General features: G+C 47.8%; 7 protein-coding genes across 12 annotated transcripts in view; 4 read left to right on the forward strand and 3 right to left on the reverse strand.

The window, feature by feature from the left end:
• Window positions 1-2,773: 2,773 nt before the first annotated feature.
• On the reverse strand, window positions 2,774-5,001 carry sod2 (superoxide dismutase 2, mitochondrial). The gene is made up of 5 exons (XM_029141751.3): window positions 4,855-5,001; window positions 4,073-4,278; window positions 3,801-3,917; window positions 3,474-3,653; window positions 2,774-3,376 (listed from the first exon to the last, which is right to left on the reverse strand). The coding sequence occupies exons 1-5, from the start codon at window positions 4,887-4,889 to the stop codon at window positions 3,231-3,233; spliced, it is 684 nt and encodes a 227-aa protein (XP_028997584.1). The 5' UTR covers window positions 4,890-5,001; the 3' UTR covers window positions 2,774-3,230.
• A 734-nt stretch (window positions 5,002-5,735) lies between these two features.
• wtap (WT1 associated protein) lies at window positions 5,736-11,590 on the forward strand. 2 transcript variants are annotated; one of them, XM_029141076.3, is made up of 8 exons: window positions 5,740-5,909; window positions 6,474-6,511; window positions 6,667-6,722; window positions 6,823-6,881; window positions 7,011-7,138; window positions 7,918-8,096; window positions 10,150-10,304; window positions 10,413-11,590. In XM_029141076.3, the coding sequence occupies exons 2-8, from the start codon at window positions 6,482-6,484 to the stop codon at window positions 11,066-11,068; spliced, it is 1,263 nt and encodes a 420-aa protein (XP_028996909.1). In that variant the 5' UTR covers window positions 5,740-5,909; window positions 6,474-6,481; the 3' UTR covers window positions 11,069-11,590. The 2 variants fall into 2 exon arrangements, 1 of the variants encoding a protein (XP_028996909.1); XR_003784629.3 differs by lacking the exon at window positions 10,413-11,590 and having other exon boundaries at window positions 5,736-5,909; window positions 7,918-8,830; window positions 10,150-10,289.
• Window positions 11,591-11,828: 238 nt separating this feature from the next.
• Window positions 11,829-15,002, forward strand: acat2 (acetyl-CoA acetyltransferase 2). Its single transcript, XM_029141077.3, has 9 exons — window positions 11,829-11,994; window positions 12,599-12,733; window positions 12,837-13,018; window positions 13,172-13,289; window positions 13,384-13,527; window positions 13,602-13,724; window positions 13,794-13,948; window positions 14,020-14,130; window positions 14,250-15,002. Exons 1-9 carry the CDS (start codon window positions 11,946-11,948, stop codon window positions 14,418-14,420), a joined length of 1,188 nt encoding a protein of 395 aa, XP_028996910.1. The 5' UTR covers window positions 11,829-11,945; the 3' UTR covers window positions 14,421-15,002.
• Window positions 15,003-15,044: 42 nt separating this feature from the next.
• On the reverse strand, window positions 15,045-18,849 carry tcp1 (t-complex 1). The gene is made up of 12 exons (XM_029141075.2): window positions 18,672-18,849; window positions 18,141-18,226; window positions 17,903-18,031; window positions 17,514-17,611; window positions 17,300-17,410; window positions 17,008-17,189; window positions 16,777-16,903; window positions 16,373-16,548; window positions 16,165-16,288; window positions 15,857-16,049; window positions 15,600-15,763; window positions 15,045-15,449 (listed from the first exon to the last, which is right to left on the reverse strand). The coding sequence occupies exons 1-12, from the start codon at window positions 18,847-18,849 to the stop codon at window positions 15,236-15,238; spliced, it is 1,782 nt and encodes a 593-aa protein (XP_028996908.2). The 3' UTR covers window positions 15,045-15,235.
• Window positions 18,850-19,501: 652 nt separating this feature from the next.
• Window positions 19,502-55,354, reverse strand: LOC114849438 (pleckstrin homology domain-containing family G member 1). Of its 4 annotated transcripts, none has more exons than XM_029140896.3 (17): window positions 55,212-55,354; window positions 34,527-35,089; window positions 31,860-31,960; window positions 31,037-31,106; window positions 28,551-28,597; window positions 27,196-27,346; window positions 26,780-26,911; window positions 26,141-26,323; window positions 25,954-26,049; window positions 25,533-25,619; window positions 25,227-25,260; window positions 25,019-25,111; window positions 24,869-24,930; window positions 24,584-24,775; window positions 24,369-24,488; window positions 22,462-24,286; window positions 19,502-22,376 (listed from the first exon to the last, which is right to left on the reverse strand). In XM_029140896.3, the coding sequence occupies exons 1-17, from the start codon at window positions 55,285-55,287 to the stop codon at window positions 21,388-21,390; spliced, it is 4,821 nt and encodes a 1,606-aa protein (XP_028996729.1). In that variant the 5' UTR covers window positions 55,288-55,354; the 3' UTR covers window positions 19,502-21,387. The 4 variants fall into 4 exon arrangements, with proteins under 4 accessions (XP_028996729.1, XP_055362085.1, XP_028996731.1 ...); XM_055506110.1 differs by lacking the exon at window positions 55,212-55,354 and adding an exon at window positions 54,411-54,433; XM_029140898.3 differs by lacking the exon at window positions 55,212-55,354 and adding an exon at window positions 45,097-45,355.
• A 6,125-nt stretch (window positions 55,355-61,479) lies between these two features.
• LOC114849454 (cilia- and flagella-associated protein 251-like) lies at window positions 61,480-64,383 on the forward strand. Its single transcript, XM_029140926.3, has 2 exons — window positions 61,480-61,594; window positions 62,908-64,383. Exon 2 carries the CDS (start codon window positions 62,972-62,974, stop codon window positions 63,500-63,502), a length of 531 nt encoding a protein of 176 aa, XP_028996759.1. The 5' UTR covers window positions 61,480-61,594; window positions 62,908-62,971; the 3' UTR covers window positions 63,503-64,383.
• Window positions 64,384-64,527: 144 nt separating this feature from the next.
• Window positions 64,528-67,911, forward strand: part of paplnb (papilin b, proteoglycan-like sulfated glycoprotein) — a 3,388-nt gene continuing 4 nt past the window's right edge. The window contains exons 1-13 of one of the 2 annotated variants that reach the window (XM_029140924.3): window positions 64,528-64,733; window positions 64,816-64,899; window positions 65,151-65,260; window positions 65,397-65,457; window positions 65,543-65,645; window positions 65,721-65,851; window positions 65,932-66,249; window positions 66,351-66,527; window positions 66,604-66,754; window positions 66,838-66,918; window positions 67,036-67,192; window positions 67,277-67,355; window positions 67,433-67,911. The exon at window positions 67,433-67,911 is cut by the window's right edge and continues 4 nt beyond it. In XM_029140924.3, coding sequence (XP_028996757.1) covers window positions 64,843-64,899; window positions 65,151-65,260; window positions 65,397-65,457; window positions 65,543-65,645; window positions 65,721-65,851; window positions 65,932-66,249; window positions 66,351-66,527; window positions 66,604-66,754; window positions 66,838-66,918; window positions 67,036-67,192; window positions 67,277-67,355; window positions 67,433-67,720 — 1,713 coding nt within the window. In that variant the 5' untranslated portion in view covers window positions 64,528-64,733; window positions 64,816-64,842 and the 3' untranslated portion in view covers window positions 67,721-67,911. The remainder of the gene's footprint in view (window positions 64,734-64,815; window positions 64,900-65,150; window positions 65,261-65,396; window positions 65,458-65,542; window positions 65,646-65,720; window positions 65,852-65,931; window positions 66,250-66,350; window positions 66,528-66,603; window positions 66,755-66,837; window positions 66,919-67,035; window positions 67,193-67,276; window positions 67,356-67,432) is intronic. The other variant, XM_029140925.3, reaches the window with a different exon arrangement.

The following is a 67,911-nucleotide window of genomic DNA, read 5'->3' on the forward strand; positions in this document are numbered from 1 at the left end:
TGTTGCCAGAAGAAAACCCAGCGATCGCCGCGAGGATTCGTCAGGCTTGACTCCATCCCACAAAAACCCAGATGACCCCAGGCCCGGGGTGATTTATCATGCACTGCTGTCTAAACGGTGTCCACAGGCCCTCGCACTCGCTAGTGACTGTTGCACAACTGCGACGAATTAGCCAGACACACTCACACCCTCTCGCTAAAATAATCTTTTCCTCTCTCTTTGCTTCAGGACCCGAGTTTGGTCAAAGGGGGATTTTGAGGTCGAGAAATGTTCATTTTTGATCGGCAAAGCCATGACATACAGAGCTGATGACATGATGGGCTACTGTGTGTACACCTATAGGCTACTCTGATTGTTTGAGGAGGCGGTTAATGAATCAATCAGCCTGTCAAGCTTGGGTATCAAACCTCAGACCCACTGAAACGTCTGCTTCCTGGATCCAGCGCCTGCTGCAGAGTCTCCTCTTGCCAAGGCACTCAGACTCCGGCTCAGACCCAAACGGGTGCCCTGAATTTACTGCTGTCACTCTCTCCGCCAGGAACAACAGTCGACCAACGCTGGAAACTTTTACCTTCCTAATGTTAACACTTCTTTTTTTTTTATCATGAGTCCAGGCCAAATGGGACAGTGACCTCCTTTGTAGCTGACTCACTTCACATGGAACAATGTGGGAGCGTTGAGGACGTTTAGTGAAGCCCAGAGATGTGATGACAAAGCATTAGGAGGTGGGAAGGCAGAGGAGAGATGTCTGGCGTATGACTAGCATTGGCGTTGCTCGCTTAGTATTATGAACCAGTACAGCAGTGACAGGTGAACTCATTTACTTTTCACTTGATGGCACAAAACACTAACTGACCTTGAATCCATCCAAACATTTAAACATCTGTCAGCAAAAGGCTCCAGTGATAGAGGAAATGGCAGTGGGAAAATTTTGCAGGTTTCTATACAGGCCCATTACTGTCCCGTCCCACAGTTATCTTTGACACGCAGCCCAACAGTAACAGTGTTATGCAAGTAAAAGTCAAATCTGTGTGTGGCAACTGAGGCCGTAAATCTGAGAGTCGGTAAAACGGAGAATACAACACGGGATGGAGGCGCACTTCCACACCGTGGGCTCTGACAAGCAAAATAATGATGTCAAGCAAAGCCACATGTGAGTCTCCTCGCATGCATGTGTGCACTCACTGGAAAACCGCAGCAGAGCAGCGTGTGTTTGCAGGAGTTCAAACAAACGGCGTGATTGAAACGTATTTCTAAAACCGATCGCCGTGTCCAAACGTCATCTGCGTGTGTCCTCATCACATGGACATTCCTCGGGTGGTTTGTGGAAACTGAGAACGGGATAAACCACGCGGACGGACGCGTGCGAGCACCTCTTTGCAGTCAAGTTGTCCGAATGGTGCACGAAGAGGGAATTTCTTTGCCAGGTAAAGAAAAGAGCTCAAGTGAAACAGAAAGAAGGGGAAGAAAAGGAAGACGAATTACACAAGGGGTTAAACTTAGTGTCTGAGACATTTCCCCAGTATTTTCCTCTGGTCTCTCCCAGAGGTTAAAGAAACTCTATCCTGAGCGAGTTCCATCGTTTTTATGACTTGTGGAAGAGAAATAATTTCTGGCACAGCCAAACCTTTACAGAGCAGAAGTAGGCCACATTCATACATGCCATCGTTTCAGAAATGGAGACTCTTTTTGTTTCCCAAATTAAACTACTTTCTTTGCTTATTTATGGTTTTAATAAGTCTGATGTGTTATTCTTTCCAACAGCAGCCAGGCATTAGCTGCGTTCCCACTGTCTTTCTGCTACATCAGTAGTTTTTACAACTGTACTGCAAGTCTGAAAATAAGTCAGTCATCATTATTATGCACAGCATTCATTTAGTGAAGAGGTTACACAGCATTCATTTTAGAACTTTTCATAACATTTCATTAACTGATTGACACATAATTATAAAAGGGATTATTCCACTTACAGGACTGGAGTCTGGCCACCATATGTCTGCTGATAATCAGTTCACCTCTACTTAATGTAAATAGAGAGGCCTCTGGAATGTGACATCACCTCTGGGCAAACTGGCCAGTCCTAATTACTGACAGGAAGAGAGCAGGTGATAGACCAGGTGGAAATAATTTGCATAGATGCAGATATTATAAAAGGCACAATCTTTTATTCAAGATGACAAACACTCCTACTGTAGATGTCAGAGTGCAATGAATTGCTTGATGAAAATGCTAATTTAAAGTCCAGATATGAGCCAACATATACACAAATGATTTAAACACATTTCATAAAGCTTTTTCCCCAGAGAAAATGTGCAAACGCAGCGTTCCAAGCAGTAATTCTTGGAAGACACTGCCCTCTTCTGGGAAGAGGAGCTCAGAAGCCACATTGCATGGGGAGTTAATGTTAAAACTTAGTTTGTGCCTAAGTCCTAGAAAAACAAGCCCTTGCAAACTCCTGGTACATTTGCTTCTTGAGCAAGGGAATGGTTTCTCAGTAAATAGTTCTTTCAACTGAGATTCAAATCTTTTGATTGAACTAAAGCCAAATTTGACAGAAAAAAAATGTCTGAAAGAAAACTGATATTTTTATGTAGTTCCATATGATATCAAAGCTTATAAGACTACAGAAAAAAGTTTTTTTTTCGTTTTTTTTTCTTGCATAACTTACCAAATTGGTTAAAAAAAAAGGTACTTGTAATACTTAACTTTATTATAGAGTACCATTTGTTTAAAATTACATTTTAAGGAACCAATGAATGATTAAACAAGCATGGACAATTGAAATTCTATAATTTTATTATAATACATCAAAAACAGGGGCTGCAGCAATGTCGGATTAGTGCAACAATGTGACAAAGACACAGGTCACTATGGGTCTGTATGACTCCTACTACAGCAGTTGCAGTTTGGGTGTGATTAACAAAAGCCAGCCTTCATGTGAGAAGCGGCCATTTGACACAAAAAGTCTGATGGTCGAAAGCTGACCTGAGATCAAAAAGCATTTGCAAATAATTTATATTTTACTGGAACCTGTGCATGTTTTCCAGGAAGAACATAGGATTTCAATATGGAAATAATTTTAAAGTCAGTTTAATCAGCTTTAATGCAACTGACCAGATGTATGCTTGAATACCATTTGTGCAAGGAAAACGTAATTATTAGCAACTACTATTTGATCCAGGTCCAGAGCATGGTGAGAGGGGTTTTAAGGGCTATTTGAGAGTTCTTTTCTACTTTTTGGCAGTCTGGAGACGCTCGCTCACATTCTCCCAGTTGATAACATTCCAGATTGCTTTAACGTAGTCTGGCCGCACATTTTTATACTGAAGGTAGTAGGCATGTTCCCACACATCAATACCAAGGAGAGGGATGAGACCTGAGGACCAAGGATAGGGGGAAGAAAATTTGTATTTCAAAATTAAAAGGACATTTTATATGCCGCATTCATGTGGCATAATGGTTTTCACACTGACCTGTTGTTCCCTGTAGGGGATCCTGGTTTGCACAAGCAGCTATACGAAGTCGTCCGCTTTCTTTTTCATAGCCCAGCCAGCCCCAGCCTGAACCCTGCACTGCCACCGTAGCAGCAGACATCCTCTCCTTCAGCTTTTGAAAAGAGCCAAAGTCCCGCTTGATTGCCTCCATAAGCTCTCCTACAAAACAGTCACAAAGGTGGTATTTAAGACCCACAGTACTGAAATGAGCCTTTTGCAGTTAAGCCAGTTTCATTCATTATGAAAACTATACATCATACATACTGAATTATTTAGGTGTGTTTTACACATATTTCTAACATGTACCCTGAGGCTCGCTTCCACCATTTGGAGTGAGGTTTGTCCAAAAGATGGTGTGATTAATATGACCTCCTCCATTAAACCTCAGAGCAGGCTGGAGGGCAACCTGGGTCGTTACATCTCCTGCAATACAAGTGAACATTCCAAATTAAAAACGTGTCTTGGATTTATCCAAGCAGCTACAAGCAATCCAAGAAATTTTTGAACATGCAAGCCAATCTTAAGTAGTATTAATAAGCAAAAGCACTCAACCAAAGTTACTTTAAAATTGCACATACCTTTTGCAAGGGCCTCTTGATATTTCTCCTCTGTGACATTGAGATTGTTAACATATGTGGCATGATGCTTGCTGTGGTGCAGTTGCATTATCTCAGCACTGATGTAAGGCTCGAGGGCACCATAGTCATATGTCAGATCGGGGAGCGTGTGCTTCTGCCTTGATGAAGATACTTGGTTTAGACTTTGGCTGAGGCTGGCTGCACACCTAAAAACAGAAGAGAAGAAAAACTAAATATAAAGCCTTTAATACGCATGATTACTCTACGAGCCAAAGGTTCTGGAATTTGTTCACCAGCTGGAAGAATGTTACAAGGGGATCAATAGCTTTGCTGGCAGTGACGCTTCTCTTATTGAAATGACTTGTACTATAATAATTCACAAGGTCAGGCAGAGGCAACAGTAACAGCTCGCTCAACCAGCTTGAGCACCTGTCTTAAAATACCCATGCTGCCTGTGGATTAAGTGTAAAGCAGGTGATTATATAAACAGTTCGGGCCAAATTAGCTATAAACTTACATGTGTTCAAATTTAAAAGCAGTCGTTTCGCAGAAAGCTCAGTCAATGCGTTACCACACTTTATTACCACAACATACCATTGACTGGTGCGCCACAAGCTAATGTAGCCGATGTGCTAAATAAAGTTAGCATGCTAACGCTTAGCATGAGCAAATTGTGTCAAGTTCAAGAACAACCACTACTAGCAGCAGTCAGCAGTCCTCCTTCACTGTGCATTGCTTAAACCCTATAATGATATGAAACTGAAAGCTGATATCAATGTTACCTGCGTATCTGACCAACTCTGCAAAGCATATTCATGATTCGCTCATAAGACTCAACAGGACAGAGTAGGCGCACTAGGGAAACGAACTGCCCTTGAAATGTGCGATTTTAACGCGACAGCACGGTGGAACGTACCATTATTATTAGAGGGGAGTTCTAATGCCTTTGCTAAGTCTCAGTCGCGATAAATGAAAGCTCCTCCGAGAAAGTGTAATAGATAACATGTAATTAGGTTTGTGATTAAACCCCTATGGAATTTTATATGTATTTAAACATGTGGTATGAATTTAATCCCTCCCTACATCACATTTAACCCATCCGTCTGATTGGCGTTCAGTGCCCTTATAAAATTCAACACGTCACATGAGAGCAGCGTTTCTTGCAGAACCCATTATATTGTGGTTATATCTATACACAAATTCGAATAATTGGAAACGTGTAAAAAGACATGAAAATTGTTGAAACAGACACGTAATAACAATAACAAACACTGCAAATAAACATGGAGCGCACAACTTTCCGTAATTATCAAAACATAACAGTAACGTCAAATAACACGTGAACGTCTCTTACATGACAGGAACGCCAATGCCAGAGATCCTCCATATTGAGTGATGAATAACTCCACGACTAAAACCAGCGTGAACATAGCATCAGTGCAGATCTAGATGTTTTTCGTGAAGGATGCCAAAAGTTTCTATTCCTAAAATTTTCATAACAAACACTAACGTTAATTAGTACTGATTCTACCGATTTCATCGTATAAAGCAAATTGAAATACTTGAGCAACATTTCAGAATCCGGAAGTCTCCGCAGAGTGAGACCTCAGTTTTTTTGCCCCAGATCTCTGGGCGTTCTCTGCTGCAGGGGGTAGAGCGTCGGCGGCGCGGCCACAGCCATTCTGTCCCGCTGTCGGTGAGGAAGATGATGGTGAATGCGCTCAAACGAATCAACTACGTATAAATCCACCGCTAATCTTAACGTAGTTGCAGATTGACTTTTTACAAATACATAGCAAAGCCGAGGGTTTCAGAAACATCGAAAGATACAGGTCCGGTAAGTGTTTTTAGCGACTCAAGGCCTGATATCTGGAACCAAGAGCCCGCTAGTTTCAGGAAAAGGAGCTTGAAGGGAGGGAGTCATTCCTTCACCGCCATTTTGTGATAACAAATTGGCGAAAGTAGCCAAGAATTTAATTCTGTAAGGCTGAACACAATACAGTGTTTTTTTACTTAACACTGCATGCACGTTTAAAATCTTTATTTGGTTTACCAACCGATTAAAGGCCATTAAATCAGCCGATAGTTAGAGTTCACCTTGGTCGCGCTAGCATGTTTTCTGGCGTGCTAACATTAGTCATTGCTTGTTGCCTCACGCCGCTAACGTCGGGCCAAACAGCAGCTCCCATTCACCACTGATGTTAACTTTTTGTTTTTACGGCTACGTGGGTGACTTGGTCGCCGCTCGCAGCTATATTTGCCTGCCCGAGGCCACTGCACTTGGAGCATTTTAGAAAAGTTGTCATGGTTTACTTGTACGTGTGAACAACGTGTTACAGCTAAAGAGGATGCAGTTTCTTTTAGCCTGCAATTAATGGCACTTTTTTAAACTTACTTATAGGACTCACCATGACCAACGAGGAGCCTCTACCCAAAAAGGTGAGTGTTATTCCTCCTAGCTAGGACAATATTATTTAACACATACCCCCCACCCCCCCAACACACACACACACACACACACACACACACACACACACACACACACACACATTGGTGTTTTTATCTAACCAGCCCTTTGTTTTCTTTAAATACAGGTTCGCCTCAGTGAATCTGACATGAAGACCCTGACTAGAGAGGAGTTGTGCACAAGGTAGGTAACAGCTCGACTGCTGGAGATACATGATGTTGTAGTGAAACCAGATATTTCTAAGTGGAACAGTTAATGTTGACGCGTGTTCTGCTTCTCTTAGGTGGAAACAGCATGAAGCCTATGTCCAAGTCCTGGAGGCCAAATATGCAGATTTATGTTGTAAGTACATCTACTGTTGCATAAATGCAAAATTGCACTATTTCTCTTGCCAGTAAGCCGCTGTATTTAAGGGCTTGTCAAAAGAGAATATTTTACTGATGTGTTTGCCCCTTTGCTTCACTGCTTTAGCCAATGATGTAACAGGACTGAAGGAGTCTGAGGAGAAGCTCAAGCAGCAGCAGCAGGAGTCTGCACGCAGGGAGAACATCTTGGTCATGCGACTTGCCACTAAGGAACAGGAAATGCAGGAGTGCACGGTATGTGTCAATCCCCCTTGAGGTTTTGTCTAGCATCTCTTAGAGCTTCTCTAAACTGATGCGTTCCATATGTCTTAGTCTTTTTTTGGTGTTTAGTTCCCACAAACCCCAAATGAGACAGCAACCAATTAATTAGTATTCTTCTCAATATTACATTTAATTTCTGGAATTGATTGGTGGTTGAACGTCTGCTGTTGAGTATGTGTATACTAAAGAAATTGTCTTAAGTAAGGAATGTTAAACAACTAAGTGGATCACCCAGTGGCTTTATAGCATCATGTGCCATTCTTAGAGGGCAGCTAATACTAACACTGCCAGTTTGAGGTTAAAAATGTTTTCAAGCTTTTCTAGCAAGTCATTTTTCTTTAGACTATTTAGCCATAATAGTTTTGTTGTTGCTTTGACTTTGACCAAAATCTAAAACAATCTTTGCTTGGTGTGTCCACAAAAGTGATGGACGTCTAATGTTTGTGAAATATAACATTAAATTGTGTAGACTCAAGAGTTTGGTGTAATTTTAAAAATGTGATTAATTGTAATTAGTGTTGTAGTCACGTTTTAAGTTTTGGTATTGTTCAGAAAAGTTAACATGCAAAAATGTTTCTCAATCTAATCATCTCTTGTGACCCTGTATGTTTTGATCAAATATTGAGGTTTTTCACTAACAATTTTAAAGCGCAGACATTGGAGTCAAATTTAAGGATTTTGCACTGTCACTAAAAACAACTTCTTTATGATAACTTCACTTGTTGCTAAAACCTGTTTCATTTGTCCTGCAGACCCAAATCCAGTACCTCAAGCAAGTCCAGCAGCCGAGTGCAGCCCAACTGCGGTCATCCATGGTGGACCCAGCCATCAACTTGTTTTTCCTCAAAATGAAGACTGAACTGGAACAGACTAAAGACAAACTGGAGCAGGCCCAAAATGAACTGAGTGCCTGGAAATTTACACCTGATAGGTAAAGACAATCAAAATAACTCCCCCCTCAAAAAAGTCAAGACTTCCTCGTTGCCCCCCACCCTCACGCTCACTGCAGGCATGCAGGAACAATGGTGGGGGGGAAGGCTGACAAATGCTGTACTCACCACGAGACTCAGACTTTACAGAAAGCCAGTCACTGCAAAACAAACCTGTTTTTGTACTGTTGCACTGTGCAGCTACATATCACATAAGATTAAGAGAAAAGACAGTTTGGTCAGGTGACACTTGTGTTTCAGCTCTCTCCCCTCGTATCCCCTCAACGTCCAAGGGCCTGAAGGAGTCCGGACTGTTCCTGAAGAGGTGGTCACTCTGTTCCCTACATGGATATGCCCTCACTGCCCCCTCAGCTCAAACCAGCTCACATTAAATTTGGGGGTATGGTGGAGATTGAGTCAGGCAGGGAGCATCCCTAGCCTAAAACAGCCACTGAACATTTAAAGACGATTCCATTACTTGGTTTTTAAAGACATTTAACTGTGGATCACACCACACACATACCTGCTAGTTTGCCTGGCAAACAAGGGCATTTTGGACAGTCTAGATACAGCAGTAACACGAGGACAGTTCTAGGATTTAAAAGTAAGACTTTGGAGGGGAAGAGCCACTAGAAGTCATAAGACTGTGAGCGGAGCCAGATCCTCGGTCCACAAGGGACTAGGCTCAGGCACAAGAGGCCAGTCATCTGTGTCTCTGAACGTGGGCCCATTCACGGTAGAGTGTATTTACATGTTTTATTTTTTTACTTGTTTATTTTTTATGGGTATTTAATTTGATATCTTCTTGTTGCTCTGAAACAAACACTTACTGCAGTGTGTGTTTGTCAGACGAGGCATTATTGGCTTTGTTTACACTCACGCTAAAAGTATTTGCACCGTAAAAATAAATTAAGCTTTGCCTAATTCCTTTAATATGCTGAAACACATTGCTGTAGGTGTTTTGAAGTCGTGTTTTCAAGTTGTGAATGCAAATGTCAAGTCATGTTCTGAGTTGATGACGATGTATTTATTGTACTGTATTTTTGTGATTGACCTCATCATCTCTCCTTCAGCTATTTACACTTAGACTTGACTCGAATTTGTCGGGGTTCTCTTTTTAAAAACAAGTTGTTTCTCACAACTCTCACCGGAGCTGGTGAGATTTACGCTAGCAGTATACACAGCCTGTTGAAAGCTAAAAGTATCTAGGTGAAGTTAATGGTTTAGACCTTGTGCTAAAGTTTTGGACTACGCTTTTTACGAGTAAACTAAAAAGTGCATTATTGCAGTTGTCAAAGAGGAACATAGGTGGAGTTTGCTGAGTTTTCTGGCCGGTTTTTATTACCCACAGTGTAATGATTTCTCATGGTACAGATGCTGAATAATTAGCTGGCTTTTGTATAAATATTTTTCATATTTAAAAGTCTACTGGCGATATTGCTTCTATAGGGATTTACAGGTAGTGGTTACTTATTTAAAATAATTTGTGTGTATCTTGTGTATCATCTTTCAGCCTTCATAATTAGGGTTCTCAAAACATGAATACAACAATTCCTAATGTAAAGAAAAAGAAGTACTGGAATGTTGGAGGATTTTCTCACCTGTGGTAAAGTTTGAGAAAGCAGGACCATAACTGGTTTTACTTTTTACTCTTGAAACAATTGCTCCTGTCTATTTAAAGTGGTAAACATAAAAGGTAGTGGTTCCGTTCTGCAGATTAATTTTTTACTTGTAGTTAAAGATTGAAATTTAAATTATAGATTTCCTGGCAGAGTCTCATTAGTGATAAATCTTAATTTTTGCTTGTCCACATGTCATTTTTAACAGTTAAAGCTGTTTTGCACTTTAGTACTTTTGACAGAAGGATAATTTACCTTTTTATTTGTACAAACTGTCAGTGCCTTGGTAAAGTTATATATACTGCAGTGGAATAGACATAATGACAATTTTGTTGTAATGAGGAATGGCTGGTTAACACGTTCATGAAATTGGAGCAGCATCTCTCCTCTTTGTCTCCTGGTTCACAGTGTGATGTGAGACTTGTTTCCCTTACAGCCAAACGGGGAAGAAGCTGATGGCCAAGTGTCGAATGCTGATTCAGGAAAACCAGGAGTTGGGCAGGCAGCTGTCACAGGGACGCATCGCCCAGCTGGAAGCTGAGTTGGCCTTGCAGAAGAAGTACAGCGAGGAGCTAAAAAGCAGCCAAGATGGTGAGAACAGCCTTCTCTTTTTTCACATTATGTATGTGCAAATTCCATAAAGCTACTGATTGACTTAAGACTTGCTTTGTCTCTGTTGCTGACCTCCAACACATTTAGAGCTGAATGACTTTATTATCCAGTTAGACGAGGAGGTAGAGGGAATGCAGAGCACCATCCTTGTCCTGCAGCAGCAGCTTAAAGACACCCGCCAGCAGTTGTCTCAAACTCAAACTTTGGCCGGACCAGGACCCAGCAGGACTTCACCCAATGATTCAGGCTCTTTAGCGGAACCATCCAACCAGCCTGAGCAGGCAAGCGCACCCTCTGAGCCAATTGGCAAAGACTACAGCAGGGTCTCCAACGGACCAAGCAATGGCAACTCATCCCAGAGAAGTGAGACTACTACACCCAGCCTGTATCGGGAGGTCAGCAGCACAGAGGAAGACTTTCCCATGTCCCCCATGGTCTCCAGTCCTGGTGAAGCTGAGACTAAGCTGTCGAACCACTCGGAGGAGGCATCAGGGACTCAGACTGCAACAGGAAGAGTTGGAGGACCTGTGGGATTCGGGACCCAGCTGAGTGCAGGTTATGAGAGCGTGGACTCTCCCACAGGCAGCGAGACATCTTTGACTCAGCACTCGAATGACACGGACTCCACCACTGACCCTCATGAGGATAAGGCTGCCCACGTGACCAAGGGCACCAGGACTGCAGGGTCACGTCATGCTCAGAACGGCCTGGACTCCAGCACAAGTGACAGTGCAGCTTTGTAATGTACTATGACACGTAAATTTTGTTTTTTAATTTTATACAGTACACAAGGCAACAAGTACATAGTCTGTAATGGCACCACTGTCAATGCATTTATGTTTTCACCCTCCCCTGCCTCTAGTGAAACCTCTGTCAAATTTGTGTTGCTAAATGGAGACGTGGTTAATGTCACACCTGACCTGCGTGGTTGTATGATTAAAATGGTATGTGTCATTCTGCTGTTTATTTAAGCGTGTCTATGCTGTTCTTGTTTGAGCTCTTGACACTAAAATCAGGCATCTGGTGTTGTAACTCACTGTCTGAAGTCAGTAAAATCACTTGCAGTAGCTTCACAAATTCAAGAGGGTCATGTTTTTTTAGATGTTGGCCTGTGTTTTTTTAAACAGTTTTAATTTTTCATTAACAAAAAAATTTGTTCAGGAGCTTCTGTTGAATTGTGAGTAGTTTATATGCATTGTTCATATTATTCTGACGTGAGTCCTTTTCATGTACTGACCAAATATCAATAAAGATTTTTAATACTACATGGGTGGAAGTGGTTGTTAGTATATTAGAGTGGAAACATAAAATCTGATGATTTAGCGAAACGAATGTGTAATATGGCTTTAAATTAAATGGCTAATTGTGCCTGTAACTGTAACAGTATAATTGAAAATAAACACTAGGAGAACTAACTAAAGGTTTAAATGCCTTTCATCCCTGCTCCTCCACGACGCATGGTGGCGCTGTGGTGCGTTTACTGTCTGCTGCAGGCGGACATCTCCCATTCATTGTAGAAGTGACAGGAGGTGGTGTCAACGTCGCGGTGCAGTGTGGACAGAGTGGGTCGGGATCAGCACTTTGAATCAAGTCGTTGTGTGACACTAGTCGTGAAACAACATGAACACCGAACCTGTTGTCATCGTTTCTGCTGCACGGACACCAGTCGGTAAAGTCGTGTACTTAAAGTAGCACGTAGTCATCACAATGTATTTACGCTTCTAATGCTATCTTTCTGTTGCTGACTGCTGGCTCCACTAAAACTAGGTGAACACTTATGGTTTTGTAACTGTTTAGCGCTTCCTTTTGTGGTAAATCTACCTTTTTTAATTTGTGGTTGACGTCGATCAATTAAATACGTCGAGTGTTGCTGAGCTATGATTGGTTGGCCAACAAGTCCAAAGCACTCCCTAGCCGCTGATTGGCCAGCTGGTCATAGGGCCACGAAGCACGAGCTTTCTGCTATTGGCTGCCTGCAACATGTTCATCGTGTCCAGCTAGGTTTAATTTGACGGGAACGCCACTGATTGCTAAACTGCTAAACAAAATAAAAGGTCGAATTGATTGAAGCATGATTTGCATTTATGTGATGCTAAAATTAATTTGTCAACGAATAACATTGCCCTTGAGGGTAAATGTGCAGTTGGAAATAGTTATTAATGTCTTGACTTTACCATCAGTTAATATAAGTCCATATTATAATAGATTATAATAGTAGTAATAATAATAATAATATAGTATGACTGTCTTTAACGTCCTCTGTTTTTCCTCAGGGTCTTTGAACGGTGCTCTGTCTGTGGTGCCTCTTCATGACCTGTGCTCAGTGGTGATCACAGAGGTCCTAAAGCGAGCTGCTGTGAAGCCAGATGAGGTCTCTGAGGTGATCATGGGACACGTCCTAACAGCAGGTAAAGAAGTGTTGGTGGAGCCTGGTTTAATTGGTTGCAATAGATAAATCCACCACTCATTTTGAATTTTCTCATGGGCGTTGTTTATTTGCATTTACCTCAGGTACCGGCCAAAACCCAGCCCGTCGGGCCAGCGTTGGGGCGGGTATCCCCTACCTTGTCCCAGCATGGAGCTGCCAGATGGTGTGTGGCTCGGGGCTGAAGGCTGTGTGTCTGGGAGCTCAGTCAATTCAGACGGGCGAGTCCACTGTGGTGGTGGCAGGAGGGATGGAGAGTATGAGCAGGGTAGGTTGTGAAGTCTAGGTAGTCTGTTGACTTCAACATAATGCATACTGTAATTCCCAGAATTATCCACTAATGAGATTGAATTCAATTGAATTGAAATTGAAAAAAGTGGAAATAACTAAAGGAATGAAGTTTTTGTCATTGTCTCATTAGGCTCCTCACACAGTGCAAATGAGAGCAGGAGTAAAAATGGGTGATGCATCGCTGCAGGACTCCATGGTGGCTGATGGCCTTACAGATGCCTTTCATAGCTACCACATGGGCATCACAGGTTGCTGTCTATTTACAGCACTACTGGTGGACAATATAGTGACAACTCAATTGATATTGTTTAGTAAAATTTTGTCTACTTTTATATTTTCAAGCGGAGAATGTGGCAAAACAGTGGGCTGTCAGTCGGGAGGAGCAGGACCGGTTTGCGGTCCAGTCTCAGAACAGGACGGAGGCTGCGCAGAAAGCAGGACACTTTGACCAAGAGATTGTTGCCGTCCTGGTGCCATCCAGAAAAGGCAAGAGGCATTTTGACTATCCAGAGACATGCTTTTAGTGTGTACACGCCATCAAACACTTCTCTCCGTTTTAGGTCCAGTTGAGGTGAAAGTGGACGAGTTTCCTCGTCATGGTAGCAACATGGACAGCATGTCCAAACTTAAACCCTGCTTCATCAAGGACGGCAGTGGGACCGTCACTGCTGGAAATGCTTCAGGTTTGGGATTTGGTTTTGGATAAGGTGATGATCATCATATAGAAAGCTAATTTGATCTCATTATTTCAGGTATAAATGATGGAGCAGCAGCAACTGTGTTGATGAGCCAGTCAGAGGCTGTGAGGCGTGGTATCAAACCAATGGCCAGAATTGTCTCATGGGCTCAAGCTGGCCTTGACCCATCAATCATGGGAACTGGACCAATACCAGCCATTAGGAAAGCGGTGAGAAATGATCAATCCTTACATGTAACACGTGAGAGAATGATCCTGCTTATTTTACATTACTGTATTAGGTCGAGAAAGCCGGATGGCAGCTGGACCAGGTCGACTTGTTTGAGATCAATGAAGCCTTCGCTGCACAGTCTATTGCAGTGGTCAAGGAGCTTGGTCTGAATGTCGACAAAGTAAGTCTCATGTATCTTGTGAGTTTTTACATTTTAATTTACTAAATTATCAGAAACTGGAGATCACCACACAACTGAAGAGTGACTGGCGTTAGTTACCCTTTTTGCCGTCGTCTTAGGTGAATGTGAGTGGCGGTGCCATTTCTCTGGGTCATCCTATCGGCATGTCTGGCTGCAGAGTGCTGGTGACCCTGCTGCACGCTCTCCAGAGGACTGGAGGACATAAGGGTGTGGCATCCCTCTGTATTGGAGGTGGGATGGGCATCGCCATGTGTGTCGAGAGGGTTTAAGATGAGGATTCAATCCATTTTAAAGTTGATAAGGGATACTGAAGACGAAATTGTTTACACTACAGGATATAGTATAACTTAAAGTTCACCCAGATGATTAGAATTGCTGTACTTTTAAAAGTGAGTGTTATGTTAAATTGTCAGTGCCATTCTCACTGTGAACACTTAATTCAGCCCTCCTCAGGTTTTAGCTTTACAGCATGTGATCTAAAGGATTTTAAATTATGCAAATTATGTACCATTAAATAAACGAGTGCTAAATAGGTGCCATTCTGCAGCTGGGAGTTGTAAGAATGCAGCTTAAAACTGTGTTTTAGAATGCTTTAATGTAGAGCAAGGTCTAACAGTTGGTGTTGATAACTAATAAGTATTTGGCAATTGGTGTAAAAATCTGTTACTGATGAACATTCCTATATCTTGCATTGTGGATTACATGGAGCTATATCTTGTGCAGACAGCTAAGTGCCATAAGGTTGAGTGTGCTAACCTTCTCTAACCTAGTGCTTCCTATGTTTTGCAGTGTCTGTCAAGAGTTTTCCTGTAATCTAGCTGTATGACATATCAATAAAGAATTAGAAGCCATAGATTCAAAATACTTTGAAGATAAATAAGCACAGCTCTCAGTCATTTACAACCACTGGAGCTTTATTGTGTCCAAAACAAACAAATCACTTACAGTTCCTCTAGAAGCGACTGCCCTGAAGGCGAGGGAGTGGGACAACAGTGAAAAGGCAAAGTGCATGGCCTAAACTAAAGCAACAGCCTTGAAGAGCTCTTCATGTATAAATACAGACATTGAACCTATCAGGAGCTTTTCAACCCTCCAGGGATCCAGAACGTACAGCATCTTGGTATGACTGCCCTCCTTCCTTTGGTTCTGGGAACAGTTTGATGAGGTCATCAATGCGGAGGATGGTGATCGCAGCTTCAGTGGCAAACTTGAGGCTTTTTGTCTTGACCATTGTGGGCTCGTATACACCAGCCTGACGGTTGTCTCTGGGTTTACCATTCACCAGGTCCAGACCAATCCTACCACACAATATTTATATACCCCTATTAGAACATGTTCATCTAGCACCTAAGAAAGTGAATTTCTCAGGATTTTAATATATTTTGCATTTGAAGTCCTGTCCTGCAGCTTCATAAAAACAAACCATTTAATTTGTGACCAAGACTCACCACTTCAGATTCTTGCGTTCAGGGTTTACTTGGGCTTCATTGTGGAAAGCCCGCAGCTTTGCCACCAGGTCAGTGGAGTCCTGTGCTGCATTCACAGCCAGTGTTTTGGGGATGACGAGGAGAGACCGAGCAAACTCAGCAATGGCCAACTGCTCCCTGGATCCCTGAAAACCATTCATTCTGGGTTACTACCAACCAAAACCATTGCTTCAGATAAGTACCAAAGCACATGCACACTTTCATCTGCAAGTGCTCACCATGCTAGTAGCATAGTTCTCCAAGTAGATTGACAGAGCTGCCTCCACAGCACCGCCTCCTGGGACCACAGACTTTGACTCCAGCACCCGCTTTACAACACAGAGGGCGTCATGCAATGACCGCTCCATCTCGTCACACATGAAGTCGTTGGCACCACGCAAAATTATGGAGGCTGATGTTCGTGCTTTAGTACTGAGACGAAAATTAAAAATTTTTAAATATCCTTGTGAATCCTGAAATGTCCCATCAGACATAACGTCTTACAGCAAGAAGCTTAAGTAAAAATTTAAATAGTTGCAGTTCTTACTTCTTGACAAGGATGAGTTCATCATCACAGACACGTTCCTGAACAACCTCCTCAGCCTGGCCAAGCATAGTGGCCTCAAATGTCTCTTCCCCCTCCAGATTAGTGAGAGAAGGGCAGACGGTGGCTGAAACAAGACATTACATCTATGAACTACTGATGATGTGGGACAGAGACAGCAGGAAGTGAAAAAAAAAAATAAAACGGATACCTCCTGTTGCCTTAGCGATGCGTTTGAGATCCCTCTTAAGAACTCTTCTTACTGCCATGGCTCCTACATCCACAAAGTACTTAAGACACATGTCATCAATGCCACCTGTGGTCAGGATAACATTGGCCCCAGCTGCCAAAATCTTTTGGATCCTCTCCTTAGTAATATCGGATTCCCTAAAACAATAAATATTAGACCAACCAATAGTATTTAACATCAAAATATAAAGAAGGTGAAACAAATACATAGCAGATATCAAGTTACACAAATGGACAGTTTACAGATTGCAAAGGTATACATCTCTACAGTCCTGTGCTCAATATTGCAATAAAGTTGTAATCAAATTAAATTGTCCTTCATAATATACTAAAAAAAACCACCATGTTGTCCAGCCCACAATTTACCTTTGTCTGATCTGGTCAAGCTTTTCTGGGTCACTAATGACGACCTGCACCCCCATTTTCATCTTTGTTTTCTGAAGGCTGAAGTCCAAGCAGGCAATCTTGGCGTTGGCAACACGCTTAACCATTCCTTCATGAAAAAAACAAAACGCAGCAAATTAGCATAGAAGGTTTCCAAATACTTTGGTGCAATAACAAATACAGTAAAACAACACATTAGCTTGGTAACCCTACCCTGCGAGCCGACTGTGCAGTTCAGCGCATATCCGTTAACCAAGTAGCTCTCTTTCTGGCTGCGACCATGAGCTTTCAGTACATTGACAGAGTTGATGGGGTATTTGGCCACACCCTTGCTGTCCACAAACTTCACAGCCATGGCAGCATCCACCACCATGTTAGCAAAGAATTCAGCATCACTAAAGAGTCATGGTCAAGGCAAATATAAGCTGTGTTGAGTAAATCTCCCTGGATGTGACTTTGCAAGTTATCTTAAAAACATTTATCAATCACAGAGCAGAAAAGATACACTCCAATGATTTTGGAGGACATGGACGTCTTGGCTACATTAATCAAGCACTCTCTGCCCAGATCATCTGTTCCAATAGTGAGATTCTCATTAATGTAGCGCACTGCCTCTCTGGAAGAAGGAAACAAAAGGTTTGCTTGTTAAAAACTGACTACCTGTAAATCTGATACGGAGACCAGAAGTGGCTCAGTGGTCCTCAGCATGAGCATCTTACTTGCAAGCCAGACGATATCCGCTGATGACTGATGTGGGATGAATCTTTTGTTTCACCAGCTCATCTGCACTTTTCAGCAACTCTGCAGCAATAATTACCTACAAGTACATCACGTTGCATGTTAAAATTAAAATACATCCAATTTCCTTACACCAACAGAATGTTTGTGGACTCATTTTGTACCCTCATTTCATTAGGAGTGGCAGAAATTAGGCTGCACAACCCCTTCAGATACAGAGGGACGATATCTCTTTCCTGTTAGCATAACCACACACCCGTAGTAAAAGGCAGATGCATGGTGCTAAAACAGGACATCATGTACTCCAGCTAATATAAATAAGAAAATTCACACACTTAAGTGACCCATCTGTGCTGCGGCCCCAACTCACCACAGAAGTGGTCCCATCTCCAACCTCCTTGTCTTGCAGATCAGCCAGTTCACACAGGACCTTGGCAGCTGGGTGCTCCACTTCCAGCAGCTTTAGGATGGTTGCTCCATCGTTGGTGATGGTTACGTCCTGCAAAAAAGGCCACAAAAACCAGAATGACCATTTAACATTGCGGATTTACTGTCCTAGTTATGGAAACATGCCTTTTATGAAGCGAAATGACTGTATGGAAACTAACCCCAATGTCGTCCACCAACATCTTGTCGAGGCCGACCGGTCCCAGGGAGCTTTTGACAATGTTAGCGATAGATGCTGCGGCCATGACTGTAAAGAAAGCAAGTCAGCATCTAAATTCACGTTTAAAGTTATCTGGAACATCCATTAACGTGTATGATTAATACCGCAACTCGCACTGTTCCGTCATGTCACTCAGTGTGGTGCACAACCAGCTAGACACACCTTCAGCTCACGACAGTGTTTGTTCTTTCCCATTAGCATAGCCCTGCATTCAAGGTGTTGCGAATGAAAGGTACTAACATGGGACTTTGACGTTACATGTTGTTGGCTTTAGGCGTATAAATAACTTCTTTAATACGCCTTAAAAGTTTTTCGCCAGAAACGCCACAAAGTTAACGGTAAACCTAGCTAGCATTAGCCACACGTGTGTTGCATCCACTACGTGAATCAGCTTTTTTTAACGATCTCTATAAGCTTACCGACAGAATATTAATTGTTTCGAACCACCAAATAAATTTGCATCACGACTTACCATTCTGAGTACGAACAGACTCGCCAGTTGTTCTCTGGCCGAACACATTTAACGGACCTTCGAGTAGCGACATTTTGGACAACCACACAAGCGAGAAGAAAGGGAAGCAGCGCAGTGCATTATGGGTAAACCGGCATAAAGCAGAAGGTTCGAGAATAAAATATGAAGAAAACGACATTAAATGGCATGATCACTCTTTTATTATTCACCACATGAACATATCAACAAAAAACATTATGGTTCACATTATTCCGTTGTCGTATCATGTAAGAAAAGAACATGCTCGCTCCTGATTTCTAGTCAACTACATTTCCCAGAAACTACGGGCCTGCAATGGCGTGACCCTATATTCTTCTTCGGTTATTTGTAGTTTGTGGTGCGCTGCAAATGCGCCCTCTGTTGTACGTACGAATGATAATACGCTTTATATTTCTCCCGTTCTTCTGTTTTATAAACCATCCATATATTGAGAAATGTATAACTTAAGTAATTCTAGTGTGTTTTGTTAAATACACTTAAATATATTTCATCATTTTAATTGGACACTACTTTCTACTGCTACTGCATTATCAGTTAGAGTTAAGTTATACGCCTACTTACTTTATTGCATTTCTTTGGCAGCTGTAGGTACTAGTTAGTTCACCGATAAAGATTTTGGTAAAAAAGGGATAGGAGGAAGAAGTTTGTAAAATAAAAAGGGTGTCCTGTTGAGAAATTAAGCTTCATAGTCTACCTAGTCATTTCTTTTGCTCTTTTAGATACAGTACTCCTCTTAGACCCCTATTTTACCCAATGGTCTCGTTCTATCTCTCAGTGAAATCAAACAAAGATGAGTTTTAACTGAATTTATTATTTCCAATACATACTTTTGTTGAGCATTGACAACTAGGCAATTAAAAAAATACAGTACACTTAACTTAAACATGAAAGCATTATGAAGCATACCTATGGCATACAAGAATAACTTTCCTAAAATGTACATCTTTACAAAGTGTTTACAAATAAAACATAAAAAAACAGAAAAGTGCAAAGAAGAGTCAATGAAGACTAACAATCCCCACCAGTGAAACAGAGGACAAGAATGCACAATGACATTAAAAAAATAAAATAAAATAAAAACAAACATACTTCATATTCCTAACTTGTGTTTGATCCTTTTTTCCTGATATGCACAGTAGGCCATGATGTTGCGCTTTCTACCTTATCACACCTTTTAGTGATTTGGAACGTCTATTATGCAGTGCATGATAGAAAAACTACCGTATGTTGATAATATTCACAGGATTTGATTCACATTTTATAAGCTCCCCTAAATAAGAAGAAAACCACGTTTTAATAAATATATTTTGCTTAAATTTACAAATTGTTTGTGGCTTGGAAGTGATCATGACACTGGGCAGTGAACTAACTTTAAATAAATAAACAAACACCGTTTGTGTTTGTGTTTTTAATAGTTTCAAAAAAAGGTGTGTAAAACTGGAAAATGCTTCAATGGGAAATTTTTTGAACCTGATTGATATGAACTACCTCACCGTGTTGATTTTCTGTGACTGTGGTCAGTAGTGCGACAGCTGGGAGTGTCCCATAACGTAAACAAAGTAAACAAACAGCTGACCAACCATTTGAATAAAAAAAAAATACACAGCACGTACACCAAATACAGTACTGTAGTCTTTTTAATAACTCTTCTTAATGCTCTCCTTCGTGGTCCCTCTTAAAAAACAAAAGGTTAAAATTAGTAGGAGTGAAAAACCATTTCACCCGTTCCCCATCCATCCTAAGAAACACAGCTCAGATCTGCTTACGGGTTCAAAATAAATATGAAGTTCTATGATTTCTTACAAGATATCTAAAATATCAGCGTTTGTTCTTGATTTCAAGCATGATATCTTATTTATAACAAAGTCTAGTTTTGCTTAACTTAATAGTTGGAGCCAATGCGTTTGTCATGTCTGTTGCAAATATTGCTAAAAAGCTCAACTAAAAGTCATGAACTAGCCTGAATAGCAGGTCTGATGATTGCAAATCTGAACCACGCACTTGTAAAGCTGCTTGTTGGGAACTCTTTGATACTGTGAGTGTCACTAAAAACACACCTCTCCTTTCTTTGTTAAAATTAACTAAAGCTGAAACTGCAGTTAAGACAACCTTAGGAGCAAATTAGGAGACATGACATGATAACATCCACCAAAGCTGGAGCCTGTCCTCCATTTTGAGATGTGTTGAGCAGAATAGGCTTTGTTTCCTAAATTAACAGCTTTCCTGAACTACTGTATCTGTACAATAGTTGATGGGCATCAAGAATCAATTCACACACATCCCTTCAAGAATGAATTAAAACCAGTCTCTCTGAAAACATGAGTGTGTTTACGCCTCTTTTCGTCAACTGTGCCCCAAGAGATACGTTTAAAAATACATAAGACTGAATTTGGAAGTGCTAAGGCAGCTCACATGCAGGCGCTGATGTTGAACTACAACCATTAATAGTTACTTGTTATGTTCAGTTTGAAGCCCTGTAACAGAAAATACAGCATTAACTATGCACAGAAGTTGTTACAAATCAAAGACCACATCTTTGTTGTGTGATGTGTGATGGTAATTTAATATCTATATTTATTTGTGGACTAAAATCATGTATGATGCAAAGCAGCTGCGACCATTTTGTTTCTATATTCTCTATGTTAATGTATATTTGGCTTTTAGGTGTCATGTTGCTTCAGGCAAAGCTACTGGAACTCAGACACTGAAACTTCTCCCGCAGAGACTGGACAATGTTGGACTGGCTCTGCTGCGGCTCGCTCCACAGGTACTCCTCCAAGTGATCGCGGCCCAGAGACCTCAGCCGGTCGCAGGAGTGCACCGGGCTGCAGGGCAGACTCTGCGAGTGGACTAGCCCCCGGTTCTGACGGGACAGAACCACGGCGCCGCCACTTTTCTGCGTCAGCCTGTCGAGCTCCTGCTCGCACTCGTCCTCAGAGCGGATCTCTACATAGTCGTCATCGTCCTCCCCATTGTCCTTGAAGTTAGCCAGGTAGTTCTGGGTGGCGGTGAGTATGCTCAGCGCAGATGCTCGATTCAGGACCACCACCTGCTGGCCATCATGCAAGGTGAGGCCTGACTGTCCCTGGGTAGACTGCTCTGGGAGGCTACTCTGTCGACCAACACGACCCAGTCTGGAGTCTGTAGACCGATCCACACGGGTTCCATTCGATTTGCGTCCTGTGTGGTGGTTCTTCTCCTGCTCCTGACTGCCCAGAGAGCTGACGGACTGACCGTGACCAGATGGAGAAGGCTTCGAGGACGGCGAGTTAAAGGAAGTATGTCTCTTTATGGAACTGTACACGTGCTCCTCTTTCTCGCTCGGCGCCGACATGCACGAGCTCCACCTCTGCGTGGTGGGTGCCGGGGACGGAGGGGTGGTCTTGAGGGAAGGGATGGAGCAGGCAGAGGTCAGTCTGCGCTGCGGCGTGGAAGATGCGCGCGCGGTCCCCACCTCGCTGGCGGTGGAGATGAAGCTGGCCAGCTCTCCGTTGCTGTAGGTGGAGTGGAGCCAGTCTTCCTCCAGGGAGGTCTCAGGCATGGACGGCGAGTACGGAAGGCCTGGATGGGCGTGGTGTGGGGTGGTGGAGGCCTGGCCAGTGGGTGAGGGAGGATCTTTAAACATTACCTGGTCGTATAGTGTAGAGTACTCTGCTATCCTTGCACCTACAGAGAGAAGGTGAGATTGTGTTATGTTTGCATTTAACCTTTGAAATTAGCAGAAACAATCTGACACATTGTGACTAATTACCTATGGCTGCACCCCCTTGTTTCTTTTCTTCCAAAATGGCCGCCAGGTCTTTCTGCTTCTTCTCGGCTCTGGCCCGACTGCAAGGGTCTCCTGGATCCATGCTCCTCATGCGCAGAAGCTGGTTGGCTTTCTTGATCTTCTGGCTATACTGGCGTGCCATCAGGAACACTCGACTCTTTGTCTTGTCCATCAGCTCCAGGGGAAAGTCCACAGACTCGCCCAGTAGCAGAGAGGACGATGCCAGGGGGGAGTCCAGTCCCGCCAGCTCCCCTGGAAACAAACTGTGGATGTCCTTGAGCGTGCTCTCCCTCAGTGGGGTGTTTCGCTGAGGAAGCTCCACCAGGTCGTCGTCCTCTAGACGGAAACTACCGCTGCTGAGGCGAGCCAGTCTGTTGCGAATGCTTTTCACCGTTCCTGGCGGGGGCTCTGGGGTTTCAGGCAAGGGTCGGGGCGCAGGAGCAGCTCTGGGCTGTTCTTCTTCACTGGAGCCTTCATTTGGAAGTTCAGGGAGGTGGATGATTGGAATAGTGAAAGACGGCATTGGGGCGACAGGTGGGGGTTTAGGCTGGTGTGAAGCGGGACTAGTTAGGGACGGCTCCTTGGTGGGACTGCCTCTGACGGAGGAGGACTTCTTTGGCGACTCAGCAGTGCTGACGGGGAAGGCAGCAGGCAGCCGATCGGCTTTCTTCTCATTGCTCTTTATGTAGTTCTCCAAGTCGTTCCAGATCTCATCCACTTGCTCTGACATCTTGTCCCCTCTCTGTGAGCGTCGGGAGAACGTCTCAGAAGCAGACGAGGACGAATAATCTGGCTCAGGGGAACAGGGGACACAATGCAGCCTTTCTTGTCCTTCATCCTCAGTGAAGTGGAGGCTCTCCTCAGATGCAAACCCTCCAACGAGTCTTTCAGTCAGGTCTTGTTCAGAGGCCACCAGACTGTCCCTCTCTTGTATGACTTCGCTGCCTTCATTCATCCTCTTAAGCTCTGTTGACGGAGGCTCTCTGAAAGGGATAGTGTCATAGATATTCTCTTCCACTATCTGGAGCTCACATGTCCCAAATTGCCTCCCCTCCCCTGTGGACGACCGGTTGCTCTCAGAGGAACTGTCTGGTTCAACCTTACACCCTGTGACCTCTGGAACCTCATTTGTATCCCATGCCGGGCCTTCTAGACCCTGGGCATTTGTGGATGTGTCTTTGCTTGACTGGCTGTCCTCCACATCTCTTCTGATGAGGCCCATGCGCTTTAGCTCCTCGTAGCTGATGTTGTCGTAGACATTTTCAATGTCGTCTAACGTCAGCTGCTCGGCTGAGGAGGACCCTGATATGTCATTGCTGGACGATTCCGTGTGGATCACCTCATGGTCGCCGCGGCCCGTCTGGTCGTCGTCCGGGCTCTGCCGAGCCTCCGTAACCTGTTCCCCCGCGCTGCTCGCCCTCCGCAGAAGTCTGGTCCCGTTGGGCGGCGGGTCGACCTGCACCGTGGGCACCTGCTCGACGTGCCAGCTGCAGGGCCGAGCCGTCCTGGGTGAGGAGGTGACCTCGGGGTTCTCTGAGGGCACCTCCTGCTCCGGTCCACTGGGCTCCGTGGGCACGAACATCTGGTAGATGTCCTCGTCCTCGTCGTCGGGCTGCATGGTTCTCTGGCGCGTAGGGAACATGGCCCTGCGAGCTCGGTGGTCTGCCCAAATGTTCCTCACAGAAGGTTCGCTGTCTGTGACCACCACAGAGGGAATGGGAGACTCTGGAGGTTCCTCGGTTACGTGGGGTGTCCTGAGAAGTGGTGGGTGGTGACTACCTTCCCTCACTAAGGATTCTCTGGCTCTCTAGGATAAAAAAAATGAAAAAAGAAAAAGTTAGGCAAAGATAATTTATTAAAACTAAAGTCACGTAGCACTTAATACACACCTGTAGGTCTGAGGGACTCATGTTGAATGTTTTCCACTGTTCTATACTATCAACAGATGCCTGAGGGTTCAACCTCTTTCTGCTGCTTTTGCCCGGGACTCGCAGCCTCTTTGCACCTCCCTGAATGTAGAGGACTCAGCATTAAGAACATATTGAATCTGTGTTGGGAAGTCTGAGAGGTGTCCGTAAAGACCACCAGTGGCTGAGCAGCTCACCAGGCCACTGTCGTCCTCATCGTCGGCATCCTGCTGATGGGGCTCCTCCCCTTCCTCCCTGTCACTGTGGTCGTATTGATCGCCAGGATCCAGAGACTCCTGTGATTGGTTGATGAGGCTGCGGCTGCGGCCAATCGTGCCCAGAGCCAGCTGGGACACTGGAGAGAGCAGGGTGGCACCCAGACTGGTTCGCTGGAGGGGAAAACGATTTCAGGCGTTGGGTTTAATATTGTTGGCGAGTTTAGGAACTCTGCGTTTAAATGTTCATCGGTTGTTATCATTCACCTTGTCACCGTCTGTGTTGGAAGCATTCTGTTTGGCATTCTTCAGTAATTTGGACAGGGGTTCTAGACGAATAAATCAAGACATTTTTGTAGGAACAGTAACAACAAGTGTTTCTTCCTTCAACTCAGTATATTCTGACGAGCACCTCACCTCTCCTGCGTCCTCGGCGAGGAGTTGGACCCTCCTTGGTTTGAGGCGAGTCCTTCTTGTTACAGTCGGGACTGTAATGAAACCCAGGATGATCTGAAAACAGTGCAGAACACAATCAGACTTTTCATTCAACACTTTTCAACCTGAGACAGATTTTGTAAAGAACATCATCTCAAAGAATAATGTAGAAATGTTTGGTGGCACTCACGCATTGCATCCATCTCCAAAATGGCTTGCTTGGCCTGGAATGGAAATAATAAGGTGTGATTGAGTTTAACAGGTTGGAGGAAAGGCTAAAAAGCCACTAGATGGCGCCATAACAGTTCTAGCTCAACAACAACTGCCAACGGCAGATAAAGAGTTACAAGAAGAAGCAGCTAAGTGATTTATTCCAAGCATCCAGATATATTACGGTAACTTGCGATAGGTCCGAAGGAATAACACGTCCCACTCAAAGTCTGTTCATGCCATCGGTGCACGGAGAGAGGAGCTGTCAGAGGACGGCTGCGCTTACCTTGGCAGGGATTTTGGCAGGATGGTTTTCAAGTATAAGTCTCTTGAGATGCAGGATCCACATGCGCTTGTCTTGCTGGGATTTGGCCTGAGGGAGCCAAGCATCACAGGGAAGATCATTATCAGACATGCACTTTGAGGGGGCTGGAGAACACCTTTAAAAATACGAAACATGGCTTTGGGATGTCAGACGCGTTAACCTGTCGTTTTAGTGCCTGTCCAAGACAAGGTGATCAAGCAAGAACACTGGCCTCTATTAGCCTCTACCGCTCAACGTGTCTGAGCAGCTCTGAGGTGAGGCCGGACCCTCACCCACATGCAGATCATAGACTCTAGACTTTCTTATTGCGTTCTTGCACAATGTTGCTGTTGGCTACATTTTACGGCGCGTCATTATTCACGGTTAACTATTAGTGCTCTACCTGGACTGTGTGCTGCAGTTTGGGGTTCTTGTAGTGAAACACACTGAAACTCAGGGCCTCTTTAGGAATGACCTCCACCAGCATCAGGTTGCAGCACTGCGACAAACAGGCAGGAGGTGGTGTTAGGAAACCCTGTGGGAAAAGCTTGGATCTGGATCCGTTCGGGACGCGTGGAACCTCGACTCACCAGGATGTGGGCCTTGTAGGTGTAGGTTTCCTCTCGTTTCTTGGTTATGAGCAGCAGCTTGTCGAAGAGGAAGAGGGTCCTCTCGTTCTTGGCTCGCTGCAGACGGAATGTTCCTTCAAGGACCAGCTCTCCGTAACCGATCAGATCGGGGCCCTTCCAGTTGGTCAGCTGGCTCTGGATTTCCTGCAGAGACAGAAATGGAGGGACGGCAAATGTATGTGTCTGTTTGACCAAGAGAGGGTGAAAGAACGGCAAGAAGTGCAGCAAAATGATGAAAGTTAAAAAGCATCTTAAGTCAGAGGAAAAATATTTAACTGCATATAAAAAAAATGGGGTGAAGGCAGAGTGAAAGCACAGAGCAAGCGCAAGACCAAAAATGAGAATGAAAAATCAATTCCCATTGAGCCAATCGTCTCGGCACATTCCTGCAACTCATCTGACCGTCCTGGCTCCCAGCTGATAAAAGAAACAAGCTTCTCTTTTATGTGTCCTCCTTATGCAAGGCCATCATTAGCCTAGTGGAAAACAGCAACTTGCGTAAGAAGCGGAGAGAGGACCAGACTTGGCCGACGGAGAGTTCACATAACTGTTCTGTTCCCCAAACGGCTGAATCCAACGCGTCTCCGCCTACTGTCGTACCTGCAGCCTCACGGCGTGCTCGTGCTTCCTCTTCATGTCGTTTATGTGCCAGGCCACTCTCTGCATGGTGTCTATGGCCTCCTGCACGACCTCGTAGGTCTCCGTGTCCTTCTCCATGTGGTTTGCTATCTCCTGTGCGGGCGAAGCTTGTCGTGAGCGACCACTCACACACACAACCTAATAGACGCACACTGACACTGCACATACATGTCATACATGCACAGGACCCACACTGAGCACCTTATGTCCAAACATTTGGCTCCTCCAGTGGAGACTGGACTAGGAGCCGAGTCAAAACTGCACTCATCCTCTTACGTCGGTAAAAACATTAGCGCCAGGGGGTCTGCGCTCTTGCATTTCTGTGGCTGTTTATATTTACGTAAGCGCGCGTTTGGTGCCAGAGACGGCCGACGTACGTGCAGCAGTAGGTGGTACTTGAGGATCCTCTGCACCGGCTTGAGCAGGTAGGAGCCCAGGGGCAAGGAGTGCCGCAAAGATTCCTGGCGCTCCCGGAAAAACTTGGCCAACGCCTTGTTCCTCATGCACTCGGTGAGCACAGCCACCGACCTGTGGAGGCAGAACAGCGAAAAAGATGTCAGCGGTGTGTAGTAAACTGTAATTTGACAGCGATGACAAATGGGAGTTTTAATGTATGTTCTGGCAGACGGTTGAAAAAAAGAAAAACATCTATATGGAGTAGATGTGTAAAATAATGCATTGCATCAATGCATTATTTATATTTATTTATTACATTATTTATATCCACATGGCAGCTGGGTGTGCCGGAGATGCACCGATTTGTGCACACGTGTACAAAATGACGACTTTAAACAGAGGCTGGTAAATTTACATCCTTGTCTGAAATTTAAATGTGCAGCTGGTTTTGACCTACTGAGGAAGAAAGAGTCCTTTTCATTGAAGAACGGAGGCCTCGTATGTGTGTGAGGAACATGTGCAGAGATGTGAGATGCACAAAATTCAACTTGAGTGTGTGTGTGTGTGTGTGTGTGTGTGTGTGTGTGTGTGTGTGTGTGTGTGTGTGTGTGTGTGTGTATGTGTGTGTGTGTGTGTGTGTGTGTGTACGCATGCTCGTCCGCATGTCTGAATTCCAGTGCAGCTCCACACAGGCCTTACATTGTTCTGGAGGAAACCCGACCTTAGAGTTCAACATGACCACGATACATCTGCAGTCTCTCCGTGTGCATGTGTGTAGGACCCTCCAGTGTGTGTGTGTGTGTGTGTGTGTGTGTGTGTGTGCGTGTGTGTGTCTGTCGTGTGTGACCTTGGATGGGGTCACCAGCTGTGGTGTGGATGTGGGAGAAGGTCTATCTCAAACAGCTGACAATAGACACACACACACACACACACACACACACACACACACACACACACACACACACACACACACACACACACACACACACACACACACACACACACACACACACACACACACACACGTTTTAGCACCATAAAAAGTAAATGTTTGTCAACGCGCCGCCGAATAAAAGAACGGGGGAAGAAGAAGAAGCAGCGGCGCGAGAGCGACGCGGGATGGGAGGCAGAGAGACCCCGAGGCCCGATGGCCACCACACAATCCGGCTCCCGCTGGGACGCTTTCTATAGCGCGTCAGCTCGTTAGGGAGGAAGGTAACGCGGTGACGGGTGCACAAAGGAGCCGTGTGAGACGGTGGGAGAGGGAGAGCGGAGGTGAGACCGCCCTCACAACAATGGCGGCGGACGATGGGAAGCAGGAAGCGGTGAGTCTTACCGCGGGTAGTTGGTGCAGTACTGGGTGTAAATGTGGAACTCTTCACTCTGTAAAACACACAAGGACAAATTAGTTGAGACATTTACACACTGATTAACCGATTTACTGCTGTAGAAAAACCCTCGCGTCTTACAATTATTCATCCGAACCTTTAGTTTTTCCCCATATTCCCGTTAATCATTGGCTCCCATTGATTTCTGCTGACGTGCCCGTTACTCTGCAGACGGTCTGCAGGGGTTCGGGGAGTTCTGATGACAGACGGGCTATTTCACTTTTACTGCTCTGTACACTTTGGGCCCACGGACAAAGCCTCCGCTCTCCGTTCCTCGCTCCTAATTGAAAGTCAAGCTCGTCGCTTATGATTAACTCGTCTCCCGGCCTTCAAGTCTCTGTTGGTTCCAGCAGCAGCGAGCGCTCAGATTAAATATCCCCCCGTACTTTAAGGCCACCCCTTTAATTGAGACTTTTCCCACCTTGCATGCCTTTCTGAACATCAAAGGCATCAGAGGCAGCATGACTTATCAAAGCTGGAATGAGCCTCATCCTCGTGTTCCCAGCCTTCCTCCTCATCTCCCATCTGATCTCCTACTCTGCAACACGTTTTCACTTCATTGATCCTTTATGAAACATCTTACACCCTTTTCTCTAACACCATTCTTCTCTCTGGAGGCCTCGAGTTGAACCCATTGCAGTTGCATAATCTGAGAATCTAATTGTGTCTCTAAACACTCGGCGGTAGCCGGATGCGGACAGCTTTCCAGGAAGCAACGTCCTGAACACTGGGAGCAAATGACACACGTCCTGGTTGGTAGCGCACGTATACACACACAGCAAGTTGTTTGTCTCATATGAACGTAGTTTGCACAGACTGGAGCGTGTGTGAATGTTCTACAGGTAATTGTAGATTCTCATTGAGGCTGCAGCAAACATTTCATCCCACCTACACAAACACAACTAAGCATCCCACCCAAGTATACTGAAGGCAGGGGCGCACACAGACACACACACACACACTGCACACACAGAAAAGACTCTCATGATTTGTTAGCCCGAGGTGCTCCGTGGGAATCGTCCTAAATTGAAGAGCAGAGCTCTCCTCCTCCAGCAGTCTGCTACCACAGACCAGGCCTAAGCACAACCAGATGTGCCACCATCGATTTCTGATGACACACACACGCACACACGCACTCCTAATATCCCTCTGCACTGAGCACGCAACACCGCAAAAGTTATAAATGCCTCGTGGAGCACAAATTTGTGCAGAGCATGCATGCGTGCACACGCGGACACGCCAGCAGAAACGTCTGCACACGCTCTTTGAACCTCACCAGGAAACCAGCGGGGCCTGAAATAGCTTTCATCTATAATATACTGCTCTTTGAGAAATATAAACAAGCTGGGCTGAGTCGTATAATCATCATATGGAAGTCGTGCATGCGAGAGTTTTGAACTTAGCTGCTGTCACTGCACAGTGAAACAAGAATAATAGGTGGAGGTTTATCAGCGCTCATCAATCATTGTAATGAGTAATGAAGCTGCAGGTTTGGTGATTGCGCTGATTTGTCGAGACTGGACCGGTCACAGAGGATCGTCAGGTAAGTTCACTGAACCCGTTATATCACCAGGGGCAAAACGAAGCTTAAGATCTTTAACGCTACCGTCAGCATGTAGCAACCCATAAACGCTGCAGCGGCTCAGTCAACACCACGCTCGGCGAGGATTCAGTCCGACAGGGAGGAACACGAGGATGAACGGCCAATTATCTGAAAGGTCAAAGGTCAAGGTCACCATGACCATCCTTGTCTGTGACATCTCTGTAGCGCCTGGAGGGATCTGAATCACATCTGGCGCACGCGGACGAGCCAATAGGAACCAACAGCTTCTTCTCCTCGTGACTGACGTCTCTCTCTGTTTACTGTAACATTAATCAGCCACTTCAGCGTGCTGGCTTGTTTATGGCTCTCAGTTAATTATGCAGCGAGCTGCTGCGGGCGGCTGCGAAACGGGCTCGTCACAACAGCAGCCGCCGTATTTAGGGAGCGCGACGCGGAGCGAGGCTTGTTTTCCTCATGCGCGGCCAGACAGTTGCTCTGTGGTCCTGGGTGTAATTGCAGCGGGGTCGGATTGGGAGAGTAAAGTGTCTTAGAGGAAGTGCTGGAATGCGACGCGCTATCATGGGACATAATCATGTAACCATTAGCTGCTGTAAAAGCTGAAGCACATACGTAGCATGTGCATGGGGTGTTTGGGACCTCGGTGCTGGGCCGGGCACACACGCTGAGGGCAGTGGCTGTTTCTCATTTGGGAGTGTGTCTGAAGCAGCTGTTTGGACAGGTTTCAACAAGCGAGCAGTGCCGGAGAAACAGGAGGCAGCGGGAGAGAATTGACCTAAAATAGTCCAAAGCTGCCCGTGTTCAGAGTCTGAGGGAACAGCTGCTGCGACTGCTCTGCTACGGTGCCAGTTTTAGAGAGAGGAGCATCTTCACCTTAGAGACGAAGCACTCGGCGATGGCCACGGGATCCGCGTTACACTTCTCAAGATGGTGCAGAAGGTCCCTAAGGAAGAAGCAAACAGAAACAGAGCCTAGTGAAGTGTTTACTCTCATTCTTGTTTTCCCCAGACGCGTGGACTCAAGCTGCTCTCCCTTGATTGTTTACAGTGACTGTGGGGAACACGGGTCGCCCTCGGCGCAGATATGAGGTCACGTACAGCAGCACCGAAGTTTGAAAGAGTCACACACTTCCATGAATTCAATTGTATTGTTCTGCGAGTTACTGCGCGAGGTCATTGTGTGTTTGCATGCAGCAGCTGGGAATTGCATAGATGGGAGACGGTGTCTGTGGGCCGCTGATGCACAAGTAGCCGTCTCGTCTGAATACAGAAAACACACACGGTGCCGGAGACTGATTACACACACCTGACTGCCACAACAACACCCTTCCCAGAAATCAGCAGGTGGTTGTGCCTGGTTTCAGGATTATCAGGATGTTGTTCATGGAGCCTGAGCGAGGCTCTAGGCAGTGTTTTATCTGTGACTAAGCCCTTTGTAAGTCTTCAGTCTACGTTAGGAGCCAGTGTCAGATGTTTAAGTCAAGCTTCCAGCTGTTGGTTTGTCTCCGGTGCTGGAAGTAATAGTGAATGGCGCTCGGGCACTAACACTGTACTGTATGTGTCAGCTCCTTCAGCAGCCACTGTAAAATGAAATCAGTAATTATGTGTCCAGGGTCTGAAGCCTCATAAGCTGCGTCTGTCTGCTTCTGATTCACGGTCTGATGGTGTGAACGCACGGACAGGTGGGCAGTGCGTACCTGTTGAAATGGTAGATGTCCTGGATGTTGCCGAATAGAGAACCTTTATCCTCGGAGCTCAAGGCCAGACGGGCCTGGTTACTGATGCACTGCAGGTAGTCCTGTACAGAGAGAGAGAGGCCGAGGCAGACACATGGCAGTCAGAGCTGCACTTAAACTGCAACTCCCACAGATTTCACCTCAGCCAGCTGTGAAGCTTATTATTTTTGGAATCGGAGTAATTATTAAGTCACTTATGCATCAATAAGCTACGATCTGCATGAAAAGCTCACAAGTATGAGATCAACTTCTTATTTGAATGTGGTCATGAGACTCCCGAAGGGAAGAATCCTCATCCCGGCGTTGTTGATTTGTGTAAACAAGAGGATAACAAAGGTCGTCTGGTTTGTTGTAACCGAGCCGACGCTAGAAACCACAGGTTTAACATGAGTCCCAGTGGAAAAACAGGTCTAGTCAGGGAGATTTAATGGTCTCATTATCACTGTCTCCATCACTGCGACCGTATGATGAAACTGCAGCCTGCGTCCTCAGGCTGCCCTGCAGATCGAGGGTGAGTTCAAACTGGATGCTACGGTGGGACCACTGAGCTCAGACCCAGATTCTTACTGCTTTGCTGAGCATTGCACGTATAATACATATGATGAAAACATGCAGGGCACAGACGCTCCCCGGCTCCTTCCTGCTAAGCGCCTCCTCGCTCGTCTGCACCGCTGACAAGTTAAGCTCCGACAGTATCTGTTCCTGCAGGCGACTGAAAGTTGCCAACCCGAGTCCAACCCACAACACGGTTGCACACACATGCACACATGCACACACACACACAGTCATTAATATTACGGCTCAGTCTCAGGTCCATTAAACTGTGTTTGTCTGAGCATAAAAAGGCTTTTTAAAAAAAGAACAAGACTAAACAAGGAGGAGCTCAAACATTAGCCTAATGCTCTAATTGTGTCTGATGCTTTAAAAGCAACTTTGGGTCTGGAAACTGTGCTTATGTCTTTTATAATGTGGCGCTGGGCTTAGATTCTGTTCATTACTGAAAGCGTATAACGCCGTTTTGGCCACAGGGTCACGGGTGCGACCTGACTCGACCCGCTCGCTCGCTCGTCGCACGCTGCCAAAACACTGCACTGGCAGCGTTCACGTCCACACGCACCTCAGGAAACACTCCCTGCTCAGCTTCAGGCGCGACCAGCGTGTACCAGCTTGACGCGCGCTGGTGTTAACCATTGACCTCCTCCAGCGCACGCTGCGTTTGCTGCACCCAGCGCATCCTCCTCATTAGATCTCATTACTTTGTATAGTTCTGTGGACGAAAAGGTTTATGTCTGGAGTGACGCGTTCCAGGACTAAAAAGATCAGAGCTTTGTCTTTGGGCTTCGTCAAACAACCCTTCGGAGCCCAGGGCTGATGATCACGCAAGCGGCCCAGTTTCATCACCGCTTCTCCAGTTTTCCATGGAAACTCGGGCTGCAGTGCTGGTGTTGAGCGCTGACAGCTGAACGCAGGTGAGCCCAGCAGGGGGCCCGGGCAAATATTTGCGCTAATGCCGTGTTCCGTTGCAGGAAGCAGCGCGGGCGAAGGGTTTATTGAAGGACAGTGCTGCTGCTGCTGATGCTGTCCAGCGGCTGTGGCTCCTCTCTTGGCTGTAGGTGAGCTGTCACGTTAAAAGCCCTATTCGCCCAGATAGGATCAGTGCAATCCATCCTCTCCCCGCGCACTCACTGGAACGGTCATTACGGAGGCGAGGAAAGGCTAAATGCATGCGTCCAGGCCCAAGTGCTGCTGCGCTACTGGTATGTGTGGTCGTCCTGGGCTGGGTGGTCTGAACCACTAATGGCCACAGGTGGTCTGCAGAGGATTATACAGTAGAACCTCTGGGCTCTGCTCAGTGTTAGCCTGACCTTTGGACGCTCTTATCGCCCAGCTAAGTCCCCCTGTCCCCCCTCACCTCCATATCCTGAGCAGGATATCCTGAGGTGAGGCAACGTCGATCCGCACGAGCCGCATGGAGGAAAGTGAGGGAGGAAGTGCAGCAACCCTTGATGGAAGCCACTGACTAAAGCCAACGTGCAGCCTCCCAGTTCAAAGCAAACCTCACAAAAAGAGCGTTTGTCTGAGATTTGTGTGTGTGTGTGTGTGTGTGTGTGTGTGTGTGTGTGTGTGTGTGTGTGTGTGTGTGTGTGTGTGTGTGTGTGTGTGTACATACAAAATGCTTTTTAAAAAACAAAAGAAAGGCTGTGTGTCTGTGCCTGCAGCACAAAGGTGCTGGTATCGTGTAGCCGGGCCAAGCCCCACCCGTGAGCACAGGTGAGCCTATTGTACTAAGGTTCCCAGCAGGCGAGGAGCCGTGTGTCACGTGCACACGAGCACAAAGATCTAAAGGATGTCTTTTAAAGCCGCGGGTTCCCCCTAAAAGGAGCAGGTTCAAGCCGGGGACTCGTTTGTGTCACCGCGCTGCTGCTCACACCTTAACTGGGTCAGTTCTGTCATTGTTCTGTATGGGAAGGCTTCTAAAGCAATTGATCCTCACTATTTACTGAATGTGGTCACACACACACACACACACACACACACACACACACACACACACACACACACACACACACACACACACACACACACACACACACACACACACACACACACACAATGAATGTTCTGTACCTCCACGATGCTTCGCAGATCCTGGACGTAGGTTCTCTCCGTGTCCAGGATCTCCTGCACCACTCGGTCCACATACGTCCTGGGCCCCTGCACCGCCCGCTCACCCCCCTCAGAACTCCGCTCCGGCTCCGAATGATCCGCCGCCCGTCCGCTGCCCTGCGTCCCGCGCTCCCGCCCCGCCTCGGTCCCCCCCTCGGTCCGGGCGCCGTCCTCCTCGCCGCATCCCAGCTGCCGCGCGGGCACCAGCTCCAGCCGGATGGCCCCGGAGTCCCGGTCGGCGGCGGCCGGGCTGCAGTGGGCCGGGACCAGGGTGGAGCGGCTGCCCAGCGAGCAGTGGCTGTCCCGGGAGGAGGCGGAGGAGGAGGTGGAGCTGTAGCTCATGGGCCTCTCGGCGCTGTCGGGCGACGAGTCCATGCTGAGCGCCGAGCAGTAGCGCGAGGGGGCGTGGCGGTGGGCCGAGTGGCGGAGGCAACGGGTCGGGATGTCGACGGACCTCAGGACCGAACCGGAGTCCGGGATTTCAGGAAGAGGAGGCAGCACATCCGGCAGGTAGCTGTAGTCGTCTGCAGAGAAAAATGACAAATATTTAAGTAACAATATGCTTCCCATCTCTAACCGGACCCGACCCAGTACTTCGCTCTACGCTCCTTCATGATGAAAAGGGTCAGTGTATCAGACTGGTACAATACCACTCTCATATTCTCACAATCGCTGTCTGTTTGGACTCCCGATTCCTGACATTCCGGCCGACCGCAGCTCTGCCGACCCCCCGCGGAGCCACCGGGCCTCGGATCCAGGCGGACGCGCTGGTTCTCGTCACACCGATAACCGCCGCGACGCCGTCGGTGTGTTTGTGTGTGAGCCGGCGAGCGAGAAAGCTCCCGTTTAAGCTGCGAGCGCTCCGTTCGGAGGCCATGAATGAAAGGCCTATTTCCACACACACACACACAGAGCAGTGTGTGTTTGTGCGTCCTATTTAGCATCGAGCCGGTGCCAAGCTGGCTGACAAGCTGGTGTCTGTGGGGAGATCTGAAGGCATGATCACGGACTTCCAACGGCCCCGCAGTCACGCTCTCAGAGTTTCCTTTAACGTTTTCCTGGGGAGTGTTTCATAAAACGGCCCAGAGAACCGGACGCAGCTCGATGCGGCGAGGAGGGAAGCGATGCATCGCACGAAACTATTCGACGCAGCCTCGCAGGACGCCGCCGCTCGGAACCAGCACCAGCTGAACCCGTCTCACATCAAAGCGGGCGCAGATCACAGGCGCCTTCCACAACATGAAAGGTGAACCTGCGCCCGCTCTCGCTCGCTCGCCCACTCGCTCGCCCGCTCGCTCGCCTTTCAAACGGCAGCCTCAAGGCCTTTGTTCGCGGCCGCGGTGACACCTCCTTTGAGCGGCGGCCGCGTTTGCTGGACCGGTCGGGTGACGAGGAGAGCTCACGGTTCTGGCTGGAGCTCAGACGCGAAAATGAACCCGAATGTTGCTCATGAGGCGGATAGATTCCCTTCTGATGTCAAAACCCCAAATGTTTGAATGAAGTTTTCAGTGCCATTTTATTAGGAACACCTGTGATGCAGGAACTCCATAAATTATTCCTCTTTAGGAATCTGAAATGTTTGGAAATCTGCCTCCCAAAGGCGACGGTGGAGGGAGTGTCCGATGCGCTCGTCTCTGCTCCGCAGCGCTGCCAAGAACAGCATCAAGGAACTGGACCGTCCAAAACTGAGGAGGTGCCACGAAGCTGCGTTAGTCGGTCTTAGATTTGAAAGCTATGAGGCACAATGCACAAAGGCTGAATTACACAGCGTGGCATTAATAGGTAACGGAGCCCTTATCGCGGCGGGTGATGTATTGAAATCTGGGCTGTGTGTGCTTCACACAGAATGCATTAGGTTTATCACCTCTGAGATAACACGGACCGAGCTAATAACCTAATGGTCCTCACACCAGCCATTGTAGCTTGATACAGGCACACACACACACACACGCACGCAAATACAGAGAAACCATGTGTTTTAGTGAAACCCAAACATCACAGGCGCAGATTGCTCCATCTCCTGTTTGTCCAGCCCATCCTTCCCACCTTCCAGCCTCATGCTTGGGGCACACCCTGGTCATTTCCTGGGTGAATTGCCCCCCCCAACACACACACACACACACACACACACACACACACACACACACACACACACACACACACACACACACACACACACACACACACACACACACACACACACACACACACACACACACACACAGGCTTCAGTTACCTCTCGTCCAGATTATGTTCAACCTGATCCTTGTAAATCATCTCTAATTATGGTTGTAAGTGCAGGTCGGGACTGTTTCTCCTGTGTGTGTGTGTGTGTGTCTGTGTGTGTGTGCGCGTCCGTGTGCGTGAGGATTAGGATAGTGTGTGAGGGCTGCGTTCCCTGCCAGACTGGGGAGAGAGAGTGAATCAGTGTGTGCCTCCGCGGCCTGGCTCTAATATCTGGCTTTCATTTGACTCGACAATAACAAAGAGGGGCCGCGCTGCTGCTCGGCCAAGTTTAATATTCCCAACATCAGGCCTGTCTGAAGAACCGGGGGAAACCAGACAGACGAGAGAGGAGACAATAAACACACAAAATACTGGGAATCACGTTGTTTCCTGCTCTATGAGAAGTCTGTGATTGTGAACACAACTCTTGTGCTTAAATTTAGTTTACTAGTTTACTTTTAGTTTACTACTGTTGAAGACTCTGCTCACTGAGCCGTCATCTGGATCTCGTCCACATCCCTGTCTTCGCTTTCGTTTACTGGAAACGAGGTTTTAACCAGTTCATTTCTGGTAAACTGGAGGCGACCCCGAAGGGTCACGCGTGGAGCATTGTCACGTATCAAAGCGAGACATGACAACGGGACACGACTGAAACCTGATAACTTGGCTTCCGTGAATGACTCACTCTCTTTATGTCTTTATATTGTGAGTGGTCAGCAAACAGCCGCCAACGCGCCCGTCTCCGTCAGTGCAGACGCTTATTAAACCCATAAACGCGTTACGTCGCATGCGCGTGGAAACACAACAGAGGGAAGAAGAGATCCAGCTTATTTTAAGCCCCCTAATTATTGGGTTGCAACCAGGAGCGGCTAGCTGACAATCAGCAGTACGCTGGTGCCAACACTGGAGCCAAGCTAACTTTCAGGGAGGGTCCCTCCGTCCAAACAGTCCTAAGGTCCAGTCCAACACCCGCATGTGTGGCCCTTCAGTCCCATTAGCTCATTCTCATTCTGCTGCCGGGACCATTTCTTACCGTTTCCGCTTCCCATCCACACGCCGTCTTCCTCCCTTCCTACCATTCTTCTTCCCTTCCTCCTCTGTGATGATTTACACCTTAAATATGCTCGGCGGGTCATGGGGCGGCTCGGCCGGCTTCGCTGTGCCCGGAGGCTCCGCGGGACATTCCTATGGGCTGGAACCGAGGCCCTCCGAGCGCATACTTCCACAATGCAAAAATACACAAGGACTCGCCTGTGTGGAGCACGCGGCCGCAGACCACCGAGGCTCATATTTGCATTTGGAGCACATATGTCCACAACACTCCCTGTCCACACTCAAATTACCGAGTGTCATCTGAACGCAGGCGAGTACTCGTCTACATATTCAAACACATATATCCAGGCTCCTTCTGCATTATTGCCTTCTAAATCATCTATAGAACAATAATTATTGGGGCACTTTAGCTAAAATGGACGACCTGTGACCTGTGAAGCGCACCCTGAGCCGCTGACCTCTCAGTGACTGCTCGAGCATTTCAGACACACCATTCACAGCGATAAGATTTATGTGGAAATTAGCAGCCGCGGAGGGAAAATGCCCGAGAGCCCGGCCGCACAGGACTCGACCACACGCTCTGCAGCCCGCGGCGCCTTTAATCTGCCTTGTTTGCGGGTGTGTGCTGTTTATTTTGCGACAGGCTGAACCAGATGGCCGACGGGCTCAGCGCTGACTTCGCGCCGAGCAGCGAAGAGGTGGGTTTGACGGCGAGGGCGACAGTTTGGACTAAAGCAAGTAAAGAAAGTAAGGATGTGTGACTCTAGCAGTGAGAAATGAGGAGGAGAGGACCCAACGGAATGGAAGAAGGAAGAACAGATGAGGAAGAGGCCAAAGGCCAAACACCACCCGCCCCTCCGCTCCCTGACTTCTCCACTTCCCACTTGCGTTGTGTCTCCGCTTGAATCCTACCCCCCCCACGAAAATCTTTTGGGTTGAACAACCGGCGCTGCTGCTCCCTCTTCGGTTCCAGTCTCACGTCGGCCGGGTCATTTTGTGTTTCCGATGAAGACGCAGGCCTGATCTCAACTGACGCTAAGGGCCTTAAAGTGTCACTCGAGATTTCACACCGCAACAACTGTGGGGGAGCAGAAAGTGACAGAGAGAAAGAGAGAGAGAGAGAGAGAGAGAGGACTCCCCTGAGAAACTCCTCGCTGGACTAACAAAGAGCAGGGCTTGGTGGTCGTATATTACAATACAGCTGTTTCGGAGGGCAGATGGAGAGAAGACTTGAGGAGGTGAAAGAGAAAATAAGCATTGCTCCTTTAACATGTGTATAAGCTGCACACGCTCTGACACCAGACACCAAGACGGTGCTTTAAACGTCCCATCATGTGTCAAGACCCGTAAAGAAGTTTAAACACAACGCGGGAGTTGATGGAGGTCGCGCGCGCGCGCACACACACACACACACACACACACACACACGAGACTGTTGCTCAGCTTCAGCCTTAAAACTACAAAACCTACCAAGTGGCCGCTTTGCATTGGCCTCACTATGCAAATGGATGATCCTCCGTCCTCTGCACACCACACACACACATACATCATTCGGCACATAGTGATGCAGGAGGTTGAGATAAAAAAAAAAAAAAAAAAAAGCCTGCACGGCCACCGAGGGCGGGGGGACGGGACGATGGAGGGCTCTATTGTCTGTGGCACCTCGAAACTAAAGAGTTCGCTCCACACAGTAATTATTCCCCCTCCTCACCCCTCTCCTCTCTCTCTCCCCCTCTCTCCCCATTTTTAGCCGCCCGCCCCCCAACTGCTGCCCTCCAGGCTCTAATTTGGGTCACCGGCTGCAGAATGGCATCTCAACCCTCCGTCAAACCTCCACCCAGCGAGAGGAAGCGCACACATGTGCTGGCGTCCACAGATCTTGCATCACAACAAAGGAGGACAATAAAGTATTTTTGCTCACTCTAACTGCCAGAAACCAGAGACGCAGTTTGACCCGTTTCACTTATTTTGCAGCTTGCAACACGCCCACGCAGACCCACATTCACCAGCGCATGGAGTTGTGTCTGCCCCTGCCAACAAAGTCGCATTCATAGCCAGCGGCTGCGTCTCGCGCCAACAAACAGAAGAAAAGCCGTCTGCACCGTCGTCACCATCGCCGGTAACTTTACCCGCGGTGTCTGCGAGAAAGCAAACAGGCTCCATTCAACGCCGGAGGGCCGGGAAAACAAGCAGAAGACCCCGCTGAGAGACGCGCTTCACTCCTCGCCGTCGGGCGAGCGGGGGGGGGGGGGGGGGAGAAAATAATCACACACACACCGCACAAAAGAGCCAGCAAAGCAAACAGCCCAACCATCAGAGGCCAGTGGGGAAAACCTCCCGTTTGGAAGCTGCCGTGTGATGTTGGACCAGTTGCCACTTGAAAAGCAGGACCTTTGGTTCTTTGAATGCATTCACACAAGCGTCCCCGCGTCCGGCATCAGGATCAGGATGCTGCTCAACCCTCCACCACCAATTCACCCGAGGGTCAACTTACCGGTGGGCATCGTGGCACCAGTCGGACTTGTAACTGGTTTGGCACTGGTTTGGACGAACGTGGGACTTCCAGGGCACCTTACATATCCAGAGTATTCCCAGCAGTATTCCCAGCAGTATTCCAAAGTTTGGGAGTCCTGTCTCAGTCAGTCATAGTGGATCCTTCCTCCGCTCGGCCACAACACAAGCAGGACCGGACGCACTCTCCGGCGCCTGCACTGGCACATCCACACACTCTCGTAGCCCTTCTCCTTCCTGTCTGCTCCCTCTGACTGCCTCTATCCGTCCCTTCCTCCCGCGGCAGCACATCCAGCGCGTACGAGCGCCTCAGAAGTGTGCATGTGTGCGTCTGCGTGTGTGTGTGTGTGTGTGTGTGTGTGTGTGTGTCAGAGCCTCGGCCTCTGCTCCCTCCCTGCTGGGTATTCCCCTCCCCCTGACTCCTCCTCTCTCTCCCCCACAGCCAAAAGTAAGGAGTTGGGAGTTCCACATTAAGAGCCTCCTCCTTCACCTATTCTGTCTTTCCTCCTTATTTATTTCCCCTCTTCTCCTCCTTTGGCTCCAGATTCACACTTTTATCTGTAGCTAACCAACGCATGCACGCGGGGCGGGCGGCTCCTTTTGTGCTCAGCGGGTCCACTGCTGTTAGCGCCCAGCTCCAGAGATCACACATGTACAGCCACTTTACACGCAAAAGGGGGGGTTCTGATCAATAGGTCTCGGACAAAGGCTCCACGTCCACGGTGACACGCTACGCTGCTCAATGGGCCCGGATCAGAGGGAGGCTGAAGCCGGAGGACGCGCGAGAGAGCTTCTAATCCCGTTTTGAGAATTTACATGAACATCTGGATCAAATGAAGCAGGACAAACAATGCCATGCGCCGGTTTCCAAACCCTGTGATGTGTCTCTACTCGCATCTACGGGTTTCATGGCTGATATTAAATGACATCTTTTTAATTTGATGCTTGGAATGTCTGCTGCAATTCATGCTTTTATGAAACAAAACATAAAACTCTTCTACAGACAACAACAACCGTTAGTAGAAATAAAAAAATTGAGAACTATGTAGGAAAATGATGGGGGAATTATATTGACTAATATTGACTTATATGTCACCAATGTCTGGCAGTTGATGGCAAATGGCTTCACCTCAGCACCACATGCTGCATCTGGACTGTTGTAACTCAGACCCGTCGCAACAGGTCCTCCGTCACACACACACACACACACACACACACACACACACACACACACACACACACACACACACACACACACACACACACACACACACACACACACACACACACACACACACACACACACACACACACACACACACACACACACACACACACACACACACACACACACACACACACACCAAAGCAAATCTCCTTACTATTTGTAGTTCCTCCTTAAAGACAGAAACTGGTCCCAGCAGCATGGGGTCCTGCTTAAACCACCCCCTTCTCCTAACCACTACAATAATAGAGACCCCCTGGACCCCCCCCCCCCCCACACACACACACACACAAACTGATAAGACCCAGAGAAGCACGACCCCTCTCTAATGGCCCGAGGGCCCATTGACCCACGAAGCCCCTAAACCTTCACTCCAAATCCACTCCCCCCCTCCCCCTCCCCTGCCACCTCTCTCACACACAAACACGGCCCATAATGAGCATAATGAGCACCTCTAAACACACAGAGGCCGCGTCCAAACCCCTCGCTTCAACCAAGCACGACCTGTTGATGACAGGAACCTACAGCAGTGGCCTGGCTTATCTGGCGGCCCCCCGTTTAGGCCGATGGCCCCCGCTCCACCCCCTCCTCCCTTCCTGGATGTGACTGGTCACCGCCTCGGGAGCTTTTCCCAGCGGACCTCGGTCCTTTTCAAGGCTCACAACTGCAACAAGCAGGCAGTAAGTGTTGAGACCCTACAAAGAGACAAACACCCTCTCCAGTCGGGACTGATGGCTGGAGAGGCCGCGGTGTTGCCAAGAGGACCGGGGCCGGAGCTTTGCTGGTCACTATGACGACTGGGAGGCATTCATCTCCGGGGCCGGGCGGCATGTGGAAAGACAGTGAGGGGGGAAGAAAGCGCTTATTGTCATTAAACCACTTCATTCCTCATAACGCCGGGGCAATGCAAACACCGAGGCAGGGCACAGGGTTCACACACGCGCACACGGCTTCTTCAGCAGCTCTGTAAACTGGGACCCAGCGTCTTGTGGATGCTTTACTGTGGCCGTAATAAAGTCTGTCCCCACCGCTTGAATGTCCTGGAGGTGGGAGGGCTACAGGCGGAAAGAGGCGGGGAACTAATTTGATGGTTGTTATTGCAGTGGTGTGTGTGTGTGTGTGTGTGTGTGTGTGTGTGTGTGTGTGTGTGTGTGGGCCCGATCTGCAGCTCACGCAGCCTCCTCATTTTCTCAGCTGTCCACACTTGAAGGCGAGGACTATGTTTCTGTGGTAACGTCTGCAGCGCGAGGACCAAACCGGGACAATGTGGGAGAGAAACAGACTTTGAGCCGAGACGGGCTCTGACTAATGGCTGGAGTTGTGGGTGGATGTGGGTGTGGGGTCATTCTTGTACAGTTCACCCCCCCGCGTCCGTCTTTGTCATTAGCAAGATGGATCATCCGCAGACACACTCGCCCTCTTTCTCTTTTCCTGTCAGATTCCTGAAGTGCCACTAACTCTTAAAGCTTTTGTTTCTGCCGCCACAGTTCTTCATTAACCCTTTCACTCACTGGCTCAGCCCATTAGCACTTCAATGGACTTTAAAGCGGAGAACCCGTCCTTCACTGCATCAAACAGATGATCACCACAAACAAGTAAAACCCAAACAAACCATGTGCCATTATTTAAAGGTCCTTCCGTAAATAGGCTCACTGTGAACGCGGTCCACTCGGCGGTGACATCATTCCTGGCTCAGACTTCAGTAAATGCAACATGGCAATAAATCAACGTGAATCAACAGCTGCCGTGCACTTTCTAGCTACCACTTCACCTATTATATACTCAGATACAGAGAAATAAAAAAAAACGAGCAAAGACAGGCTGGTTTCCATTCCGCCACCGTGGTCGCTAAGGTTAAAGGTCATCTTTGTAGGTCTACTTAAGAGTTTAACTCCAGGTTGATGTGGAAGAAAAGTGTTTTGTTCATGGTTTTCCAGTCAGTGATGGACAGAACCTGCCATTTAATTCTTCCCCGGTTCCTCTCAGAGCTCTTCCTCCTGCAGCAGCAAAGGGTCTGCAGGCTGGGCCACGACCGCATCAAGCATTTATGCGCGTCGCTGGCTAGAAATCAGGCCAACGAAGCGACTGGAGGTTATAAAAGTGCAGGAATCCCTCAGATTTGGCTGCGCTGGAGGAGCGAGCGGAGCGTCCAGGAAAACAAGAGCAGACTAAACAACAGTCGTGACCGGCAGCAAAAACAAGAGCAACCGTGACGGTTCCCCAGAATTAAACAGGTGGTTTCCAGGAGTTCATGTCAAGTAACTGAAAATCACGTCACTCCGTGAAGCAACACTTTGTTTTCCCTCTTTGGAGACAGAGCATCAGTTTCATTTCATTTGTGTTCATCTCTGTCAGGTTATACAGTAGTGTGTGTGTGTGTGTGTGTGTGTCACTACCCAGAGTTACACTGTGTTGAGTGACTATGTGAGCATGTGTGGCGGATATGAGGAGGAAGCTGTGTTTAGCCTTAGATTAAAATCCAGGACAAGGGTCCAACAGAGCGGAGACCAAGGGAATTTTCTCCCATTAGGGAAACACGTGACTCTGTGTTACGTTAAAATAATATAATATTGTCATATTGATTCATTTATATCTCCTCGTTACCGTACAAAAGGGTGGATTTTCATTAATTATCAGTATGCTAAAGGTTTTTACTAAAGGTTTTTACAGTAGGTTGTTACAGAAGAAACAACAACTGACTCAGAGTTAAACCAATAGAAACTAAATGGAAAACTGAAACTTTTCGTGCCAGAAACCAAAGTTTTTAAAGTCACACATGACAACAAATGAGTCCATCCTATTTTATCGGCAAATCTGTGTCCCTCAGAAGCTGAGTGCTCCAGTTAGAGCTCCAAGAATGAGGACACACCACAGAGGAGAACACACACACACACACACACACACACACACACACACACACACACACACACACACACACACACACACACACACACACACACACACACACACACACACACACACACACACACACACACACACAGATTTATTACTGTATATTGAAACTGCGTCAACTCACTGACGATAAAAAATATCTGACTTCTGCAGTTTCCTGATTATTTTACCAACTAAATCAAGCTGGAGAGCAGCAGCTAAATCACGGGGCGCCAGATGTTGGATTTATCAGCCTTCCCCAAACAAAACAAACCCACCTATCAGCACACGCAGCAGCGCCGCCACAGGACCGGTCAGCTTGAGCAGAAAACGCTGGTCTGACTCCAGTCTGCTGTGGGGTCTAATTACACAAGTGGGCAAAGGTTTCATTAGAGTCACACTAAATTGAAACTCTGGGCAGAGTAATTGGAGATCAGACTAGGTTTGCTGACTCCACAGCTATAATTATGATTAAATAAAGACCTGGACTTTTAAAAAGGGCAAAAGTCTGTAGTGTGGCTGATCCCACTGTGAAAGCAGAGACATTTACAGTAGCTTAACGCAGAAGCCATGTACTGTGTCGCAGCAGTCTAGAATTACCCACAAAGACAACCTGTCACCCACCTCGCAGAGACCATTCCCACGATTATCCCTTCCTCAGCTGCTCGTGTCCCAGTATCCTTTCACCGGGTAGATCCATGTCCGGGCATTGGAAAAGTTTCACGCAGTGTCAGAGAGGGAGGCTGGAGTCAAGGCGGCCCCGGTCCGCGGTCCACACCTCTTCAGTATGAGGTCAGACGGGAGAGAAAAAGAAACAGTAACGGACCGGAGAGAGAGAGAGAGAGAGAGAGAGATGAGGGGAACAGATGGAAGCAGAATGCAGCGGAACTGGCTGCCCACTGGGAGGGGAGGGGGGGAGACGGGGAGAGAGGAGCCTGCACATCCACGCAGCCCACTTCCTGACCAATTACTGCTGCAAGACTAGTTTCTCTCCCTCTTCGCAGCCAGGACCTTGTTCTCCCTCTCTCTCTCTCTATCTATCTGGACTGGACGGTGGCCAGCGCTGCAGGAGCGAGTGACCGAAGTGACACTGACGGGACGGGAAAATGAAAAAAGAGGCCAAAGGAGTCGTCGGCGAAGCCGTGGCAACGTGAGGAGAAGGGAAACGAGCAGGAGGAGACGAGGGGTCGCACGATGCACGCAGCATCCACATACGAGCACGTTGGATGCGAGAGGTCTGAAAGGGTCAAACTGCACCAAAAAAAAATACGGAGCGGAGATCACAGGGCTCCGGGCTCAAAGAGCAACCTGCTGTGAGCCGCTCCGTGTGAGCGCACAGAGAAAACACCCGAGCGACTGGTCATTGTGTGAGTAATTTGGTCATTGTTCTGCGTCCAGAGCAGGACGGAGGAAAGTCCCCTCTCCCAGCGAGAGGCTGTTATTCCTGCCTGCTGGTAGCAAGGCTTCCTGGGATTGATAAAGCACACACACACACACACACACACACACACACACACACACACACACACACACACACACACACACACACACACACACACACACACACACACACACACACACACACACACACACACACACACACACACACACACACACACACACACACACACACACACTTCAGGTTTTTCCAAGAAAAGCAGCGCTGCACGCGAGTCTCCAGCACTTTGATAAGGAGCAACAACACACTTTGCTTCAAAAACATGACCTACTTCTTCGTTACTCATTTTACGTGAGTGCCCCGTGTCAATCAGCCGAGGAACTTTCTGTGTGTGACCTACTGAAACACTGACCAGTGCCCAAAGCTGATATAAACAAACCAAACAGAGTCCTCGTATCGGAGCGACACCTTCCAGTTACAGTCGGACAAAGACGAGGACAGACGAGAGGACGTTTCCGCGGGAAAAACGAGCGGTTGAACCGTTGCTCATTGTTATCATTGCTTTTATTTTGCTTCGAGGACAAGACGGGTGGAGTTTGGTAGGAGAGTCAGCTGGCTCGTCAACAGCAAAACAACCGTAATGGACTTTCAGCTTTTTCCTGTCATTGTTCCACATCAGTAGGTGGTCACGACAATGGAACTGTTTAAAATGGAGCGGTTTCTTTGTATTTTATATGTTATGCAAATCTGTATAACCGTCAAAAGACATGAATCATGAATGAATCTTGAATATATTCAGGTGATCCTTCATTGTTGAAAATAACAGAAAGTAGGTGAAGTCCAGGAGGCGCTGATGTCATGAACCCAGAATATAAAAAGGAAGCCGGTCACGTCCTGTTCCAAATACGCAGGTGCTGCCGGTCTGCGAGGTAATTTCAGAAGAAAATAGCTGCATGCAATGGAAAAAGGGAGGAGGCTGGTATATTTTTGCTCGTGGGGATGGGATGGATATAGAGAGAAGTTGTGCTCAACAAGAGAAGAGGCCAAATAAAAGTTGAACTAGGCATGAGCTTAAAACAGGAAGCACAAACTCACATTTCCTCCCAGTCCTCTGCTTCCTCAATGTGATTGTTCGTAATCTGAAGGCCTCAAACAGGATGTGACATCATCGAGCAGGTGAATCATGCCATGTGATGGCTTCTGACCTTTTCTGATCCAGGGATTTCATGGAGTAAGTGTCTGAGTGCAGCTTCTTAATTGGTCATTTAAAAGAGATTATACTGAGATTGAGATTTAATATTGGTGATGGCAGAACAAGTAACATGCAGCGTAAAAAGCAGAAAGCAAAGAATCATCAGCCTGAAATCAGTGAGTCTCCCATCGTCCCTGAGGCGCACACACACATTAAACTAATATTTCTTAAGAAGCGTAACTGATACGACCTCTGAGGGTTTCAAACATGAACGGAACATCTTGCATGTGTTTGGCGTGAAGATTAAACGTGTTACAATATAGTTAAAAGGGGGGAAAAGAGGCCACATCTCGACAGCTGAGCGGCCGCGTTCACAAGTGGGAGCCAAAATGCGTCAGTTCACGCGCGATGAGGCAGCGGCACCGCACGGCGTCCGCGGCTCCGATTAGGAGCCTGAGCCCGATAAAGAGCCGGGAGAGCGTGTTGGCAGGTTCCCTTTGACCCGCCGGGCCTTTGGTTTGGGCCTTTCCCATGCCGGTGAGAACCCCCTCCGCTCTTCAGGGAACCCAAGATGTCACCGCGCACAAAAGCAGCCGTGAAAGCCGTCCAACTCAAGCAGGGGCTATTATTTACAGTACTAAAGGAAAGTGGCTCCTCTGCTGAACAGGAGCCCTCCCTAAGAGCGTCGGCCGCCGGCTTTCATTCCTCCGGCTCTTTTCTCCGCCCGCACTCTGCTCCCGTCGTCCCTCTCGCTTTCGAACCCGCGTCCTCCCACCGTAATAAAGTCAATAATGGGTTTTGAGACTTGGAAGCCCCAAATTAGGAGCCGGCCATAAACGGTGGCCTTGTCGGCCGCCAGTGAGCCTTTCATAGCTGGGTCTCATGATGAGAAATGCCACTTTGTAAAAAGAAGCATAGAAGAAGAATAAAAGGGGGAGAAAACAGCCGATGAGGCAAATATGGCAAAGAACCTGTTGAAACTAAAGGCAGCAGGGGGCACGAGGGGCTTGAAGGGATTTGTTACAGGTACTGGCGCTACAGGCTTTTATTAGTTGCTTAGCAACATAACTGTGGGCTGTTTGCTTTTCCTGAATCTGTTGGACTGACACGTCGGTCAACGCCTGCTGCAGACGCCTGGAACAGCTGAGACCGCTCCATCTGATGCATGAGGTGATATTTAATCTATAGGCGCCACGGCATCAAAGACACTGAACGGAGAGAACTGGGGGTTGTTCAAAGCAGCTTCGTCACCTGCTGTTTACAGGGCGTCCAGTCGTTAGTGACAGGTCCTAACTACCGCCAGATGTGGCCGCGAGGAAGATGATCCCCATAAACTCCTCAGCAGATACAGAGTCCTGACTCAGCACTTTTCACGCCCTGAAGGAACAAGGACGATGAGACGAGAGGACGTGCGCCGCATCGGGCTTCCGGCATCGGAAGCTGCTTTTTATGTAGAGCAGTACATCAGAGTATTTTATTGAAACAATAAATGGCTGCATAACGTGAGAAAACATCTGGATGAGACCAAACTCTGGCCCAAAGACAAGACTGGGATGCTGTCCTTCAATCTGCGCGGTAACTGTAGCCCTCATTATCCCCCACCCGCTTTCTCTATGTGGTTATCTGTCTCAAGGGTTGCTGCAGTGGCCGACCCTTGTATTGTGTTTCAGCTGAAGTGTGCTGCTAATATAAGCCATCAGTGGATTCAATGCTAACGTCGACCCCCCCCCCCCCCCACACACACACACAAACACACACACACAAACACACTCATGCACCACTTCCTTTTATTTACCCAACTCATTGTTCAGACCACATCTGCTGAGGGCCAAGGGCACAATGGCTGCTCCATGTAGACAGCTGACTACACACACACACACACGCACACACAATGCTTTCCTGCAGCAGACAGACACAAGCCATCATTCCTAAATATCCACAGAGTCTGATACCACCTGTTACACACACACACACACACACACACACACACACACACACACACACACACACACACACACACACACACACACACACACACACACGCGCGCTATAAGTCTGCGCAGCTAAAACCAGCTAACTCTGCTGAGTGCAGTTGTCCGTTTGACTAAGTGCTGCAGATGACAGCTCATTACAGCCTGTCTGCATCTCGTCACACTTTAATCCAACAGGAAGTCAGCGGGGGGGCTTTAAAAAGCCACCACATGGCTCACCGCCGCCGTGGCCCCGAGGCCCTCTGCTCACAGCAGCTGAGGAGTCAAGCACGATGACCCGCCCTGCGTCCAGCATAAACATACAAACACGCCCGACGGCTGCAGGGCTCCCGAATCCCGAGGCTCTTGAACGCACCGTGTGCGACAACGTCTGATTCAGCCATCCAGTTATTTCCTATGAGGACGGGAGCTGCCCAGCGTGGGCCCTGTGGTGTAAACATCATCAGTGAACAGGTCTGCGCCAGCGAGCCACGGCGGTGGGACAGAACGGGGAAGACAGGAAACCAGCGCGGTTTCCATTTTCAAACGCACCACAGATCCCCATAAATCAGAGGCAGGTAGCGAAGGCCTGCATTTAGGCACCTTAGGCGGCTCACACCTCAGGTTTCTCTAATTTGTGCTTTATTGCGAGGCTCTTTTGGTTTTCCATTGTTACGCCCGGTCGGCGTTTCCTGTATTTTTTGGCCGGCAACGCAGCAACAGAGGCCGCGTCTCATTTTTCACTCCCTCTACATATTTTCTCCTGTACAGGAAACAGTCGCTTGTCAACACTGCAAATAAATGCTGTTTGTTTCCCAACGCTGTCTGGGTTTTGTTTTTTGGGCCGTTTGGATCTCGAATCCGAGTGGAGCTGACATGTGATATACGCATGTTTTCCTAAACCACGCAGACCATAAAAAGATGGTTTGAACCGATATTTAGGGGGAATGTGAAACACACACACGCAACCGCTACAGCTGCAAGATCTTCTCCACAATAACTTGTATTTATTATTATAAAAAACGCTGTCGCCTACGAGCCCATAAAGAAGGGAGACGCTAAAGTGAACAGCTTTAAATAATCATAAAGCTCAATAAGAAACCAAATGTCCACCAGCCTCCACTAATCCTCTGCTTGTGGAGGCATCCGCACGGTTCCACCCCAGCGTTCAGCGAGTCAGACCCCTGCCCATCATAGAAGGGGGAGGGGGGGGGCCTGCAGACCCGCTGCACAACAATAAAACAAAGCCATCACACGGGGGCTGATGGGGGACGCGGGTGAGGAGGGAGGGCAGAAAGTGAGAGGAACAGCTGCCGGGTGGGAGACCTGGATGGGGGGGGGGTCCTTTTCTCTGTCAATGAAATAAATTACTTTTATGTTTGCAGCCTGTTCAGTCTATGCTTAGCTGATTGGAGGGACACTCCCCCACACAGACCCCCCGCTCACAGATTGGAAAGTGAACAGTGACATCAACTCTGATTGGAACAGCTCTGCTAAATTTGGCTAAAGAGCCTGAATGCAGCGCTCCGCTGGGGTCCACACACACACACACACACACACACACACACACACACACACACACACACACACACACACACACACACACACACACACACACACACACACACACACACACACACACACACACACACACACACACACACACACACACACACACACACACACCTACCTCTGGGAGCAGCTCCCAGTTGTCGGGTCGATCCCCGTGTTTAGCACATCTGTCACCACTCGGCGAGTCCAGCCTCAGCAACACTGCTTTTAATGAGGGGATTCCTCCGGCAGCAACAGTTTGTTTATAGTGAGTGTGTGTGTGTGTGTGTGTGTGTGTGTGTGTGCGCGCTCCAGTGGGTTCGAGTCTGACCTTTAACCGTTTTCCTAGATACCACCCTTTGCTGTCGTCCATTCCACTTGCCCTCAAAATAAAATAACCACGAAGCGAGCTGTAAAATATTCATTCTGCTGCCATTATTGCATCTTGTCCTGACACATTAAGAGTCAAGAGCGATTCTCAAGAACAGCTTAGCTCATAAACGTATATTACCATCATTGCTTTAGTGCCTTGGACATGCAACAGAAAGCAACCTATCCCCGTGCTAATAAACTTTACGACGCCGCTCGCAGCCTGTTGTTGGTTACCTGCCGGTCTCCAAGAAACAAGCTGCGTGTGTGCGTACAAGTATGTGCGCTGGGTGGTAAAACGCAGGGCACCCCTCACACACCGCTCTCCCGTGATTGGTTGGTTTGACCCGCAGGTCACGCGGTGGAGTTGGTTGAGCCCCTGGCGACGTTCAAATACAGCTGCTGGGTCCACTCTGCCTGCCATTAGGAGACGGACTGCGAGCAAACACAGAGGCTACCAACAGATTTACGGCTCGAGGCCTAAACTCATTTAATTCGGGACACCTTTAAGCAGTTAATGCAAACTAATTTAGAACAGGATCACCACAGATCCTCTCTTTCCGTCCCTCGGCCTCTTTCACTTGGCACTTCTCTATGCGCACACGTTTAAATGGACGGATGCTAGGAATAGAGTACTAAAGTTGGGGGGGGGGGGATGTGTAGACATAACAAAATCAGAGAGGAAAGAAGCCAGCCACATATACAGGGCCCTGGGGAACACACTGGAGAGGAGGGAGGTGCCAAGGCCAACAATGGCACACATTCACATTCTGGTCCAAGCTACGAGTTCCTAGTAGCCTCATTATTAAGTAAGTGGAAACGAAACAGCGTAGGAGTCAAAACCTGGCACCCGCAACCCTCCTGCTGAGTTGATACACAAACAACAGGTGGGTGATTAATTGTCTGGAGTCACAGTTTGGCCACTTGATCTACAGTAGCTTCTAGACGAGTGCAATGCAACAGTGGATGGTGTAATATAACCCGTGTCACCATTATTACATTATTAAACAAACAGCCCGTGGGACGTCGTGAGTCAGTCTGAGTCTGTGTAACAGAAACCCTAATCACAAAATCCCCCAGGCCGCTCCCTTAGTGTCGTCTTCCACCACCAGCGCTTACCTGCTGACTGAGACGGACTGACGGCTAGAAAGCAGGAACATCGGGGGGAATTCCTGAGTGGCTTCGTATTAAATCAATGAGGACATAATAGAAGGAGCATTGACTCTCTGATAAGTGACGACCGTGCATTTTCTACCACAACATTCACCTGTTAAACTTGGCGAGGAATCTGCCCGGCTGGCGCGAACGTGTCACTGGTCCTCGTGGGACGTTCGCCAGTTGTGGTGAGCGGTGACCCCTGACCCCACGTGTCATTCCCCGCCCCCCATCCACAGCCCCCTCTTGCGCTTTCCCCTGTAAGTCCATTGGAACGGGGCCCGTGAGGATGCGACGCTCAAGAACTTAGATGAAAGCTGCTCTGTCTCAAACGTAGAAGAGCAAAGACTGCTTCTAACAACTTCTACATTTAGAGTAGAACAGTCTGACCATGACCTCTGACCTTTAGTTTAAATGACAAGAAGATGTGTGCTCATTGTGTATATATATATAATGTTTTGTTCTGTTATTTTTCATACAACTTGACAGAGGCTATAAACTAAAAGGTCGGGCTGCTGTTTAATGAATGCATGAGCGTCTGACTACAGCGATTGTCATAAAACTCACACAGAGCAGCACTAAAATTAATGTAACACTAAGCGTCGCCACAATGTGTCTGCTAAGAATAGCTGGTGTTCAGTCAGGGGGGCATTAAAGCCGCCCTCAGCACACACATTAAAATACCTCCTGAAGGAACCCATTGGGAGCGCTCGCGTCACCGGGCCAAACTTTCCCTCCCGTCACCAACCTTGTAATTAGTCGCAACATGTTTTTACAGCAGATCTCTAAAGCACTTTAAGCTGCGTGCTTGTACTTAAATCGCAGACTGGTCGCCTGTCTGTTGCACAAACACGGGCACCTGTGCGTTATCGGACGCTTCCTTTAGGAGCCGGAGCTCGTGTGGAATCAGCGCCTATTGTTCCTCCGTTAGCCAACGGTCCCGTTTGACGGATTTAAACCGGAGACACGCTCTCAGCACCTCAGACCTGCAAACCTGGTCCGACCGGAGCCAGAGAGCGCCGGAAAATCCAAAAGTCAGTTTCTAGAGAACAATACCTGCGCAAACAAACCTGGCAACGTCGTCACACAGATCAAGTCATGGTTCCTATGTAGGATGTCTGTATTTAGCCCCAGGGTAAAGAGGTCAGGACCGTTTTTAAATCTGGGTCATATCTTCAAAAGGAACGTCTCCTCTTTCACTCCAGAACCTTGAAACCTTTCACGTGTCATTTCTAACCACCTGGCGGCTTTGTCACGTCCCGCCTGCAGTGCCGCACTGACGCATGCTGACACATAGCACGAATACAGGGAATCAAATATTAAATTTGCGCATTGGAGACAAAAGGAACGATTGGCTCCGTCTCGCGGTAACACAAGCCTCCAAAAGCAGGTCCCTGCACGCGGACCCGCCGCTCCAGTCTGGGCCGGACCCCGAGACGCAAACTTAACCGTTAACGTGCACACTTGCAGGAATGGAATTATTATGACAGAGAGTTTCAAAATAAAGCGCCTCGTCCGGTGACCGACAGCGTATTCGACCCCGCTACGACCTCACCCGGCCTTTGCATGTGAAAGAGCATGGTTTGCATGTCAGCCCAGGTCTGCCCTGTTGTTTGCATCGCACCTCACGACGGTCGGTGAAGCTGACTGACACCTGGCACAACCAGGACCACCGCCCGAAAGGTGGAGACAGATCAGCTCCGTCCTCGAATGAAGATTGGACACGGCAGCATAACTCACAGGCGGATCCGAGCAGAACTGGGCAAAGTGCTGCTTCGGCGATGAAAACCACTGCAGATACGCATCTCGTCTCCGATGGAATCACAGGCGGGTTTCTTCCGCCCGCAGCGTCTTTGAACGCCACATGTGATCTGGAAGCGCTTTACGCAGGTCTGAGCGCACGCTCCACCTGGACCTCGACGGAACCAGAGCGGGTCGTGGCCCGACCTCAGATCTTCAAGGGGGAGAAACGTGATACGGCACCGAACCGAAGGCGCCCAGCGTGAAGCATCTATGCGAAAGTCCTCCAGTAAAAAGATGGGTCATGAAACGGACGGAGGAAAACACGACGCCTGCAACTCAGTAACAAGAGCAAGAGACTCACAGCAACGCAACGTCAATACGCTCAAAACAATACAACTCAGAGGCTTCATCCTCTGGAGACCACGACTCCCAACATGAACATCCGTGCCCATCGCGTGCTGATATTTCCGTTCAAAGCCAACAAAACGCTAAAAATGGCTTCCTTTGAGCCTCGCGTAGAATTACGCAGGGCCACGATGTCATCCGTGGAGTAAATCACCTGAACACAGCGGCTGACATGGGAGAAGAGGGGCCGGCCGGTACAGGGGGCACCCTGGGGAGCGGAGGGGCTAAGGTCGCCGGCCTCCGATTGCATTCTCACACCAGCCGGACGCCGGAAAACACCTGGCAACCTTCTCCAACCGCGAGGATGAACCGTCACCACTGACTTACTGCTCCTAAGGTGAGAGGAAGCAGGCTGATGTTTAACAATCGCACGAACAATGTTTCAGAAGCTTGAGTCGCTAGAGAGTTTGATCCACTTCTAACCTACTTTCAGCTAGAATGCAAATGAGCGTCAAGCTTCTGCGCGTCTGTGCGCCAGCGACAGCAGGAGCGAGCGTCAGTGTCGTTTCCTTTTTTTCCTCCTCAGTCACAGAAGCGGAGCGCAACATGTGGGTCGCGGTGGCATTCGGCATTAATCATCACTCGTGAAAGCTGGACTGAGTCGGTGTGAGATGGGATGGATAAACAACTGAGCGGCTCCTTCCTCCTCCGTCTGCAGCTGTTGCGTAACTGAGGTTCGTCTCAGCGAACGCTGAGTTTGAAGCGCACCCGTGCGTTTCGGAAGCTGTCGCCTTCACGCGTCATCACCAGCGGCGGAGCTGCTTCCAGATCGGCCTCCGTCACGCGCCGACATCCCCAGACTAACCCGGGGCCGCTGTCCCGCGTGCACGCGCAGCTCACACCTGCTCCCCTATCGCCACAATCACGAGATCGGGGGCGCGCGTTTTTTCCGCGTCGTCTCCTGCGGCGAGTTAATGGAAACGACGGGGTTTGGAGAAACTGCTGTCGCACTTACTGGTTTTGTTTGAAGGCGTCTTCGGAGAGGACACGCGTGGGAGCCGTCGGTTCCGTAGAGACAGGTCGCTCTTCATTATAAGCCGGCGTCCTTCACGCTTCACTCAGCTGCTTTTCCTCCTCTGCTTGTCCGGTGGCAACAAATCAATGACTTCACTGGGCCGGTGTCGGGTTGCGTCATAACCCTGACCGTCAGATGATCGTCTTAATTATTCAGCTTTTAATTATCTTAAATTCTCAAACCTAAAACACTGACATCAGCACGCATCCCCCTTTAGAAGAAAAAAAAGTTAATCGAACCTTAAAGACGTCTTCTTGAATAAAAAAGACATTTTCATCAATTAGTAAAATTGTATTCCTGCATCATTAGTGCCATAAAAATCGCTTGTCAGTGTCAGTGTAAATACTGTAATGTGTTCAGGGATGTTCAGACAGTAGCTGCCTTCTGTTGAGGTCCCATAACTGTAGTTCATCTACAGAATAATAAGTCATCGATCTTATCTGAACTTTCCTTATTATTAAATTACAATGAGACACAACCATTGACAGTGTTTCAGGAAGCAGCCTGAGATACTGATTGTTTTTACTGCTCTGGGTGCAGTTCAACAGCTGCAGCTCCTCATGTCAGACCAAGAACTTTTAAATGAGAAATGGAAAGAAGGTGACACACGATGAGTCAGTTTAATTTTGTGGAGGTTAACTCATCTAAATCGAGCAACTGGTGACCTTTGCTCATAATTTACTTGTTGAAGTTGAACAAACAAATTAAATTGAAAGTGAAACCTCCCCAAACAAAAATGAAGCTGATATAAATGTGATGCTAACCATGTTATTTACTGCAGGTCTGGAGTTTCCTGTCGTGCCGCCCTTAGACCTGTTCATATTCATATTGTGCATATTGTGCCGGGAGCCCGTGACTGGAATGCTTTCTGCCGCCGTAACTCCGGCCTCGGCGTCGTTCCGGCCCAAATGCCGGTCCCACGGGGGCTCGGAGCCGCTCCTTACAGTATCGTCTTTCCCACAGCGCGATGACTTCATTGTCAACTGAAACCGCTGAAAATCCCGAAAGTGATCAGAATTCCCCCTCAGGTAGCAGCTGAACAGACACAAAATGCCAAAGCGCTCTGTTATTGCTGTCAGAGTCGAACCTCCCAGCGAAAGAAATTTTAGTCAGCTAATAACAGTTTTCCTCGCGCGTGCTTCGACAGGCCCGGCCTCGCGTAGCTCAGTGAAAGTAACTGCGGCCTCAATAGTTTTCAGGAGCTCTTCCCACTGGACTGGTTGTTTCTGACAGCAAAAATAAAACCAGGAAACGAGCTCCATTTGTCAACGTGCATTGTCTGTGCTCACTTCTGCATCGAGCATCGCGAGGAAATTATGCGCTGCTCAAAACAGGCTTTTATCTGTCACGGCTCTGACTGTGGGAGACACAAAATGACTTCCTGGCTTCAAGATAAATATTTCCTGCATCTAAACCTGCTCATGCCCATCTGATAACGTGGCTAATGGGTTGTTGCGCTCCTGACTTTTGTGTTTGCGTCATGACGTGTTCCTCAAATAGCCTTGTTTTGTTTCGCCGTGCGTTTCGAACACAACTGACTGGGACTCAGCTGATGTGTGAGGCGGGCGAGCAGAAGCTAGAAAGGCTGACTTCAGTCACGCCATGGAGGTGAACGGCTGCTGGCGTTTATGGTGTCAGAGGGCGATCTGGCAGATGAAAGGCCCAAAATAGGCCCAGGGAGTTTTCTTTCCCACACACAAAGCTATAAATAAACAAATGAGGGCAGCCAGAATGAAATATCTTAAATTTGACAGGGGCGACGATTACAGGTTCCAAAGCTTCCCTTAGCGCTCACATTCGAGTCTAGTGTCTTTATTCCAGCCTTACAATATAGATCTTTTCCTGTACAACTTCACACGAGGAGCTTATCTCCATCACAATCGGTGGAATCCTGGAAGCCCCCGGACGGCGGCTTTGACTTCAGAGGGGGCGGCCTTGTGTGCGAGGCAGACAGAGAGGGAGTCTTTGTAACATCGGACCCTGCGACAGAAAGAGCCGGGGCGCTCGCCAGGATCAATGGACACCAGCACAAGGAGTCGCCGAGCCGGCAGGAAATGCCTCCGAGGGCGTGTAACGCGCCTCTGATCGCTGCCCGCGTGACGCGCGTTGACGCTGATGCGCGTCCAGTGCAGCAGGAAGAAGAGCTGACGCGTGATTCACTGACTCATTTATTATACATGCTTTGCTCACACATGGTGAGAAGTGGAGTTTTGCATGAGGTCCGCTCACTCAGTGGCCGTTGCTCACATCCTCCTGCGACTCAACCCCCCCCCACTCTCACTGCCAACCCCCGGATGACCCGATGACCCGCTGCTCAGTTTCCCAGAAACCTGAACCGCCTCTACCTACAAACCTGGACTTTAAATCCACCCCCTCATAATCTCGCTTAATCATTCTCCTCCTGTCATCTGTTGCGCGTCGGTAGCATTAAATGTCCTATTTGTGTCAGAGGGGAACGCTGGGATCCACCCACTCAACTTTGACACATGGCCTCTGGCTGTGCGGCAAGGCAGGTGTGGCAGGTGGGGGGTCTGGTGGAAATGAGAGCCTGTTCTCTTCATCAGCCGCAACCTTGGGAGGGCGACCGAGCCACGTCTAGGTCAGAAACCTGCACCACCCGTGGCTCACCTGAGACCGGCTCTGGATTTAACCTCCACAATGGCAGCAGTGTTTACCGCCTCGCACAAGGGCCATTATTATGAGGCTGCGAGGAGCGAAAAAGCGTGTTAAACCTCTCCGTGTGGAAGCGTGGAGGCGGAGCCGCGCCTCTAATGTGCCCGACCGTCGTGCTGCATAGCTAGTAATGAGCGACTGTGAATGCTAATGTATGCTAAAATGTCAGAATGACATTTAAAACGGACACTTAGAGGCAAATCACAAGCACACCTTTACATCTACACCTGCTTCCTACAGATTTCAGACATGCGCTAATAAAAATATCTTTTGAAAACACATTTAGAAACCTTTCTGTGTTTTGCAATGTCTTCTGATGCTGAACCAAATATGTGACTGTGGCCACAGCATCAGCTAGAATGTCCTGAGAGGACCTGAAGCGTGGCCAGCAGGTGCTCCTCCGTCTCCGCCTCCCTACTTTATAGATAGTGGGCGGATGGAACTAGGCTGTGGCTTTGCTAAAGTTAGCCATGCAATTAGTTCATACACTAATTAGCTGCGAGAGGAGCAGAGGCGCACTAGATTTCCCCCGTGTCCAAAGCCTGAATAAGAGTAAATGAGGTCCTGGCAGCAGCAGGAAATATCCAAGTATTAATGAAGAAAATAACTCTCTGCATTTTGCTTCCAAAACTATGGATCAGGTGCAAGTTGGTGACAGTGCGATGCAGCTGGAGCATTGGTTTTACCTCCATCTCTCCCATACCTCACCTCCTGCTTGGGTAAAAATGTGTTTTTGCTTAAGCGGCTCTTTGAGGCTGCATTCCCATGCGTGCGTCTGCTGGAGACGCTCGCCAAGCGAAACACTTCATTGGAAAAACAGAGAAACGATGACAAGTGTTGCTTCAATCACATAGGGCGTGTGTGCATGTGTGTGTGCGTGCGTGCGTGCGTGCATGTGTGTGTGCGTGCGTGCGTGCGTGCGTGCGTGCGTGTGTGTGTGTGTGTGTGTCTGTGTGTGAGCCGCACAGACAACCGTTTCCCGGGGTGAAGAGTCTGGAGGGGTCATAAAACAATTAGAGCTCTGTTTGAGAGCGGGACGTGTCCTCTCAGGTGCGGCGGAGGCTCTTGGGCCGCTGAGCAGATCAATGTCACGGCTAACGCTTGTCATGAACATGGCGCACGCTTCGCTGGAGCGACATGGACATGCTGCACACTCGCAAGGTCAACTCAATGCATTCCACCTTGAATTACATTCCTGTCATTTCAAAATACTAACTGACTGTTGTTTCAGGTCATTGGTCACTTGATGAGAGACAGGTTTATAGTTTCTACTCCTGTTAAAGCATCCAACCAATATATTGCCAGTAAATGACTCACTTCAATAGTTTCCAATATAAATGGAGCTTTTCCAGGAATAGTTTTGCAGCTTTTTTGCAGATATAACAATACATAGATGCACAGGTTCTCTAGAAATTCACCACTAACTAAACACCTATGTTGAGGAACAGATTGATATTCTTAAAAACACGCTTCACATTCACTTTGTAAGTTGTAGCTGAACAGTTGGATAAATTCTCTGGCATGGAATAAAAGAGGGAGAGGTTTCGCTGGAACATTAGCTATTCATGCGCTCGTCCTCCCCTGGAGGAACGGGATCAGGAATCCCACCCGTTTACCAGAACAAGACGACTCGAGGAAACAGATGCGGAGGGGCGCGGGTGGAGCCACTCTCAGCTGCTTCTCTTGCACTTTTTTTTAAGCTAAATCTGTCGTTTCTGAAAAGGCAGTATTTCAAAAAGCATCAACCGTTCGCTTTGATGGGATTTGAATGAGTGAGACTCCGATCCACAGTGAGTGACAGTGAAAGAACCCGCTAATGACAGTCTGAATAGAAATACCTCTCACATCTCCAGGGTAATAATTGCCCATTGTGGAGGACAACTTGCTTTTGTTTAAGTCACTTAAATCCATAACACATTCCCAACGCCGCATATCCATTATTCTGCAGATTGACAGAAAATACCAGCAAACGTCTGCCCTTGGGCCGAGACCTGGGACCGTCTGGAAGGTGTAGGTGTGACAGCATGACATAATGTGTTCATTACCAGGTGCATACACTGATTTCCTCTGCAACTAGTTCAACTGGAATAAACAACTGCTGTATTTCTTCAGGCGTCATCGGAATGTTTTAGTTTTAGTTTTAGTTTTAGCTTTAGCTACATCTGAACACATTATCCTATAATAATAATAAAAATAATGATAATAACGCAACACAACTTCCCGCATGTCACTTCCCTTAAGTTCACCCATGATGTTTAAAACCATGTCCAAAGTATTGACAGGAATTCCCCCGTGGCCCCAGAACCGTAAATCACAGGCCCATGCACACCCTGCAGAACCCATAAATAGGGGAACGCGTCTGAAAAGGGCCCACCGCAGCCTTTGCGTGTCACGTGAGCCGCTCGCCCATAACTCTCTCATTCATTCAGCGACGGCCAGTTTATTTATGCTCCCATTTACAGTAGCTGTGAGTAAATCACAGCGATGAGGTCTCCCTTCAGCTACGGACAGCGGTGACGGTGGGCTGTTTGAAAGGATTCTGCCGAGACAAACCAGATGTCTGGGTGGAGATTGTGTGTGTGGGTGTTTAAGAAAGACAGCGATAAGGCCACGGTCAGACAGGGACAGAGAGGTGGAGACACAAATACTTCACAGGATGGTTTTTACCTTGAATACCAAACAAGTGACACAGTATTAGGCCTGAAATCTGAACTGGTATTATCTTTATCGAAACACTCCAGGAATGTCCCTATTAGTCATATCTTTTTCATACACACCATCACAAATAAGCTTTTCATTGTCTAGTCTCTTTCATCACGTCAGAGCACTATAGCAAATCTGTTACGGCCAGAAGAAGCCACACACAAACGCCAGACTTTGTGAATTGATACGTTTAATCCCTTTAATGTAAAGAGGTTCAAGCTCGACCATATAGTCCGAGGGGTCAGGCGCTGGTTACAGGCGTGTTTCTATTAAATCTCTATGAGGGAATCTATTTTCTGCACCTCTGACACTCATCTGGGCCACAACAAAGGCCCCTTTCTCCTCCCGTCCTCACGCTCGGCCGGCCGCTCTGAATGCGACCCAGAGCGAAATAATCCATACCCCTGAACCCCCCCATAAGGCACCCACACGTATAAATACACACGTCGGCTCATAAATGGTCCCACATGTTGGCGCTAACTCAGTGTGACTTTACAAGCACACGACGACACCTTTGCTCCTAATCGAAAGCCTGCAGGAGCTGCAAATAAAACACACACCAGAGTGGAGACGGTTTAATACACACACGCAGGTCAGCATTAAATCCACCTGCATGTTTTAAGGATGTGGTGCTGTGGTCTGACACCTGAGCAGCATGTCCCCTGTCCACCCATCCAACTTTCACTGTAGGAAGTGAAACCTCCAGCACCTTCCACAAGAGGGCAAAACTGAAAGCTCAGAAAACTTGTACAACAGTGCCTCCACCTGGAGAGGATGAAAAGGACACGCGGACGCCCCCATCGCTCTTATTGTGGACCCCTGATAAGCAGGCCTCAGTCTAAAGTGTGACATCATTATTTTAGTCCCGTGACATGGGCACAGTCGCCGTTTGTGGATCAGCGTCATCAGTCTGCCTGTCCCAACATCCCAAGTGGCCACAGAAACAGGTACGAGATCATTTTATTCTTTTTTTTTGATGATGATTTTCATTTTTGCTGACTCGTCGTGTTTTTAAATCTTCTGCTTTAATGCACATTTTGCTGCTGCTGCCATCGGCTTTGTTGGAGACGTGACATGCACCTATTGGCTTTGGAATCGTTGTCATCAGTTTTCCTAAATTTGTGAGCAAAAAGTTTGAAGACATCAACAAGTTATTAGTTATAGTTATTCTTTCTCACAGCGTATCTCAAACATAAGCACCTTCTCTTGATTGTGGAATGTAACACACTACTCTTCATATTCAAGTTGTATTTCAGGTCCAGGTTCGTGCTCAGCTTCACATTTTTTATTCTAATTAAATAATAAGTTGTGTCACTGACATGTCCCAAAGGAACAACTGCTCTCTGCTCTTTGAGCACAGCTCACGTTTTTACTGCTGTATTTACACTCGCCTTCAGACAGGACACTTTCCCCCAGTGTCGGCCTCCTCACAGCAAGTTGTCTCATTTTGATAAGACTTAAGGGGCGGCGAGGACGCGGTTCAGACTCCTTATCTGTGCAGCCATTCAAAGAGCGGATGCCTTCGGCCCTTTAATACGCTTTTTAAACACGTGGGTCATCATTTGGGGGCGAAAAGGAAACTTAAAGCACCCTTTTAATTCTTAGCTCCAAAATTCACATTTATTCCAACATAAAGACATAAATAATAAATAATAAAGTTCTGTTTATCAACTAAACCATTTAAAAGGAGAATGAGCAGAAATAGTGAAGATTTTCACACTAACCGTGTCTTAAACTCAGTAGTGTTACTATAATTACCTGCACATTCAATTACATTATATGTAATTACAACACAGTCACAGGATCATCTGGAGAAAACAAGACAGAAATACAGCAGAGATTATTGTGTGCTTCTGAGTGTGTGCGTGTCAAGGCCACCCACAGATGAGTTCACAAGGACAGGGTTAATCTGTCTGCACGCACTGAATTGCTTTGAGGAGGAGGGAGGGAAGACGTAATCTGATGTCCCGCCTGCTGCTCAGCAGAGCCAGCAATGGACTGGACTGGAGTTCTGCTCGGGATCACTTTCCTAACTGGATTACAGGCCAGCACATGTCAGTGAAAGGGCACCTGGGCACACACGCGTGTAAAAATACACCGACACACACTGTGTGTGCAGGTGCACAAGCAGAGATTAGCCACAAGTGAATTTTTCAACCCCCGGCAGGCGGCTTAAACTCCTCACAGGCTAAAAGAGAGAAAAGGTGCTGGAGTAGCTCCACGTCTCTAGACGCAGGCTAAATGATTTCTGTGCTTCCAGATATCTGTGCCACTGACGTCTGACTTCACCTGCAAATCAAGAAGCTAAGAACTGTGACAGGAGGATGGACATAGAGTCAAAAGCAGAGATGGAGACGGAGAAGGAGGCTTGGAAGGAGGCAGAGAAGGAGGCAGGGAAGGAGGCAGAGAAGGAGGCAGGGAAGGAGGAAGAGAAGGAGGCAGGGAAGGAGGAAGAGAAGGAGACAGAGAAGGAAGCAGGAAAGGAGGCAGAGAAGGAGGCAGGAAAGGAGGCAGAGAAGGAGGCAGAGGCCCAGGTGTCAGCTGACAGCATACTAGGTGCCCTGAACACCTCCGGCCTAGAAGAGACCTCCGACCGCCTGGACCAGCTGATGAAGAGCATGGAGGCGCTGCTGTCGGACGTGGAGCAGCTGCGGGGCCACTGCAGCCACCAGGCCAGCGAGCTGATGAGCGCCGCCCTGGACCTCAAGCAGCAGCAGGAGGAGCTGAGGGAGAGCTACACCGAGTTCTCCCGGGAAATGCAGGAGATCATGGAGACGGTGGACGAACTGTTCAACACCAAGAGTGCCTTTGACGCCAAGGAGAAGCAGGCGCAGAAACTGAGCCGACAGCTGTAAGGGTCCAAAGGATGGACAGACTCTAAGAGTGGTAGAAAGTTAAGACTGACGGGGGTGTGGTTTTAGTCTGATGCTGTGGGAGTGAAATTAGATAAAATATGTGTGTGGTATAAGTGTTTAATTGCTTTGAAATAATAGTTTAATGGGGTTCTGGAATGTTATTGTATAAATGTGTCGTAACTAGATCTCACTGTGAAGGACGGGGTATAATGTGAAACAACGCAATAAAACAAATGTCACAAATTACAGACTCACAGACGCCCATAAAGTTGAACCATCGTCTCTCTGGCGTTGGGCTCCAACCGGAGCATTAGGCGCTCGGCAAAGCTATAATTTGCAGCAGGAATTTTAATCTGGATTGCCGTGATTTGGCTGCTGGCTGACACCGGTGATGAGAGCGTGCACGTCCACCCACACTGCGTGTCAACGGCCGATTTACCGTCACTCCCCTTGTCCCCGGTTTCTTTCTCGCCCACACGCAAACGGACACAACTTGCAATCACGGGGAATTTTTTTTTTTATCGCCCATTCTCAGTGTATACTTACTCCAATCAGCTCTGGATGGAACCTGTGGCGCAGGAATGTTCTGCTCCCTCATTCGCAGCGGTACATCTTCCATATCCTCATCCAATCCAGTCGTGCTCCACTGTGGGTTTTTTCTGCTAAAATAAACCTAAACGAAGCAATGTTTACCTCCCAAATCACCTCCCTGGACTTTCTGATCTATATTTAGTGGTTATGGGACGTGCAAAATGGACAGTCAGTCTCCAGCAATGGAAAACTAAATTTATTCCCCCACAGATTAAATTTTATTGTTTTGATGTAATTTCAGTATTTTATGAATGTTATTGCTTAAAAGATTAAACTGTGTGTTAAAAACCCTTTGATTCTGTTTTTTTCCTATTGTAAAATGGACTGAACTGTGATTACGTTTCAATTTTAGCACCAATGTCTTGATTCTTAACATGAACATAACGTTATGAACAAAAGAAGGTTTTTAATCCATCTGACTGGTCTCGAAGCTCTGGGGGTTTAAAACACACTTTCTGACACGAGAAGCAACGGATTCTGTGCAAAAATATTGGACAAAACATCTGTGTGTGGTTGAAACCTGACACTTTATGGGCTGCGGTTTGGTGAGAAGATAGAAAGCTGGGTGTCGGTGCCTACGCTCACTTTTCAGCTTCACGTCCCTCTGGACTGCGGGTCCACCTGCTCAGAATTATTCTAGGTAAGATAAGATGTGTCAATATATCCAGAAAAAGTATTGAGTATTTGATGTTGTTGATGCTCAGGTTCTGTCTTTCCTGCAGTTCTGTACTGGTCAGCTTCTGGTCAGCATGAACACCCTGCACGTCCTGGGTCTCCTGCAGCTGCTGGCTGTACCGGCCTTTGCTGTGAGCATAACTCCTCTCAGTACCAGCAGTTTGTACATTTTAATACTTTATGATAGACGGAAAATGGGCTTGGGCAGAAATATTTACTTTCTGTCCACAATGGCGCCGTAAAAATGGGTTCTACACGCACGTAATGCAAAGCGTAAAGTGGTTTAAAATGGCTAAATGCCCCAGCTTCTATTTTGGAGTGTGAAACACACTGTGGGCTCCGGTGGCTGAGCAAGCAGCGGTTTCACTGTTCTGTTTTTCAGCTGACTCGGCCGAGTCACGACTACTGGGGGGAGTTCGGAGCCTATGGGCCCTGCAGTCGCACCTGTGGCACTGGTGTGGCCATGAGAACCAGGAAGTGTATCACTGCCAGGTAGGACACTGAACACACAGAGGAGTGGATTAAAGATGGTGGTCAAATCAGTAACATTTCTATTCCAAAGTGACCCCAATAATTGAGAAATGATATAGTACAGTAACTTTTCTGATGACATAATGATGTCTTACAGGACAGACGGAGGACATAACTGCATTGGATCCTCTAAATCCTTTCGAACATGTAACACACATGTAAATCATTTTAAACAGTTCTGCCTTTGTATTAATTTAACATCCTCACAATATGGATGTAAACTTAACTTTGCGTTTTCTGCAGGAATGTCCAGTTGGATCCAGGGACTTTAGGGAAGAGCAGTGCTCCCACTTTGACAGAATAGACTTCCAGAGCAAACGTTACACATGGGTGCCTTACTATGGAGGTGTGGTGCCTGTTTGTGCTGAACAATGACATAGCATGGAGCTGGTTTGTGATTGCTGTGACATTTATATTCCAGCATCAAATCCATGTGAGTTGAACTGTGTCCCGCGGGGAGAGAACTTCTTCTACCGGCACAGACCTGCTGTGGTGGACGGGACGCCGTGCTACGTGGGCCGCACCGACATCTGTGTGGACGGCATCTGCAGGGTAGGAGGGAACTCACTGTCGGCTGTAGCTTCGGTTCATCAATCAAACCACTCACTCAGTGGAGTTCTGGCTCTCTCCAGATTCTGACCCATGCGGAGTTTTCCGGCCTGGACGATGACGCCAACTCTGTGCACTCCGTCGTTCCCGTCGCCGTCGCGTCCCACCCCGCGGAGACAGCCGCGTACGTCTACAAAACCGGCGTGTACGGCGAGTGCTCGGCCACCTGCAACGGAGGCATGCAGTATCGCACGGTGGAGTGTTGGGTCCAGGACCCGCTGGACCCCCGCGCGGTGGAGGAGACGCACTGCGCTACCCAGCGCCTGCAGAGGCCGCAGAGTCAACAAACCTGCAACATGCAGCCATGCACTGCTGAGTACAGCGTCTCCAGCTTCAGTGTGGTCTGTATCAAACACCTGCACACACGCCTACAAAAAGATTCATTATTGCTGATTAAGGGCTGAAGTGCAGTGTTTGCTTTGCTCTGGCTTGTGGTGGTCAGTGCTCTGTGACTTGTGGAGAAGGCCAGCAGTCAAGGGAGGTGATCTGTATTGGACCCGGAGGTGAGCATCTGCCCGACCGCGCCTGCAGCGGGCTGGAGCGGCCTCCCTCCGTCAGGGCGTGCCGGAGGCCTGCCTGTTACACTCATATAACCTGGCACGTGACTGAATTTGGACTGGTGAGTGAAGGAAACGCAGGTCCTTCTCCTGTCGGACGCTCATGACCGCTCCGACCTCTGCGCGTTGTCTCTGCAGTGCACGAGAAGCTGCGGTGGCGGCGTGAGGGAGAGGAGGGTCAGCTGCTTCGATGCAGATTTGAACCCGTACCCAGAGGTCCGATGCGGATTAGCCGGGAGACCAGTTTCTGTAGAGGGGTGCAACGCTCAGCCGTGCCCTGGAGCTCAGAGTGAGTCCCATCTAAATTGGTGAAACACTTTTATTCCTTTCATTATTAGCACCAGTTCGTGGTTAATTCATTTACTTTATTAGCGGTGCCAAGTGTACAGGACTCAAGGACATATGAAAACACCTTCAGAGGATATGTCCCCCATAATCCGTCAGAAACTTCAGGTATGTTGAACATGTAGAAGATGGAAAATCATTACTGGACTATGTTATAAGCAAGCGTAATTACCTACTAAGCAATAGAAATACATATAATTGACTACTTGAGTTTGCTTGATTCAGTTTCCAGGCCTGATCCAAACTCTGTCCATGACCCCTACCCTGCTGTGGTTGGTCCTCACTGCCTTCAGTCAGTTTATGGCTGCTGTCCTGACGGCCACACCTCGGCCACTGGACCCCGACAAGAGGGCTGCACTCAGGATGACTGCGTTCGCACCAGGTAGTAATGCTTCCTGCTTGCCATCCTCCACCAGTATATGACACAAAATGCTTTCATCATTGAAAAAAAAAACATATTCCTCAGGTATGGCTGCTGTTTGGATGGAGTGACTGTGGCTCAAGGGTTTGGAAGAGCTGGATGTCCTGAGTACCAGACAGCTGTGGTAGGATAAACGGCTGAACATATAAAACATATAGTAGAGGTATAATAGAAAACTTACTACCTTTCCTTCTTGTTCAGCAGAACCCAGTGTCCCCCTCGGCTCCATCTAGTGATAATGTCTGCTCACTGCCTCGTGATGAGGGCCCTTGTGACACCTGGAAGGTCCGCTACCACTACGACTCAAGCACTAGCAAATGCACCGAGTTCTGGTACGGAGGCTGTCAGGGCAACGCCAACAACTTTGCGTCCCTGGAAGCATGCAAGCGAGAGTGTGGAGGTGTGGTGAGGGAATCACCACCGGGGCCACGCAGACGGGTCCCAGCGACCAGAGGGTTGACTAGGGCTGTGCTGAGGGCAAGGGCATAGTCGTACTTACCACTAATACCTCCAATTACCACAGTACCTTCCTGAACTTGGGTATCACAATATATACACAGCTAAACACAATACAGGGTATGGACATGTACAAATGATAACCTTATGTTTTTGTGTCTGAATCATAACTGTTATCACCCAAGTAAAGCCTTAATATAAAGCAATAAATATTCCGCTATCCA

The sequence above is a fragment of the Betta splendens genome, chromosome 24 (genome assembly GCF_900634795.4).
Source record: "Betta splendens chromosome 24, fBetSpl5.4, whole genome shotgun sequence".
In the NCBI taxonomy this organism is placed as follows: Eukaryota; Metazoa; Chordata; class Actinopteri; order Anabantiformes; family Osphronemidae; genus Betta; species Betta splendens.

Bases quoted from the DNA above. Each gene is read 5' to 3' on its own strand.
- sod2 (XM_029141751.3), bottom strand. From the start codon at position 4,889: ATGAATATGCTTTGCAGAGTTGGTCAGATACGCAG. The intron at 4,279-4,854 runs GTAACATTGATA...TTCTGTTTTTAG, and splicing joins AGAGTTGGTCAGATACGCAG to GTGTGCAGCCAGCCTCAGCC. The intron at 3,918-4,072 runs GTATGTGCAATT...CTTGTATTGCAG, and splicing joins TCAAGAGGCCCTTGCAAAAG to GAGATGTAACGACCCAGGTT.
- wtap (XM_029141076.3), top strand. From the start codon at position 6,482: ATGACCAACGAGGAGCCTCTACCCAAAAAG. The intron at 8,097-10,149 runs GTAAAGACAATC...TTTCCCTTACAG, and splicing joins TGGAAATTTACACCTGATAG to CCAAACGGGGAAGAAGCTGA. The intron at 10,305-10,412 runs GTGAGAACAGCC...CAACACATTTAG, and splicing joins GCTAAAAAGCAGCCAAGATG to AGCTGAATGACTTTATTATC.
- acat2 (XM_029141077.3), top strand. From the start codon at position 11,946: ATGAACACCGAACCTGTTGTCATCGTTTCTGCTGCACGGACACCAGTC. The intron at 13,290-13,383 runs GTTGCTGTCTAT...TATATTTTCAAG, and splicing joins CTACCACATGGGCATCACAG to CGGAGAATGTGGCAAAACAG. The intron at 13,949-14,019 runs GTGAGAAATGAT...TTACTGTATTAG, and splicing joins TACCAGCCATTAGGAAAGCG to GTCGAGAAAGCCGGATGGCA.
- tcp1 (XM_029141075.2), bottom strand. From the start codon at position 18,849: ATGTCGTTTTCTTCATATTTTATTCTCGAACCTTCTGCTTTATGCCGG. The intron at 16,904-17,007 runs GTAGGGTTACCA...TTTTTCATGAAG, and splicing joins CTGCACAGTCGGCTCGCAGG to GAATGGTTAAGCGTGTTGCC. The intron at 16,289-16,372 runs GTATCCGTTTTA...GTCTTGTTTCAG, and splicing joins CATCGCTAAGGCAACAGGAG to CCACCGTCTGCCCTTCTCTC.
- LOC114849438 (XM_029140896.3), bottom strand. From the start codon at position 55,287: ATGAAGAGCGACCTGTCTCTACGGAACCGACGGCTCCCACGCGTGTCC. The intron at 26,912-27,195 runs GTACGTCGGCCG...TCGCCCGCACAG, and splicing joins AGTACCACCTACTGCTGCAC to GAGATAGCAAACCACATGGA. The intron at 24,931-25,018 runs GTGAGGTGCTCG...TTATTCGTCTAG, and splicing joins TCGCCGAGGACGCAGGAGAG to AACCCCTGTCCAAATTACTG.
- LOC114849454 (XM_029140926.3), top strand. From the start codon at position 62,972: ATGGACATAGAGTCAAAAGCAGAGATGGAGACGGAGAAGGAGGCTTGG.